The sequence below is a fragment of the Micromys minutus genome (assembly GCF_963924665.1).
Source record: "Micromys minutus genome assembly, chromosome: 29".
Taxonomy (NCBI): domain Eukaryota; kingdom Metazoa; phylum Chordata; class Mammalia; order Rodentia; family Muridae; genus Micromys; species Micromys minutus.
In genome coordinates this window covers 8,025,800-8,092,378 of record NC_137964.1, presented here as the reverse complement: position 1 = coordinate 8,092,378, position 66,579 = coordinate 8,025,800, and the positions used below count along the sequence as shown (strand labels likewise).

Sequence of the window (66,579 nt, the reverse complement as noted above, 5' to 3'; positions counted from 1 at the left end):
TATCTCATTTTACAAACTTGAAAGTCTCAACTATGGAAAAGCTTAATGACTCACTTGACACATGCCTGCCTGTCTCTTCTGGTCCCAGGCACTTTGGGAGTGACAGGTTGCAGTCCTGGCTTCAATCCTTTTGCAGGTGCTCATGGGGTCGGCTACCAGCAATCTTTGACCCAAGGGATTTCTCGACCATTGTTTTCTCTTTGACAATTAGGTGAAGTAGTGGCCATGACTCTCACTCTTGGTTTTAGGGTACCCTAGATGGAGCTTGCCTGCACTACTGAAGTTCCTTCATAGAAGAATTTGAAAGTTGCAAGCAATCACTTTACTTTGGTTCAGCTTGGAGTGGCCAAAGAAACAAAGCCCAGCCTCCCAATGGAGTGTCAAGTGCATTCCTTACCAACATTAAGTTGGATTTATGTGACATGACTTACCCACTGAATTCTCCCCACTGCCTCGTAGTCTATCTTCATGAAGAGTTGTTCTATTTGTCCAATACCCTGGGAAGGAAAAAGAAGACCAATAGACTTTGCTAGTATTGAGGAGAGAGGTGCGTGCACATGTGCCAGACTTCAGAAAACACATGTTTAGTGGGGTCTTTGGAATGAATCATCCTGAAGGAATGTCCTCATTGAAAAGCCGGGGATCAAAGGTGGAACAAAAACCAGAAAGCTCAGGGTCATAGCCATCACTGCTTGGATTCAGCCTGCCCATCCAGACCCCACTGGAGCCTGGGAGGTTTTCAGTATATCTTGGGAGCGGGGATGGTCCCTCCAGGGCTCTGGATATAAGTCCTGGCACGAGGCTATGGGTGTGCAGGACTCAATCTGTTTCCCAGAGGCTGTGCCAGGAGTGACCCTGCTGAAGCAGCTGGGCTCAGCCCAGAGCTGGGGGTGCGCATGTTACAGGATGAATAGGACTCATCATGGGGGCCATTGGGAAACTCCATAGTGACCACCATGTGTATTCCAAACTTGGAGAGAGGTCAAGGTTTCGGAGCTGAAAGAAAGATAAAGGGGTAAAAATCTGTATCTCACATGGACCTCACTGGTTGAAGGCTTTCTGTAAGTGCAGTTAAACCTTAAACCAACAGACACAACACACACATAAGAACATAAAACTGCCCTTGGAACATGAACTGCACTGGATAATGGATAAATTGTTTGGGCTCTGTTTGTCAAAATTTCATGCTAGTCTCTCATGATAGAAGAACACTCAAGTTAAAGCACTAAGATCTGGGCTAGAGGGCTGGCTCAGTGGTTAAGGGTGCTTGCTGCTCTTCCAAAGGACCTAAGTTCGGTTCCAAGCACTCACAACCATCTGTAACTCCAGCTCCAGGGGATCCAACACCATCTTTTGGTCTCCTTGTCACTGAACACACACACACAGATGCTAGGGACAGCATACCATGACAGGAACTGCTAGAAGTGGCTGGGATGGAGACATCTCAGAAGCCCATGGCAGCTCCTTGTAACAAACAGTTGTTCCCATGTCTCCTAACTTTAGCCCTGGACAACTGCTGTATGGATTTCATTTGTGCGTGACTACTTTTCAGTTGGCCTTGGTGTGCATAATTATTCTATTATATCTGACTTTCCTGTTTCTTTCTCCTTCTGCTCTGGTGGATTCTGTGAAATTAGATGTTCCTTGATGTAATGATTCTTAAACAATTGGAAACTGAGGCACAGGGGCACAGCACAGTCCTAATGGTCCAGGTGCATGCTGGGTGCTCTCATCTTGGAAACAATGTAATAACTGTACAATGGTAGTTCCAGATTAATGCTGGACTTGCAAAGAAAGTTTGAAGAAGTTATTAGAAAATGAGTTAGAGCCAACATTGGGACCCCAAGAAAGGAAAAAATTGTTAAAGTTATGAAATAAGTTTTACACAACATTTGAGAATGGTTCCTGGATCAGAAAGCATTGAATGCATGAAATTATGTAACTAGTAAAACTAAGTCAAAATACTAAAAAAATTTTTAGGAGAGTCATTGTGTGCAACATACAGGAACAGAAAGCTGGAGGAACTGCTGAGTTAAGGGTTAACTTGATTCTTTCTGGCCACTGCCTGGCAGCTTTGCCCATTTATCACTAGAGCTTCACAGGGAAATGCAAGTAGCTGGCCTCGGAGCTCTGAACTCTGAAGTATAAAAAGTTAAAAGTTAAAGTTAAATCGTGATGAATTTGTGATTATTATTATTTTGGCCACAGGCCTGAGAATAGAGGAAGCTTGAAACTTTGGGGAACAATTGTACTTTTTAATTCTTTGTAAGATGTGGTTATTCTTTTGAATTGGATTTGTCAATGACTCTACAGTGTCTTTTTTCTACCTGCTTTTGGAGTGTCAATAAAAGACTGGGGCAAGAAAAGGTGAGAGAGAAAGTAAGTATGAGAGCATGTGTGACCATGTGTATATGTGTGTATGTGTGTGTGTGAGAGAGCATGAGAAGAGCACGTGAGAGTGAAGAGAGAACGTGAGGTGTGTATGGAGTGTGTCTGTGTGAGTGACAGGGGAGTGCATGTGGTGTGTGTGTGAGGTGTGTATGGAGAATGTGTGTGTGAGTGTATGTGTGTGTGTGTGTGTGTGTGTGTGTGAGAGAGAGAGTGACAGGGGAGTACATGTGGTGTGTGTGTGAGGTGTGTATGGAGAATGTGTGTGTGAGTGACAGGAGAGTGCATGTGGTGTGTGTGTGAGGTGTGTATGGAGAATGTGTGTGTGTGTGTGTGTGTGTGTGTGTATGTGACAGGGGAGTGCATGTGGTGTGTGTGTGATGTGTGTATAGAGAATGTGTGTGTGAGTGTATGTGTGTGTGTGTGTGAGAGTGACAGGGGAGTACATGTGGTGTGTGTGTGAGGTGTGTATGGAGAATGTGTGTGTGAGTGACAGAAGAGTGCATGTGGTGTGTGTGAGGTGTGTGAGGTGTGTATGGAGAATGTGTGTATTTCTGTGTGTGTGAGTGACAGGAGAGTGCATGTGGTGTGTGTGTGAGGTGTGTATGGAGAATGTGTGTGTGAGTGACAAGAGAGTGCATGTGGTGTGTGTGTGAGATGTGTGTGAGGTGTGTATGGAGAATGTGTGTGTGACTGTGTGTGTGTGTGTGTGTGTGTGAGTGACAGGGGAATGCATGTGGTGTGTGTGTGAGGTGTGTATAAAGAATGTGTGTTTGTGTGTGTGTATGTGAGTGACAGGAGAGTGCATGTGGTGTGTGTGTGTGAGATGTGTGTGAGGTGTGTATGGAGAATGTGTGTGTAAGTGTGTTTGTGAGTGACAGGGGAGTGCATGTGTTGTGTGTGAGGTGTGTATGAAGAATGTGTGTGTGTGAGTATGTTTGTGAGTGAAAAGACAGTGCATGTGGTATGTGTAAGATGAGTGTGAGGTGTGTATGAAGAGTGTTTATAAGAGTGAAAGGGGAATGAACAGATATGTGTATGAGTGTCAGAGTTGGAGAAAAGGACAAAGAAGAAAAACAGAGTGTGCAAGAGAATGTAGAGTGTGTACACTCTCAAGCTACGGGGCTGGGGGGGGGGATAAATTTAAGCTTTGAAAATTTTCCTGTCAGCTTATACCTAAAAGATAGTCTGTGTCGATTTATTATGCGACTTCCAGATAGCCCTGCTTTTAGTTGAAAACTCCAATCCTATGTTGAGGCTGGACCCTGACACACACACACACACACACACACACACACACACACACACATTCTAGGAGAATCTAACACAGACACTGTGCTATACATAACCATATATGCTGGCTAAAATTTAGCACAGATCATGAGGAGCCATGAAGATCTTTATCACTTATTGATCACTATTGATTTCTGACTCTCTACTCACGTGGCCGAAGGCTCTGTGTTGTGCTTCATCAGACCCCAGAGTAGCAGAGCAGCCCTGTGCAGGAGGCATCTCTATACCTGCCCCTTTTACCACCGAAAGAGAGGCTTAGAGAGACTCACTCACTTCCTTGACGCTCGCTGGCTAAGAACTAGAGTTGGGGGTGACAGCCCAAATCCGGCTCTGGATCTTAAACTTTCATGTTGAATTTTCTTCTTTAACAAGAGATGATTGTGGCCATCCTGACGAACGTCACCTAAGCAGCTTGTTCTTTATCACCTACAACTTATATCACGAGTAAAATCTTATGGGTGTGGTGTAGGGGTGAGTACACGTTCAGGTGTGCAATCGCGTGTGTGCACATGCACTCGGGGGCCAGGGGTTGACATTGGGCATCTTTCCTCTTTTGCTGTCCACATTTTTAAGTGTCTCACTGAACCTGAGGCTCACCAATTCAGTTAGAGTGGTTGGCCACTAAGTTCCCACAAGCCTCCTGGTTTTGCCCCACCCTCACCCCCAGGGGCTGGGGTACAGATGTGTGAGTGACACGCCACCCAGGTCTTTAGCTGTGAGCTAAACTCAGATCCTATGCCTCTGCAGCAAGCGCTTCACCAGCTGAGAATTCCCTTCAGCCCCCTAAAGTCTTGCTCATTAAGACTTTATTCTCTAGTAAAGTGGCCCACTCTTCAGAAAACAACCCCCACCTATGCGCATGCAAGCAGTCCTAATTAAATTCAGCAGGCCATCAAAAAAAAAAAAAAAAAAACCTAAATAACAACAAAACCATGATAAAACAGCGGGAGGGGGGAGGACAGCTGTTGGGAACAAAAAGAGTTTAGTAGGAATGGAGGAGGGATAGGAGAAGGCAACCAGTAAAATAACCAAAATGCAATACTGTGACATAATTCTCTAACAAGGCCAAGCCTACTCCAACAAGGCCACACCTCCTAGCGGTGCTACACCCTATGCCCAAGCATTCACACACATGAATTTATGGGAGCAACACCTATTCCAATAACCACAATGTATATACAAAATTGTCAAAGAATACAAAAGGAAATTAAAAAAGTAAAATAAAATAAAAAAAATGTTGCATTCCAAGCTAATCAACATGGCGGAGAATGAATAAATGAGTTGATTCCAGCCGTCAGGGAAGCAGAGAAAGACTGAAGGTAAGTTGTTGCCTTCGGAATAAAAGCACATATGCAAGTAAGCAACAATCTAATGAGTCCCGTTTCCCTCCTAAGCAAAGTCTCTAACTCACTGTTCTGGTTCACCAAGTGAGTTAAAACCCTCTCCAAGTCTGGTGAACCAGTCACATCTTGGTGAAGAGGAAAGCGAGCTTATAAGGGATGCTCACATCTCATCGGCTGAGTGTTTACAGCGTTAACTGTGGTCTGCATGATCTGCTATGTTCAGACCCCGCTTACTTTGCAGTGTGACCTCATACTCTGGTTCATTATGCATTTGAACGTTTCCATATCTAGCAACCGGCTTCCTTTCTTTTCATGTTCCTACAAAAAAAAAAAAAAATTAAAAAAATAAAAGGAAACAGTCAGCTGCACTGCAGACATTGTGTTCTGTTGAGTCTAGGAGCTGAGGTTCACAGAGCTGAACAGCTAATTAGGCTCACCTAAACACTACAGGTTTCTCACAGGAATTCTGTTTGGTGCACTTTTTAAAATCGGTTAAGAATAAAAGCAACTTGTTTTTAATTACAACAAGAAACGACGATCCACACAATTACCCTTTGTGGCTATTTTATAGAGAATTTAAAAGTTTGTACTTTGTACTGGGGAAAAAAAAAATCAAATATCAAGTGAAGAATCAAATTACCCAGACAGGTATTTCAAAGTTTACCTGAAAGAGTGCCTTTAAGCGTCGTAGGTCTTCCAGAGTTACTTGGTGCTCAATCTCACGGAGACAAAAAGAAACAAATTAGAATCAACTGCTGTTCTTCCCAGCACAACTCCTGAGACTCCTGAGGGATCTGGTGTGTTCAGAGGAAGTTCAAACATACAGGGCCCACCCCCACCCCACCCCACCCTCACCCCGGGGATAGGATCACCAGATCCTCCCCTCTGTAGAATCCTGGGAAGGAATTCTCAATCCCCCTTCTTCCCTCTCTCCTGCTCCCTTTCTCTGTTGTCTCCTTCCTTTGGCTTTACACCACCCAGCCTGTTGCCAGAATTTGAGGCTGGGGATAGAACGGAACCAGCGGAGCTCCATTTCAGCAACAGCGAAATCACAATCACTTGGTTGCTTAGCTCTGTCATCAGCTTTACGGGAAGGGATCTCACCAGTCACCAGACATTCCATTCAGTGGGCGTTATTTTGGCCAAACATTTTGACTGGAGAGAGGCAGGTTCTCTTTTAGTGTGCCTCAGCTCAATAAACAGATCACCAGGGTACATGTGCTCACTCGCAGTCTTCTCCCAAGCATCAGGGAAGGCCGAGTTAAACCGCAGTGGGGCCTATGACAGACAGTGACAGAGAAACTGGCTTTTCCCCTACCAGAATTATTCAGGGCATGGGGAGGGGGAGTCAAGAGGATAGTAGGGGCAGAGAAAGACAGAGAGAAAAAGACAGTAGAGAAGTGAAGGAGTAGAGACAGTCATGAGCACACGGAGAGAGAGCAGGGAGGGAAATGGGAGGACAGAGTAAGGGCAGGAAGGTGAGAGAGAGAGAGAGAGAGAGAGAGAGAGAGAGAGAGAGAGAGAGAGAGAGAGAGAGAAAGAGAAGGAGGAGGAGGAGGAGGAGGAGGTGCCTAACATCCCCTTTTACAGTGAGTCAGGTCTAGCTGGCTCTTGCCAGGTAACTGTGGAGTGGAGCTAAGGTGGAATGCTAACACCCACCTCCAAAATGGTGGTTCCGCCCTTACCCCCATTAAACTCAGGCTGACCTCAAGCTATTGGGTCAGCCACCACATTAATAAGATACAAATATCTTTCAAAAATTCTAACTTGAATGACCTAATAGTTAGAGAGTTGGTTTTTTGCCTTCCTGGATCTTCCAGAGTAAAAGAGCAAGTAACAAGGGTGACGAAGTATTGCCCTGCCTCCCAGGAGAGGGCTCCCCAATCTGGAAAGACATTAATTTCTATTTGTTCTACAACTATACTAGAAATACTGCTGACATTAAAAAAACAAAAAACAAAAAAAAAAAAACCTTCATTCATAGCAACAAAGGGCAGGATACGAAAGCCAGTGTTATTGTATCATTTACAAAGGATGTTATGATAATTTTCATTTATGCATGAGATGTGACCATTCACAGCTACACCTCGGAGCCTGACCCTGCAGACATGCCTATCCCCAGCCACCTCCAGCTTCCATGTATGGTATGACACACTGCGGCCTTTTGGTGTCTGGCTAGGTGTGCGCTGTCCCCTTCTGGTGTGTCTGTGGTTCTTTGCCTCTTGATTAAGTGAGCTACACAAACCTTCCTGCTGGCTTCTTGCACGCCCCCCCCCATCAGAAGAAGGAACAAAGTAAAAGTAACTAGAGGTGTGACAGGCTCCAAGCCTGTGGCCATGTTAACCACATTCTTGTTGCCCTGAGGAAACCATCTTTAGCTGAGATGCTTCAAAGGATTTTCATAGCATCCAGGAAAGTGAAAATGCAATGAACACCAGCCAAGTTCTTTTGAAAGAGAAAGGCGGCAGCAAAGATATGATTTTGGAAAAGCATCACAACAAAACAGGGTCATTATTGCACTTGAAAATATAAATCAGGCTTTTCTGTAACTGTGGTTACATGTCCCTTCTGGATGCACTTGGCAGGGCTTGAAACTTTCCAACAGCCACCACAAGCAAATCACATTCTATCACTAGAGAGAGAGAGAGAGAGAGAGAGAGAGAGAGAGAGAGAGAGAAGCTTGAATGACTTGTTTCCCTACAAATAAAAAAACAAAGGGAAGCATCCGACCATTTTCTATCCAAGCTATTATGGCCACGCAGTGGCAATCCTAAATAAGACAGTCTGCAGTCATGAATTGGGCTTTTAGAGACACCAGCCACTGCCAAGCAATGCATTTGCTGCACTCAAATACAATTTCACAGAAAACTCCCGGATCCTTCCCTCGTAGGCACTATTAGAGGAGTTCTAGGAGCCCAGACTCTCCAGTGCCGCCCCCCCCCCCCCAGGCAAGCAGGTTTACGATTAGAATGCTTTTCCCAGAAGGGTTCATTTGCCTGCTGGCTGCTCATTTACATCGCAAATGAGCTCTTCCATTGTTAACAGCAGAGCATCATTTTGTCCCTTGTAGGAAGAGTCTCCTCTGTCAGGGTGGTTTACAGATAATTTCTCTTCCAGGACAGGGGAATTGACTAATTAATTGAATAAAGTGTCCCTTTGAAAATCTATTTCTTCCTACTGGGCCTTCCTGTTCTATCCCTGCCTCTGTCTCAGGATAACTTCCTTTTTGGAAAAATCAAGTGTTCTAGGAAGGGAAGGAGGGTGGATGGGAGATTGGGTGGGTGTGGAGATGGATGGAGGATGGGTGGGAGGATGGATGGGAGGGTGGGTGGGAGAATGGATGGGTGGGAGGATGGGTGGGAGGATGGATGGGAGGATGGGTGGGTGGATGGATGGGTGGGAGGATGGGTAGGAGGATGGGAGGGAGGATGGATGGAGGATGGGTGGGAGGATGGATGGGAGGTTGGATGGGAGGATGGATGGAGGATGGGAGGGAGAATGGATGGAGGATGGGTGGGAGGATGGATGGGAGGGTGGGTGGGAGGATGGGAGGATGGGAGGGAGGATGGATGGAGGATGGGTGGGAGGATGGATGGAGGATGGGTGGGAGGATGGGAGATGAATAAATTATAGATGGATGAATGAATGGATGGATGCATGACTAAATGGAAAAAGAAAAGCAAGCATGCAGGCCAGCTTATGTCTCTACAGTTTCAGAAAATTGATATTAGCTAAGGGGGAGGAACACCCTAGGTCTTAAAAGGGAAAACTCTATAGAATTATGATTATTCCTATAAACTGAAGTATTTCCCAAAGACCAAGGTGTTAGAATCTTAAAAGCCTGGGACACTCTTTGGTGGGGCACCTAAGAGGTGGATTTAGTAGGAGTGAGTTCAGACATTAGGAGCTTTGTCTTGAAAGGAATATTGAGAATCTGGTCTCTCTCTTGACCTTCCAGATGCCATGTTATTGTTGCTCTCATGGGGTTGTAAAACCCTTCAACTCTTCTGGTGTGTCTGAGGACAGCTACTGTGTACTACTATAAATATAATAATAAATAAATCTTTAAAAAAGTTTGAAAGAAATAGCTACAAGCTTCCTGGGTTTTCCTCCATGTCCCTTCCCCCACCAAAACCATGACTGCCTCCTTCAGAAAACATTTTTGGAGTCACTATGCCCAGTTGCAACTAATGGATGAGTCTGGCTGCCTGTACCCTGACAGACCTACCCTCAGAACCAAGAATGTCCAGAGTCTGCAAGACTGCCTGGGGGAGGGTCAGAAAGAGGAGGGCAGATGCCTCGTGTGTCAGGGATGGAATCTGCAGCTTGTGGATGCTCAGAAGATAAGTGGGCTGAAAAGATTTCATGCTTTTGATTTTATTCTATCTCTGAGGAAGGAAATTTGATCCGGTTCTTTCTACCTTTAAAAGTCTAGCCCCATGTGTCACCAATCAAACTAACAGACTGCCTAAGAGCTCTGGATACAATCCTCACATCAGAGGTCTGGTGTGCCAGGATTTTGGCTCTGGACCCTTTAAGAGGCAGGACCTGTTGGAAAGGGGCAGGTGATTTGATTAGTTCCCAGCCATGGTACAATGCAACCAGCTCCAGACGCAGGGTGCCTGAGTTTTCCCAGCCACCACAATTGTGAGTCAAACGCACCTCTTTCTAGATTGCACAGTGCCAGGGACTCCCTTAGAGCAACAGAAGCCGACTGCAGTCGGTGGAATACTATGCTATGTGCGCTTCAGGTGTGTCAGGAATGTCCCCACCCTTACAGGTCTCTCTTCTGCCAGTGACAGATATTCTAGGTGCCACCAGGTTTCTGGTTACTTATATACTCAGACTTGCTGAACAATGACAGTGTCTTCAAAGGACTTCGAGTGAAACTTCTAGAAGTTTCTTGGGAGGAAGATGTGGGGAAGGGTGAGGTGCAATAGGAAGACGTTTGCCTAGGGTGGTGGAAGCCAGTTTGGGCTTCTCAGAGGTGAGAGGAATCTGATGTTCCTACTCATAAACATGGACCAGTTCACACACCGGCAGGTTTTTTTCCAGGCTACTTTCTTCCTGGGCTTTTTGTGGGGGGTGTGTCAGCTACAATGTATCTAGTCTGAAGACCTCTTCTTTTCCTACATCCAAAGCCAATATTCTGCCCTATGAGCAACGCCGGCTCTTGTCTGGTCTACCATAAAATTAAAATAGCTCCTGCTTGCTTGTTGTCCCACAGTGAATTTAAATCTGGGCCAATTTTAGGCCATCTATCTGTCTTGCTCTGCAGTGGCTATGATACTTCTGACATGGTTAAAAAAAACAAGCCAAACCAAACCCAGGTGTGCTCATAAGCAACAGCTCGGGCCTGTATCGTCCCCATCAGTCCGTTATGGTAAAATGGTTCTGTGTTCGTGTGGATGCATCTTCCTCTTTAGAAACTTCCAATAATTCCTCTGGTGTCAACACTAGATCTGACGGTGCTTCTCATCTTAGCTTTTTAAAGGACCCCCTCCATGAAGCCACCACGCTGCAAGATGAGTTGGTTCTAGCTATCTTCCTTGGGGCCTGGTACAGTGTCCGGGTGCACAGGAGACTGTGAACTTAAATGTTAAGGTGAGCCTCTAGCTGGAGGCAGTTTAGTTGCTAGAATGGAGCTGGGCCTTGAAACGCTGTGGGTGGAGCATCTGAAGGAGAGAGAAGAGATGTGTAGAGGCCAGCAGGGCCTGGGGGTTCCTGGGGGTGTTCCAACAGCAAAGGGGTGGGCACCAAGCTGATGCAGAGGGACCAGAGTATGGCCCAAGGTTTTCACTGTGTTGGCAGTGGGAGGCGAAGTCCCGATACACCTAGGGAGGCCACCCTCAGATTTCTGCTATAGATTTGCCTGGGCACGAGGGTGCAGTCTAGCCTCTGCCTTCTTACCTTCTCAGCCCTCAGGCTCTGGACCAGGTCTGCGTGGCGCAGAGGCATCCTCCCGTGTGTGAGCTCTTGGGTGCTGACGGAGTGGCTGCGCATTCTTTCTCGAGTGAGGCACTCCCGAAGCAGCCAAATGGGGGGTTCCACACTCTGAAAGCCGGGCTCCCCTGAAGGCAGAGGCCTTGCTGGGGATGTCTGAGCTCGAAACAGCACAGGCTCCCCCAGGTTAGCTGCTGGTTTCAGTATGCTGCAGGGACACCATGTAGACATAGTTCTTTTAGGGGATTCTGAAGACTAAGAATTCTGGGGTCCACCCTACCTGGTTTGTGCAACACTCTGGGCAGCCTGGACAGCCACGGCCTCTCAAAGTCAGAAAGTGCTTTTGGGGGCGTTGGGACAGGGCATCTACTATACTTGGCCAAGACAGGAAGCATAAGCTGAGCCCTTGTCACCGAGGGATGGGCAGGAGGGAGGGTTGGCCCTAACCAGGTCCTAATAAATCGTTTCTGTTCTGATGGGAAATAAGGAGTGAAGATGGATCGAGGCAAAAGTGCGTGCAGGTGAAGGACTGTGATTAAACAAGTCAAGAACAAAGTAAATCTGACACATAGTTCATAGTTTTTATTGTAGGTAATTAGATATAGAGGACAGCATGTTTCAACAATAATCCTAATTACAGGTCATTTTGCCACAGTGTCACCGGATCCCAGTGGCACCTTGGAGGATATCTCAGAGGTGGAAACCGAGGCAGCGATGACTTGTAGACGTCTCTTCTGAAGCACGAAGCCCTTTAGGAATTTGTACTTAGAATAATATCTGCTAGACGCCTGCTTAAATTTCAATGCAAAGATCTTGCTTGTTTGTTTTTTGATAAATATATACCAGAAGGAAAGTGTTCTCTTTGGCTGCCCAACAAGGCAAGGAAGTTTGTAATTCCATTTCTCCTTGTTTTAAGAGTCAAACGACAGATCGGGTAACCTACGGAGAGGCTTTGCTTAGGGGTATCAGCCATACCATGGCCCCCATTGGCCCTGCTTTCGAGTTAGCAACAATCCTGCCTCGCTGAGCTCTGTCTCAGGCTACACTGGGCACCTGAGCTGTTCTCTACCTGTTCCCGTTGCCTTCTGACCTCCCACAGCTCCCCCCCATCTACCCTCTGCGCATGCCCAGTCCACAGAGCCGCAGACACAAAGTACATCAAAGAACGCTGCGCAAGCAGGAGCTTAAAGAGCGCTAAGCAATTCAGACAAGAGCTAATCCAAATCATCACAGGGGCACATTTGTGCGGCGGCCAGATCAGAGCCAACACGGGTGCCCTGGGCTCCCTAGAATTCTGTCTGCCGAAATGTGCTTGCAAGGCTGGAAGACAGCAGCCTGCTTCAGATCGTGAGCTGGCATGCCCTGGTTGCCCATGGCAACCCAGCTGCACTGGAGTGCTAGCATTTGTAAATGTGTGTGGGCTTAAAATTGTATTATTGATTCTGTCTGAAAGACGATAGTCTGATTTGTATATAGCTTGGAATAAATTAATCATTATCCTTTACAGCCAACAGAGTATGAATTTCCTTTTTTCCCCCCTCTACCTCGGTCTTTTTACTTGAGAGACAGCAAATTGCATCAGCAGATGTGAAATGAAATGTTTCCCATAACAACCACACTAGAGGAATCCACAGCCAGAGTACCCGCCTGGAGAGCCGTCCTGCGTTACTGAATAAATAACAAATGGATCGCGGTGGGATGGAGCCAGCATCGGGGGCAACCTATTCTAAACGGACCGCAGGGTGCAGTTTGAACTATAATGAGATGCAGCTGTGGAAAGAGCAAACTAAAGGTCTGCCCAGGCCTCCCCCTTCCTGGGGTTTCTCTTCTGTTGTCTTTAGCTGGCTGCAAGTCCCTGGGCAGACTGAGGTATCACGGCCCCAATTCCTCACCTTCGCTTTGCCCACCGCCCTTGCCAGTAACTCTGTGGGTCCTTCCATGAAAGGCATCATGCGTTGCCCTTGACCATGGCCTTGGCTTAGTAGCTAACTTTGACTAATTTGACAAAGTGGCAGAGAGCCAATTCCGAGAGGAGACTTTAAAGGGCTCCGGGAGTTGTCCCGCGGTGCTTCTGTCATTTCTGTGAGAAGAGCCTGCCTAGGAGCCATTGTACCTTCGGTGGGAATTCAAATGAACACAGTGGACAACCGCCATCTCCACCAAATCCAGACACCAGGCCTCTACTTGGAGAGTTCCCCAGCCTAGAGCAGTTAGTCACGCCGGCCAACCTACGCGCCCACTGCTGAACGGAACAGCAGTGGATGCGTGCTTTTGTTGACAGACCATAGGAGGCGAACATTGTCCCCCGCCTGTCTAATATTAGGGTCCTCGGTGGTATGGCTTGAATATGGTTTGTCCCCAAAGGTCCCATCTACAGCAGGGTAATGATAGAAGTGTTATGGAACCTTTGCTCATCGTAGGCATGAGGTAGTTCACAGGTAATTCCCGCAGAGAGCATGATGGGAAGGGAGAGCCCAGCCCTCGCTCTCTGTTCCTGGTTTGAGGTGTAATGATTGGCTTGGCCCTGTGCATGCTCCTGGCGTGATCTTCTGGACCACAAGGTAACGAGGCTGAGGGGTGATCTTTCTTTAGCCGATACCATCATTGAGCTATAACACTGCCGGGAGCAGAATGGATTGCTTCAAACCCTCAGAAGGTACAGTAAACACCGACTCCATCTTCGAGCGGACATGTCTACAGAATGCCACCACCATCTTGACCTTGTGCCTTTTCTACTCTTCATCCTTTCACTCCTCAGTCCAAGTGTGGCCGACAAAAGTGCACTTCACCAATTCCTGACAAATGTTATGGAGTTTCTGCTATAGACCGTGGACCTCAGAATGGTGTATGAAAATATCACACTGAACAAAGAAAAAGAGGGTAGGCTAGATATGTAAGGAAAACTCAGGACTTAGCATTTAGTAAACTTGCTGTACATTTCTATTGCCTTGATAAAACACCAGGGCTAGGGCAACTTATGGAAGGCAGAGCTTGTTTGGGGTTGATAGTTCTGGAGGAACAAGAACCCATCTTGGCTGAGAGACATGACAAGAAGCAACAGGAGTGGGGGCTACAGCAGTCACCGAGGGCTCACGTGAGTCACAAGCATGAAGCAAAGAGAGCCAACTGGGAATGTGGGAGGTTTTAAAACCTCAAAGCCCACCCCCAGCAACATGTCTTCTCCCACATGGCCACACCTCCTAAGCCTTCCCAAAACAGTGACCCCAAGTGGGGACCAAGTGTTCAAACGCCAGAATCTGCATGTCAGCCTCACTCAAAGCACCACACTTATTATGAGGTGAGGTTTTCCAAGCAGACCGCAGAGACGGGAAGCACAAGGTGGCCTTGAATCTTAGGTGTCTCTGCAGCATATGCAGAGGAAGATGGGTAAAGTACCATGGAGAAGGTAGAAGAGAAAAAAAACAAGGGGGCCGCATCAGGGAGACAGGAGGGGCTCCCTCTGCCTTCCCATCCAGTGTCACCCCTATCTTCTCTGCCTTATAAATTCGGTTACTGCTTCATTGTTGGGTCATTGCCCTTCAGGAGAGCAACGGTATCTTCCTAGGCTCAGAACCGGAGTCAAGGGTCAGCGGCAACCATACTTACTGGTTTGGGTCACATTTTAGACACGATCACGTGACTGGGCTTTGGCTAATCAGATTTGAGTGGATGCCTACAGAGTGCCTTGTGGGCAAGATGGCTGTGTCTGAGACAAAAAGGAGAAAATATGTCTTCACTGAATTCCGACGGACATGCCTCTGCCTCCATCTCGCTCCATATGCCCAAACTGCTCAAACTGCTGCTGGGGAATGAGCACTTTCCTAAATGTTTAGGCACGATGGATCCAAAACTTGTGGTTCCACAAGGTTAGGGGATGTGCAGCCATAATTCAACGGTTCATTTCATCCCATTTAGGAAAACAGCAATTGCTTGTTGCTTTAGGTACATCGTTGGTAGTCTCATCACTAACCTAATATTCGGGTTGCAACAACGTTTTTCAGAATATCTTTCTTCCACTCTGAGAGCTTGCTACCTCAGGAGAAATGGATTAAGTTTCTATTTGGAAGTTCCGTTGTTTTTGAAAACAGGACCTTGCATATCCCAAGCTGGTTTCAGACTCAAGACCCTCTTGCCTCTGCCTCTGTGGTGTTAGAATTACAGGCATTCACTCCCAGGTGCTTAAACACGTTTTAGAAGCATTTCATCGTCAACACTTGGGAAGTGAAGAGGCTGGGTTGAGGAAACTGGGGAATATTCTAGAATTAATTTTCCTGTGAATGTGGAAAAGACTCATGACAGCAATATGAGAAGAGGAGGAAGAGGAGGAGGAGGAGGAGAAAGAGAAGAAAGAGGGAGGGGATGAATCGGAGAAGAAGGGAGAGGATGAAGAGGAGAAGGAGGAAGAGGATGAAGAGGAGGAGGAGGAAGAGGAGGAAGAGAAAGAGGGAGAGGATAAAGAGGAGAAGGAGGAGGGAGAGGAGAATCCTTGTGGTCAGGAGAGGATTAGACACTAACGTAGAAAGCACTCAGAAGTAGAACTATTCACAAGAACACTTAGTGCCTCGAGTAAGGCTCCTGATTTCATGGTCACTGCAGCAGTAAGGGTTCGGGACAGCCTCACACTTCTTTAATCATATTCTCTTTAGCCAATTAATGCTTCTGAAAGAACTTTAATTTTGCATTAATCAAAAGCTCTCTTATTTTCAGGACTGACTCAAATTCAAGTGTGTGTGTGTGGGGGCAATTAAGGTAGCAAGGCGGGAGGGTCTGATTATGAGGAAAAATCTGTAGCAACAGCCAGTTAAACACCCAGAGCTGGAAGTCTTGCTGTTCATGTTGTTCTTGCTAGGCCAAGGGAGAGCTGGTCATGGTGATAATGGTACAAACGTCCCTCCGTCTTCCTTGACAACACAAATAATTACCTTACGTACACAGCTTGTGTTAACAGTAACCAGATCCAAGCCTATACCCCTAGTTAAAAAAATTCTAGAAAACTCTGTGAACATTTTTTTTCTCCAGCAAAAACAAAAGTAAGTTTTCCTTACCTCTTATCCTGTGATGTTTCTAATCTTCCCAAAGCAGAGCATGGCCTTCGTCTCCAGCTCATGGTGGCAGGCTGTGAGAACTTTCAGGGACCCCTTTACTGATCGGAACTGTGTCCACTCAGCCTTTTGAGTCAGTTTTAAATGACCGAAGGGACGCTGCATGAGGAAAACTGTGTGTTTTCGTTCAGGGAGCAGCCCATGTTGACGATGTCTACCCAGAACGGAGGCTCCGATGCGCACTGTCAGGATGCGTAACTGGAGCACCTAGGTTCCTAGGTTCCTCCTTTCTCCACTCCTCCCTGGGTAATCCCTCTACGGGTGTTAGTAACCGGTAGCCACGTGACCCTGTGGGAAGAGAGAGAACAGCTCTGGCAATAAACATGCTTTGTCACCTTGTTTAGAATATACTCAATATGACCACGACACACAAAGAACCGTCTGTCATTCAAGACTGAATTCTAGTTACCAATCCTACCCCTTCCTCGCCTTCCCTGTCTCAGAAAGCAAACTTCCTTCTTGAGGTGGCTTCTGATAGAACCTTTGGAGCCACCCAACCTCTTCCTCTTACAAAAATGCACTGAGTCCCCACAGTTAGTCCTGTTGGCCTTACCTCTACCATACCTCAGTCCTCTCCCGCTTTGTCTCCCTCGGACCTGACAAACCCTTCTCCTCTCACGTAGACTACGGCGTAGCCGCCAATGCCTCCCCTGATGTCTGTCTACTTCCCTACTAGACAGAGAAGACAGGGCAGAGACTTCCCGATGTTGGGCGACGTTAAGCCTCTAAAACATCACCGTATTTCTTACTGCACTGTAAGAAAAAAATCCAAAGAATTTACCGTGGCCTCAAAGGCGCCCCCTCGTGTCCGACCCCTCCTACTGCGCTTCCCTCTTCGCTTGCAGTAGGGCACACAAGGAAGGCACCCATTCCTCAGCCGGAACCTCCCTCCCAGATCGCAATAAGATTCCAAGTCTCATCCACCAGTGACAAACTCAGTGTCATTTTAGCTCACCCCAACATCCTAAATGGAGCAGTTGTCCCTTTAGCCTACATGACTTCAAGTTCTGCTCCAGAGTTCCTCACTGCATTGTACATAGTTCATAGCACACCATGGATACATTTTCGTCATATGTATGTTTTCCTGTATCTTACGTTGATATACAGCTCTATGTTAGTCGTCAAGTTCCCCGATTTGTAACAGAAGCTCTGTGAATGTGAATTTACCTATTATGCAATCCCAAAGCCTAGAATTATGCATGCATGACGTCGTTGAATAAATGAGCAAGCGAACGAGCAAGCGAGCAAGTTAGCGAGCGAGCGAGCGATGGTTTCCAGTTTGCCAACAGCTTCCGAAAACTTCATCTACTAAATCCTTATAATAATCCCGAAGTGTTGTGAGTCTCACTACAGAGAAAGAAAGAAGCCCAGAGTGGCCATGGCTAACTTCAGATTCCATAGTCAGTATGATAGGATGCTTTCTGTTTGGGGGGGTGGGCTGGCTGAGCTCTGTCCTAAATATGAGCTCCTTTGAACTTCTCCACAGCTGTTTCAACCAACGGCCTCCCATAAACTCCTATATAAAGAGTAGGGGTGTGATCATCTTTTTTATTTAATTTTTAAATAGTTTTGAGAACTTCATACACGAGCACTGTATTTATATAATTTCCATGCCTTTCTCTATCCAGTCCTTCTCAGATTCATGGCTTGTTGCACACACACACACACACACACACACACACACACACCACACACACACACACACACACACCACACACATAAACACACACACACCACACACACACACACCACACACACACACACACACACCACATACACACACACACACCACACACACACACACACACACACACACAAACACTCACACACACACACATGTCCATATGATGTTGGTCGTATGTGCTTGTGTTAGGGCTGACCATCTGGGACTGGATAACCTATCAGGGAGTTCATCCCTGGAGGAAACATACTCTCCCTCCAGCAGCCATTGTCTGTAGCTTTTCACAGAGCGACAGGACACTTTATAATTGTCCCCACTTAGTCCACATTGGCGTGTCAACCGGTGTCGTTATGCAGGTCCCGTCTGAGCGAGCTTATTGTGGTGATTTCTCTGGCATGCCTTTCCTGTCACAGTGAGAAGTCACCACAGCTGCAGCCGTCCTGACCCTCTGGCTTTTTGAAACCTTCTGCTGCTGCTCTTCTCTTGTCACGTTCTAACCTTGGATCCTATATAAGAATGCTCGTCCAGTAGAGAAGTCTGTTGCTGAGGTCACTTTTTGCTGTCATAACCTTCTGTATAGGTTATGCTGCATTTCCCTTGTGCTCTCCTAGGAATGTTCCGTGCAAAGCCCATTCCATCCCATTCCAGCTAGAAAGAGGACCATGGGCATTTACCGACGTGCGTGTTTGTGTGTTTCTGCAGTGGTGCTTTGATCAACAATAACCGTCCACTAGTTTTATATCTTCCCCATTTGTTTAAAGAGCTCATTAGGGTGAGTTTATAAAAGTGTAATCTTGAACAGATTGCCAAGCAAAAAGTAGGTTAGGAAGTGGTGATATCCCATTTATAAATAACATTTGGCAAGTCAGCTAACTAGCAGTGTGGTGACTCTCCTTCCCCCGTCCCCATAGTAACCGGCACTGCTCCGAAGTTGTCAACTAGCGTTTTGTATTAATGAGGTTTCCTAGCCTACCTTTCCATGGAACAAGATAACTGGGCTGTTTCTACGTGGGTATCAGCAAAGATGGGCACACGCCTTTTTGTTCTGAGTTTACTCTTCTGTGGCTGTGATTAACGCAAGCAAGGTAACTTACGGAAGAAAGCGATTATTTGGGATTATGGTTCCAGAGGGCTATGATTCATAGTGGCTGAGTAGAGGCTGCTGACAGACATAGCAACTGAGTGGTGTCAGACAGACAGACAGACAGACAGAGAGAGAGAGAGAGAGAGAGAGAGAGAGAGAGAGAGAGGGAGAGAGAGAGAGAGAGAGAGACAGACAGACAGACAGACAGACACAGAGAGAGAGAGAGAGGGAGGGAGGGAGAGAGAGAGAGAGAGAGAGAGAGAGAGAGAGAGAGAGAGAGAGAGACAGACAGACAGACAGACAGACAGACAGACAGACAGACAAGGCAGACAGACAGACAGGACTAGAAGGGACCAGAGGATTTTAATTCTCAAAGCAGTGCCCCATAACATACTTTCTCCAGAAAAGCCACATTTCTTAAACCTCCCTCAAACAGTGCCACCAACTAGGAACCCAAATCCTCCGATATTGTAAGCTCTGGGGAACATTCTTATTTAAGCCACACTTACAGTCCCTGCTTGATGAACAGAAAGCTTTATAATACTTTCTTATATAGCAATTTAATCAATAATAATGACACACTTTTAATTTAAACTGTCCACGTATATGAGGAGCTCATTAGGGAAATTAATAAAAGTAGCATCCAGAACATATTGCCAGACTGTCTTCAACAGTCCAGTATGGAGGGCAGTTGTCCAAACTGACACAAAGAAAGATGGCGGTGGGTGCTCAGATGCACAGGGGATGTAACAGTGGGGGAGAGACTGGACCCTAGATCACCAGAAGGTAGAAGCCAGGATCCTTCCCAGCTGGCTTAAAAGGACATCCCCTGTCAACACCTTACCTTTTGCCTCTAGCACCCAGAACTATAAGGTAAAATTAAAAATTGTGACCATATGAAGCTCAAAAGAAAAAGGGTCAAAAAGTGGAAGCCTCAGTCCTTCTTAGAAAAAAAAATAAGTGTATAGCACCCTCTCAGAGTGGGGTACACCTAGACCTTAAATTGTTAATAACTCAAGAGCTATGAAGATAGCCTTGTGGCAATCTTTGGTAGTTAAAAATCATTATGTTTGATCTTTACACACCAAAAAAACTTTGACTATTTCCAGGTTACATTTTGTTTTACATGTACTTTATGGTCTTTGTAGATAGTAAGATTCCAATGCATACTATCAAACCTTTAAAAAAATCAAGTACTAACAAAAATATATTCATATATATTTATGATGAAATGCTTTTAATAATCTGTACATGTATCTCTGTTTTTTTTTTAAAAAAAATAAAGTTGTAAAATAAAATTTTAAATTGTGAACAAGATGCTGAAGTGTAGCTCTTCACAGTTGATGGCTTCTGGAAGGACTCATTTTTCTTTAAGGGGCTGGCCACCGGGAGGTTTGACCAGGATCTGATGAGGATATGGTTAATACAAATGTAACTTTTTTTTCTGTTCTAATTTTTTTTTGGGGGGGGAGGAGACACAAGTGTGGGCGGGTGGGCCTGGGAGGAACAGGAATCCAGTGTGATCTGGGTTTATTGTATGAGATTTCAAAACAATTCATTGAAATATGTTGGGAGATTGAAATGTATTATGTCATTGTAAACAATAAGTATATTTATTATACATTATGATTCGTCTATCAGAAGTTTGCTTTTATTGACATCGTGTATATGGACATCTTTTCCCTGCAACGGTTAGCTTTGAGGCTGTTTATTCAATAAGCCACTTTCTTTCTTTCTTTCTTTTTTTTTTTTTAAATGTTTTATTGATTCACATACCCCCCACCCCCAGCAACACTTTCCGTCCTTCCAGGTTTGCCTTTAGACCTTGTGGCCGCCCCCTCCCCCAAAAGAAAAAAAAATAAACAAACAAACACAACAACAAACACTCAAGTCCAATCTGCGTTGCTTATGTAGTAAATGCTCACTGGAGCAGGTTCTCCCCCACCTGTACCCTAACCGGAGGGTTTGACGGCTGTTACATTTTGGGGTGGAAATGGGGGTGGGGTAGGGGTTGTAACAAAAGCCTTCCGTGATTCTTTGTCCACTGTGAGTCTGCAGTCACCTGTGCGAAAGAAGTGTCCTACAGGCAGTGGGAGCATGGATCACGGACTTCCAGTTTCTGAAGACCACACTGAGCACAGACATCCACATGGCCTCCGGAGTCAGCACAGCTCTGCCTTGGACCTCAGCATGATCAGGGGAAGGCACTGGATCCAGTTACAGACGGTTGTGAGCCACCATGTGGTTGCTGGGAATTGAACTTGGGACCTCTGGAAGAGCAGTCAGTTACTCTTAGGTGGTGAGCCATCTCTCCAGCCCGGTTCCGGGAACCCACGAGCCAGACTTCCGCGGAAGCGCGTGCCACCGCAGGCGCCTGGGCCCAGGACCACAGCCTGGGCGGGGAGGTGCGGGGGTGTGGTGTGGTGGTGGGAATGGGGGGGCGCGTTGCTCGTCTCCGGCCAATATGCCAGTTTCTATGAAGCTTTTTATTGGTGCATTTATTATATATCAAGTTTTCACACACACACACACACACACACACATGCAATTTATATTTTTTTCTGGAGACAGTTTTTTGTTCCATTAACCCAGTCATCTCCCCTTGTACCTAAAGCACAGTTTTCTTTTTAAAAAAGATTTATTTATTTATTTATTTATTCAATGTATATGAGTACACTGTCGCTGTCTTCAGATTCACCAGAAGAGGGCACCAGATCTTAGTATAGATGGTTGTGAGCCACCATGTGGTCGCTGGGAATTGAACTCAGGACCTCCGGAAGAGGAGCCAGTGCTCTTAACCACTGAGCCATCTCTCCAGCCCTATAACAGTTTTCACTGACTTTCGATGGATTTTAGTATTTGTGAGGGAGACGCTCTCCTGTGCACTCACCCTTGCGTCACAAACCCTCTGAACTTTCTAGATATGCATTCTTTCCACACCAGTTTTATTATTATTTTTAAACTATGTGCATATACTTGCAGCACCCGTGCAGTGACTACCTGCGGAAGTTCCATGTGTGGAAGTGTCTACGTCAATTTAGGAAGCTCCGGCATGTCTCACCCTTACCCTTTCTGCCCAAGATGACTTACACCTGTCAGGATGACTAGGATCAATCAGACAAGTGACAACTCTTGCCGGTGAGGATGTGGAGTAAGAGGAACACTCGCCCATTGCTGGTGGGAGTGTACATGTGTACAACCACTAGGGAAGTCAATATGGCAGCTCCTAAAGGAAGCTGGGAATAGCACTACCTCCAGACCCAGCTATAACACTCTCGGGCATAATCCTGAAGGATGCTTCAGCCTACCACAGGGACACTTGCTCAGCCATGTTTATCACTGCTCTCTTCATAATAGCCAGAAATTGGAGACAACTTAGATGCCCCTCAACAGAAGAAGAGATAAAGAGAATGTGGTACATTTACACAATGGAGTACTACTCAGCTGGTAAAAAAAAATGACATGAAATGTGCAGGAGAATGGATGGAACTAGAAAAAAAAAAATCTGGAATGAGGTATCCTGGACCCAGAAAGACAAACATGGTGTGTATTCACTTATATGTAGATATAGGCTGAGAAGGCAATGTTAATCAATCACAGAAGTGTGTGAGGGTCTAGAGGGAAGACCAGAGAGGTCTCACTAGGAAACGGAAATAGAACTGGCATTTATGGATGGATGGGGGTGGACTCTGGATCGAGAGGATCACACAAGCAGGAATGGGGAGAGGGCAGGGGTAGTGGAGACAATATGGGCATTGGAGAGGTAGAACAGAAACTTAACACAGTAGAAACCCCTACAGTGCACACACACAGTGCATACACTCACAGTGCACACACACAGTGCACACACACAGTGCATACACAGTGCACACATACAGTGCATATACACATGGTGCACACACATAGTACACACACACATAGTGCATACACACAGTGCATACACACAGTGCATACACACAGTGCATACACACATAGAAGTGATCTAAATGATAAAATGGGGGAGATGAAAGGAAGGAAGGAAGGTAGGAAAGAAGGCTGGAAGGAAGGAAGGAAAGAAGGAAGAAAGGAGGGAGGTAGGAAGGAAAGAAGGAAGGAGGGAGGAAAGAAGGAAGGAAGAAGGAAGAAAGGAAAGAAGGAAGGAAGAAGGAAGGAGGAAGGAAGGAAAAAGGAAGGAGGAAGGAAGGAAGAAGGAAGGAAGGAAGAATGGAAGAATATAAACTTAGACACTAGGATGAAGGTTAACATTAAAACTGTCATTTGTTCTGGTTATGAGTAACTGTCATTATTTGGTTACGATTTTGTGTGGCTTTTGTGTGTGTGCCTGTGTTGTTGTTGTCTTGTTGTCTTCCTTTTTGTGTGTTATTGTAATTTTGCTTTCTAGAGTTTGTTGCATTGTTGGGGGGTGTTGTACTTTGAGAAAGAGGTTAAAGCTGGGTAGGTAGAGAGGAGAGGGTCTGAATACTGACTGGGGGAGGGGGAGAGCATGACCAAAGTCTATCTGAATGTAAAAATGGTTTTCAATTAAAACAATTGAAAAAGATCAAGGAGGGACATTTAGGAAAGGTTAGAGAAAGGAAAAGGAAATGTAAAATGATGTAATCTCAAAAAAAACCCCCACAAATAATTAAAATATTAATTCACTGTGCATGGTCTATTCATTTATTTATTTTTCTGAGATAGAGTGGTATTTTACGTCCAGCATTAAGGGAAGATAATTGACAATATTTTTGCAGTGAGGATGTTCCGTAATTTGTTTTGCTATATGAGAAATATAATTCAGTTGTTCAAGGAGTAACACTTGGTACTTGGTTGTCTTTGTTTTTGCTTTATAGCTGCAGCTCCTGGAAATGTATTCTGCATAAAAAAGATCTAAAACTCTCCCGTGCTCCTCACTTCTTAAAGAATTTGATTTTTCTTTTTTAAAGGAGAAAAAGGAAAAGCCTCTGAAAGCCAGTCACCACCTAAACAATATCTACTATTGGTGAGTGCTCCGTGGGAGTGCTCCCATCTGCAAGAGTGTGCTCCCCTTCCTTTGTTGAAATCTTTATCCCAGGTGCTGGTGTCAGGAGCTGGGGCCTTTGAGAGATAATTACAAATGGCTTTAATGTCTTTCTAAAATACGACCAAGGGCACAAGGAACCCTTCAGCCATACAAAATGTCAGTAGCAACGCCCTCACCCAATACCAAATGGCTAGTGCTTCATCTTGGTATATCCCTTGGGCTTTTTGCAAGGCACGTGTATAGGGAGGTTGGTTATGGCAATCTCAGTAGCTCAAGACAAATAACAGCCATCCAGTGAGGGAGGGAAGGAGGGAGAGAGAGAGGGAGGGAGGGAGGGAGGGAGGGAGAGAGGGAGGGAGGGAGAGAGGGAGGGAGGGAGGGAGAGAGGGAGGGAGGGAGGGAAACAGTGAGTGAGTGAGAGAGGGAGGGACGGAGAGGGAGGGAGGGAGAGAGTGAGGGAGGGAGGGAGGAAGAGAGGGAGGGAGAGAGGGAGGGAGAGAGAGAGGGAGGGAGGGAGAGAGAGAGGGAGGGAGGGAGGAAGAGAGGGAGGGAGAGAGAGAGAGAGGGAGGGAGAGGGAGGGAGGGAGGGAGAGAGAGAGGGAGGGAGGGAGAGAGGGAGGGAGGGAGGGAGAGAGAGAGTGAGTGAGTGAGGGAGGGAGGGAGAGAGAGAGGGAGGGAGGGAGGAAGAGAGGGAGGGAGAGAGAGAGGGAGGGAGGGAGAGGGAGGGAGGGAGAGAGAGAGTGAGTGAGTGAGGGAGGGAGGGAGAGAGAGAGTGAGTGAGTGAGGGAGGGAGGGAGAGAGAGAGGGAGGGAGGGAAGGAGGGAGAGAGAGAGGGAGAGAGTGAGTGAGTGAGGGAGGGAGGGAGAGAGAGAGGGAGGGAGGGAAAGAGAGAGGGAGGGAGGGAAACAGTGAGTGAGTGAGAGAGGGAGGGACGGAGAGGGAGGGAGGGAGAGAGTGAGTGAGTGAGGGAGGGAGGGAGAGAGAGAGGGAAGGAGGGAGGGAGGAAGAGAGGGAGGGAGGGAGAGAGGGAGGGAGGGAGGGGGGCAAAACTAAATTCATTTTACTCCAAGAATTTCATCAGCAGGCATTTGGCAGACCAGCCTGGCTTCCTGCGTCACCTTTCAGTCAGGGATGAGATATGGCCATCACTGGAGAAGTATTTCGTCAAATTAGCGATCAACAGAGGTCAAGAAAGTCGAGAGTGGCTGGGGGTGAGAATTGCTTGGCACCCCTTTGACTACTTCAACTCCACAGACACCAGAAAAAGCTGGCCTTTCTCCAGACTTCTGGACACCATGGTTTGCTAACCCCGCCTTTAACTGTGCTTTTCGAGGGAAAGAATAAACCTCTCTGGCTTTCCCTCTTATTCGGGACTTGGAATTTTTCTTGTTTGTTGAGCCAAGAGGAAGGTAAGGAATAGAAAAACGATTTTCTGGATTCTTTTTATTTATTTATTTATTTACACTCACGCTGTCTTCAGACACACCAGAAGAGGGCATCAGATCTCATTACAGATGGTTATGAGCCACCATGTGGTTCCTGGAAATTGAACTCAGGACCTCTGGAAGAGCAGTCAGTGCTCTTAACCGCCGAGCCATCTCTCCAGCCCCAACTTTCTGGATTCTTAAGATAAAATGTCCCAGAGATGATTGACACACATCTAACCCCTCCCCTCCGCAGTAAACACCCTCAAGTTGGGAAGGAAGGCGTCTGGCAAAGCAAAACCCTTATCCTGTGTCTGTGTTTTCACTGAAAGGGACAACAAGGACACCGAGTTCAGCTTTCCACTGAGGTTTCGCAAGGCCCGAAGGCCATTGGAACAATGCTGAAGCCCCTTCCTGAGATGCCAGGGGTGGAATCATAGGCAGCTTCCTCCTGTCGCCCTAGGAAGGCTCCACTGTCATCTGCACCGACCAGCTCTCTACTCAGGACTCAGCAATCGGGTTCCAAGCACCTGTTCTGAACATTTAGATGAAGGATTTGGTCTGAATAGGTTTCATTGTGTGGAGGTGGGAGTTGGGCGGGGGGGGGGGGGGGGGGTAAGAAAACCATGTGGTTTGAGGGCTCTGCTCTCATGCAGCACTTTGCGTGTGTGAACAAAGTCCTGGATGTGACTGGAAACAGCATGCGAACCCAAAGCAACCCACAGAAGCAGACAGACACGGTGCAGATACTCGAATTTGACTTTTAATGCTTTAGGATTTTATTTTACCTGCCTGTTTTGTGTTCATGTGTGCACCACATGGGTGTAGTGCCCAAGACGGCCAGAAGAGGACGTTGGATCACCGGAACTGGAGTTGCAGATGCCTGTTTGAGAGCACAAGGTGCTATCAAACGCTGTGGCATCTCTTGGGCCCCAGATGTTAAACTTTTTTTAATTAAATGATTAAAATGCTAAAGTCTCCAATGGAAACGCAAACAGCGTGTGATGCCAAATGTATTTCTGGAATCCACAGAAAGACAGACGCAGAAATGTCCGTCATGAAAGCGTAGCCACAGGAAATGAACAACCCTTTCGAAGGCTGAACAGAAGACTTGATTCAGACAAGAACCAGTGGCCGTGGTAGACAGTCATTGAATGTCACTTTCAATAGGTGCTTCGATTAAAGTCAGCCTAACTGAGGAAAAGGGGCAAGAATAATCAGGGGAGAAAAAGAAACTCTCTAGAAACGTGTAACAGCATCAGAGCCTACGGAACTGGAACGGAGCGGAAGACATATTTAAAAACACGATGACTGAACGTTCCAAAGTTAATAACAGGCAGATGTCAATCATCTTATCAGGATGCCCAGAGAACAAGCAGGATATATACCAAAGCTGGCCAAAGAGGAGAAAAAAAATTTTTTTATAGCGTATTCAAAATACTGAAGGGCAACAAGAGAAACAGACTTTTTTGGGGGTTGGGGTACTGACGACAGCAATTGGTGGCTGAAAGAACCAAAGCCCTTTGGAAAAGAATCCTGTGGCTGGAAGAACTACCTTTCGTGAACAAAGTAGAAATGGCATTTTAGGCAAACACAAAGAGAAACGTTCGAGGCCTTTGGTGCTCTGATGGTAACTCCAAAACTAACCTTAAATTCACCCCCATCTCCTGGCACAGTTAATAGCACACAGGAGGGGAGAAAAGCCACAAAAATTGTAGAAACAAATTCTTTAGAGAGAGGAACATGGCGCCAAACAAACTCAGATGTACAGAAAGAAAAAGGGCTAGATGGATGATAAATATTAGTGTTATAAATAGCTTATTTTGCTTAAAGATATCTGTCTAAAATACACAGAAATATGTATTTATATAGAAAAATAAAACATCACATTAGCAAAAGGGCAAGGAGGGAGGAACTGGGGACATGCATGTAGAAGACCTGCAAATACTTTTGGGGCAAATGTATTTGGTACAAAGTCTGATTAATTCCAGATGCATACTGGAAAAACTGGGGCAACCAATACAATAGACAAGCAACACAAACAAGAAACCATCAGTGAAGGTGAAGTTGATATAGTTAAAAAGAAAAAAATATGGATTAGCCAAAAGAAGCAGAGAGATGGGGAAAAGGGAACATTCAAATTAAGATATAAACTGGGTGTGGTTGACTCATGCCTTTAACCCCAGCACTCCAGTGTTGAGGGATGGCTTTGTGCCCTGTGTAGTCAGACGCTGATCACTGTGCCCAGAGATGTGGTGGCAGTCCAGACACAGGCACTGTCAGTCCTTCCTGTCTCAATGTTGTATAAAATTGTTCCCCATCAGCTCTGGCTGGTTAATAAAGTGCTGATTAGACAAGAAATGGGCAGGAGAGAATAAGGCAGGACTTCCACTCCCAGTGAGGGGATCTCTGCTGAGGACCAGAAAATGAGAGACAACTACGTCATGAGATGAACAGATCACCTAAAGCTGTAAATAAATGTGCCAGGTCTCTGTGTCACTGGGGGCGATCGAAAAGCCCCAAATCACTCTCATACTCCAGAAGCAGAGGCAGGTGGATCTCTGTGAGTTCGAGGCCAGTCTGTTCTGAATAGCAAGTTCTAGGATATGCTTGAACAAGTAAGGATTTGCAGCGCTGGCCCTCAGTGGGGAAGTTGTCTCACCAGCTAAGAGTAAATCAGAACATGGAGCCTGTGATGTAGAGAATAAGGAAAGTAGGCAGCAGAGATTGCTCTGTATAATGAGCTGTATTCATTAGTGATCGACAGTCTATAGCATGCCTGTGACTCTAACTTTAAACAGAGGGGGGGAGTCTCTAATAAAACAGACTCTAAATTATCTAAGCATCCAAACTGGAGAGAGCTCTCGTTGTGTGCACAGGGAATGGAATTAGAAGCAAAACACACAATGAAAAAAAATTTTTTTTTCTCCTCAGAAGACAAAGGGAGGACTGAGTATAAACCAACAAAGGCACTGAGAGAAAGGGACTGTGCCATTTCCGTGGAGAGAATACTTAAGTTTAATAATAATGATGTTTGACAAAGAGTGAAAATGAAAACTGCATGCTTAAAAGGTAGAGACATTTGGGAAAATAAAAGAGGAAGGGTGGCAAATGGGAATCATGGTATAGAAACCCCAAAACAGGTGGTTCACTGTCACTGTGGGGTTGAGTAAACTCCAGTATCAACTGCCCTATTGTTATACAAAGTAAACCCAGGCAAAGGCCTTGAAAGCAAGAGGTAAAACAGACTGAGAGCTGTAGAGGTTGCTCAGTGGTTAGAGCACTGACTGCTCTTGCAGAGGACCTGGGTTAAGTTCCCAGCACCCACATGGTGGCTCACAACCATCAGTAAGTCAAGTTTCCGAAGATCTGTTGCCTTCTTCTGACCTCCTAGGTTACCAAGCACACACATGGTCACATATGTTTAAACAGAACACCCCCACACATAAAATTTTAAAAAGGGAGAAAACAGACTTGAAATTGAGGCAAGAAAGAGTATATATGTGTGTGGGGGGGTGCACTGAGCAAAGAAAAAAAAAAAAGAAACAGATCAGTGTGATGTTAATTGCTATTCAAGTGTAACTTAACCTGAAAGCAAGTACCAAGTTTTCAAAAGGATGGTGTAATGAGAAAGTTGGTCAGCAGAGATTCTTTACAAAATCTAGCTGTCAAAAACAAAACAGAGTGGGCTGGAGAGATGGCTCTACAGTTAGACTGGCTGCTCTTTCAAAAGAACCCTGGTTCCGTTCCCAGCACCCACATGGTAGCTAAGTCTGTAACTCTAGTTACAGGGGATCAGACGCCCTCTTCTGGCCTTCCAAGGCACTGCCTGTATGTGGAGCACTATATACCCATGGGCAAAACAACTGTATTGATAAGATAAAAAATATTTTTTTAAAAAATAAAAATAAATTCCAAAAAGGCATGGGGAGATTAACAAGACATTGTTTATTGATGTTTTAAATAATTTTTTCAAAACTTGACAGTTCAGGAATAACGTTAAGGTAACAAAGAATTATTTTAGAAGTACATACATGTACTTTTCTCATATGTTCTTGTAAAGTATAAATTACTCATATACTGGATTAGCCACATACAGGGAGACTTTGACGAATTTCCCCAAAGTGAAGATATTTTTTTCTAACATTCAAAACAAAAAGCAACAATGGAAATGTCTTTAAAATTTTTTTCATTATTGGGAAGTTAGAATTTCTCAGAAGAGGAACTCAAGATTGAAACCAAATTTTATGAAAATAAACAAAAGAAAAAAGATATGACATCCAAATCTTGGAGACACAGTTAAAGGTATGTCAGGGGGAGAGATTGGAACTTTAAATCCTTCCATTTTAACAAAACAAAACATTCTTGTTTATACCAGCACCATATGTTTGGAGAAATTTCACCTATCTTTTCCTTGATTATTAGAAAATTGCTGGAGCAGGGTCTGTCCGCCGGCCTCAGCGTCTCTTCCCGTGACTTTGTTTTCCTCTCTCATTGGGTCCCTCCTCAGTGCCACAGTGAGAATGGATAAAGCGCTCAAGAATCTGTCGGTCTGCAAATGAAGAAGAGGAGAGGTTTCCTACTTCCTTATGAAGACAGCAGAGTCCTAGGAGGAAGCAAACATCCCACAGGAGCTGCTATTCACGAGTTTGATGTGAACGTAGACCATTTGAGGGTGCTGTGTGTGCTGTGTAGAGAGGCCTGGTGCCATTTTTACTCAGACTCAGCAGGCTTACTGGAAAGGGTTTCAAAGGAAACAGACCCATGGTCCAGGATTATCTAACCCCTCACTTCCTTTTTGTTTTTCAAGACAGTGTTTCTCTGCATAGCTCTGGCTGTCCAAACTCCCTCTGTAGACCAGGCTGGCCTTGAACTCATAGAGATCTGCCCTCCAAGTGAAGGGATTAAGGGTGTGTACCACCACGGCCCGGAAAGCCCCTCCTTTTGTTGTCTCTCATCTCTGAATGCAGATCACAGTACTTACCTTGCACTGTGGGAAGGACTAGGCATACTGTGTATGCAATGTCACACATATTAAATTAATGGGTGACGTTAATTAAGTAGCAACCGCCTTTATAGAGTGCACGGTAATCTGCAGTGATGAGGAAAGCTGGGACCTGTTCTGAGCACTCTGTAGAAGTCACGGCTGTTTTCTTCCCACCCAACACTGGCAGGCTTCGCTGTCTTGAGCAGTAACTTGTGTTACCTCTGCGAAGCTCTTCGGTTCGGCCTCTCGACCCTCATCTCTGAAGCAGAGTCCTGTGTGACTCCGAAATGTTCAGTCTTAATAACATTCATATAGCGCGGGACTGTGAAAATGAATCCCCAGCACTGTCATCGGGCTGTTGCTCAGTGTCACAGTGCCAGCAGAGGAAGGTAGATCAAGTCCATGTGTGTGTAAGAAAAATTATTTCTATCAAATATAACTATCCCACCAAGGACCAATATAGCATAAGTTCCTCCCACCTTAACTTTTATGCAAAAGAATTCAAAATTTTTATTGCCCTACCTGGTAAAACTTTGTTTATGGAGAAGCCCTCCTGCTGAATTCCCAGAATTTGATGGCCGGGAACAGCTCACTCCTCCCTTCCCTTCCTTCATGCCCCTTTTTCCAATCAGGAGTGGGCCGTGAACCACAGACATAGAGGAACTGCCAGATTCCCTTGTATTTGGGATGAGAGACTGAGGCCATCTTGGCCTTGCTAGTTCAGTTTGGGTCCTGGCCTACACTCTTTACAAAAAGAAATCATCCTGCAGACTACGTTTGCTTTGTTCTTGTGTTTCTTTGTGTGATACCACAGTAAGTCTTTCCCAACAGTGTGTAAGTGGGTATTCTGTGACATTTATTCAATCGATTCTTACTCTGCCCCATACCTTCCTTGGTCACAGGCTTTCCCTTTAAAACTCAGATGTGCCTCCCACAGAACAAAACACTGACCTTACATGCAGCGTTTGTTGGTTGACTTTGGTACACACTCCAGTCACATCCATATGGAGCAAAGTTTATTCCCACCACCCAGAGCGTCATTCTCCATGCTTCCCAGCCAACACTGTGGTCCCATGGTGGCCCCTGGTCTGGTTTCTTTCACCATGGATGAAATTTGCCTCCTGTGAACCTTACAGAGGCTCATCTTTAATATCTGGATTTTGTTCAGCATCTTTTGAGTTTATACACCTCATTTTATACATCAGGAATGAGCTCCCTTTTACTTCCAAGCTGTTAAAATATCACACTTCATCTATTTTCCCAATGATAGAAATGGGGACCATTTCCAGCTCTGGGATATTAAGAATGAAACTGTTTAAATATTTTTATACAAGTCTTTTTGTGGCTGTACACCTTCTTTTCCCTAGGGCCGATATCCAGAAATGGAATTTCTAAATCATGACGTAGACATAGGTTTAACTTTGTAAGGTGCCATCAGAGCTTTTCCCAGAGTGATTCCACCACTCGATGGTCCCCTGCATGTGGGAATTCTGAATGCTCTGCGTCGTCACAAGCTGCTGTCACCCGCCTGTTTCTCATTCAGCTTATAGTAGTTTTGAAGTTTACATTGAAATATTGCAGCAATAAGTGCCCTTCTCATGATGAAGACACGCAGAGGGTAAATCAAGCTGAGTACCTATTTTCCAAAAGAGACGGCCCCGTGTCCGTCAAACAGTCGCCAAGGTGCTCAAATGGCCACCAGCTGTTCTTCGGCTGCTGTTTGGGATGTTTGTGGTGCTTGATCCTGATTGGCAACTTGACTGGATTCAGCTATGCCTAGGACTACTGGAGCACAGCTGTGTTTGTTGGGGTGCTTCCAGAAACGATCAACTCATGGAAGGGCAAGTAAGGGTGGCACCTCAATGTGGGTGGCACTTTCAAAGAATGACTTGGATAAGAGAAATCCAGAAGGAAAGCAGCCCGCAGGTAAATACTTCAACCTGAGCCAATATGGGGTGTCTGTCTCTGTTGTGGCCATGCTGTGCTGACCTTCTTGGCCTCCGTATTCTCCAAGATTCTCCAGAGAATGTTTGGGCTTAATGTAGTTCCTGATTGGGAGTGATAAACTTCCTGGCTTGGGCAGCCATCTTATTCTCCACGTCTCCAGGTGGCCATCACTGGACCACACGACCCCTGCCATATATAGCAACCTAATAAATCCCCCTTTGTATACATAATTCTGTTTCTGTTGTTCCAACTTGTGTCCTTTGGACTTTGTGCTGTTCTCTCTACTGAAGCCCTGTCACTTCTTGATATGAGGACCACACTGACCAGAAAACTCATCTCTCATCTGCTTTGGATCTAGGACTAACAGCAACACACACAGGTGCTTCCTAGAATCAAAGATTTCTTTAATAATGGTATGTGTCATTATGCCTATATCTCTGTCTTCTTCACTCGACAAGAATTTCCTTAACAGGTTGGATTTGTTTTTATTTATATTTGTAGTAAGTTAGCATGACAGACATCCGCTCAATAACGTTTGCAGAGGGGGTGACTACATGCATTCTCCTAAAAATAAATTTATTTTGTGTTTATGGATGTTCTGCCTGCATGTATGTCTGGGCATCACGTGCATACAGTACCCACGGAGATCAGAATAGGATTATCAGATCCCCTGGAACTGCCAGATGGATGCTGGGAATTTAATCCGGCTCTCCTGGAGGAACAGCCAATGCTCAAAAGCAAAATACCTTGTGAATTTTATGTTAAAAAAAAAAACAAAAACAAAAAAAAAAAAAAAAAAAAAAAAACCAAAAAAAACCAGGGAAGCAGAGCTTAAAATGAAGTGTGGAAAACTAGGTTTAAGATAATTCTATGGCTCAAGTGGGAGGAGAGCGGTATATGACAGTTTACCAGCAGATAACATGCAGGAGCTATGAGCTCCTGAACAAAACTCAGGGACTAAAAGAATTCTGAACGTAGACCCTCCACTGAGGACGCAGTCCCAAGCTTCTTGAGTTAGAAACAAACTCAGTGTGGGTTTAAGCATCCCTGTTCCAAAAGGCTCAGAATTCAACATGTTTCAGATACATTCTCTTGGATTTGGGATTATGGGCATGTACACGGTGAGGTCTCTTGGAGATCGGATCCAAGTCTAAACACAAACCTCGGTTCCCTTTTGAATCCACCAGGTATCCACGAGCCTGAGATAATTGCGCTTGGGCCTTATCTGTGACACTTGGTGGGAAGTAAAGTGTGGAATTTTCCACTTGTGGTCCCGTGGGTGCTCGAAGGGTTTCAGATTTCACAGTAAAGATGTTTGCATGAAACGGTGCCAATGGAGAGTTCGTGGACACAGAGGTCTGCTCTCAGCGTCTCTCTGCCTCAATTCCCAGCTCCACTTCTCCCTCTCCCTTCCTCAGCCTGTCTGCTCTTCACCCAGACACAGGTGTTACTCCCCTCCCTTCCCCGGTCTCTTCTCTCATTCCTCTCCTCCTCTTTCTCCTCCCTCCCTTTCTCCCCTCCCTCCTGTCTCTTTCCATCAAAATACCACTGCCCTGATCTGTCCCACAAAAGCTTGCTACTTGCACAAGATCATCCAAAGCGAGACTGGTAATAAGCGAGTCTGAGACATCTCAGTCTCTTCAGTCTGAAAGCCAGCTGACCCCCTGCCTCCTGCTGTGAAAACACTTCTGGTATCATCCACAGCTGACAGACATTCATCCTACCATCTCTGACACTAGACAATGACAAGAGGTTGGCTGCATAAAAGCTTTAAGGGAACTTCCTACTTGCCAGTTAGCCCCCTCCCCAACAGCTGTACTCAGGAATGAGGGCATTGAAGTCATGGGGGGGGGGGGGGCAGAGTGGTTTCTTCAGTGGTCCAGTGAAGTTCTGGGTCATGTGGCTCCTGGTACCTGCCCTTCAGTGCATCCCTGGGGAACCGAGAAGAAACTACTGGTTTTCTGGGGCATCTAAGAGGTAATCCTGATGCTAGAAAAATTTCACTGACTAGAAAGTTCATCTTCCCTGGGGAGCACAGATGTCAAGTTAACAGCAGTTAGCAGAGGAGCCCATGGCTTTTGGTCTTGGGGATCAAGGCCAAGATTGCTCACATACAGAGTGTAGGAAACCAGATTGTGTCCAGTCTGATGGCTGCATCTGATATGACCAGTCCTTGGTCCCTGGGCAGATGCCAGCCACTTCTGCAGGGAGCAAAATTACTCCTTCTGGGGGGCCAAGGAACATGGCTCCTAAAGGTAAAATGAGCCCTTGCAAATGCAGAGGGTAGTTTTTACACATTTTGCACCAAAACTGGTGCAGAACAGGCAGGCTTCTTTCTGGCTTCTGCTGTCTTGAGGGACTTGCAAGCAGCAGGCTTCTGGCAGCCTCTTGGTTCTTCCTGAAGAGACAACTTGGCCCTGAGGCATGTGTTGAAAGGGATGAGGTTCCCAGGAGAAAAAACACACTTCTGTTTCCATAGGAGGCAAAGCAGCTGGTTGGCCCTGACGCCCAACATTCAGGTACTTGTTTCTCCTTGGGATGTGTGTGTGAGTGTGTGTGTGTGTATGGGAGTATGCATGGATGTGTGCCTATATGTTTGTGAGCTTGTGTGTACATGTATGGGCATGAATGCATGTGTGTGTGTGTTTTCCATCCTTAATGGAGTATAAAAAGCTAAAGCAATGGCTCAGTGGGTAAAATCACATACTTTGTTTACAAACATAAGGACATGAGTTTTAATCCCCATTGCCCATATAAAAAAAGCCAGACATGGTTTCATGTGTGTATAATCCAGCACTGGGAAGCAAAGAATGAATGGCTCCTAAGGAGCTTGCCAGTCAGCCAACCCAGCCACACATTGAGCTTCTGGTTCAAGATGGAGGAAGAGCCAAACACCCAGTGATGATGGCCTCCTTTGGTTTTTATCGACTACACAGTAGGGCTTCCGTATTGTTTGGAGTAGGAGATCTCAGTGGTGGGGTGGGGTGGCATTAGTTTTACATTAGTTTTAGAGTCAGCTCTGTGGCAGGGAGACGTTGGGACAGATGAGGAGCGGTGGCTGGGGCCTGATGGGACACAGAGAAGGGGAAGGTGGCAGGGGGCAGCTGAAGAGGATGAGCAACTGGGAGCCATCTGCAGCACAAGCCTGAACACAGAAAAGAACACCTCTGCTGCTCACACACAGCCTTGTGCACCAAAGCTGTGTGCAGAAGCCATCTTAGGGAACACAAAAATATTAGATCCTCTTCCTACATTTCACTTACTTTTGTCTTGAAGCTAGAGTGTTCTGTAGTGGTCACAGCATATCTGTGCATAGAAATTCACCTTCTGTGGATGCTGACACACTGAGTTGTGAACACACACACACACACACACACACACACACACACACACTACTGACAGGCAGCTCTGGGAAAGTCTTGCCTCAGGCTTGTTTGTTCTCTCACTGACTTTCTCAGGTGATGGCATCCCAGGGCTGCTCCTGATCAGCCTTGTTACACACCATCCTGTGTGTGAGTGTGTGTGAACTCTAGGGATTCTTGTGTGTGAACAGCCTGGCACTAGAAAAACATACAACCAGACAGGAAATAAAGAATAAACAAAACTCCCCAACAATACAAAAGCCAACTTTTGTTTGAGGACTGGGAAGTCATCCCAGCACACACGGCTCAACCACCGGTCAGGCGAGACCAGACACCAAACACTTAGAGTGATGGGGACAAACAGAAATAGATTCTCTGGTGGGCCTTTTAGGAAAGTATGTTTTCAGCACACTGAGATTTGCAGGACACCATGGGAGTAGTCTCTGTCTTTGAGGGTTTTGTTTGCTTTTATATTTGACTCCAGCTGTTATAAACAGCTTTTCAGCAGTAGGAACAGCATATTAGGAAAGGCATTTACTATCCTAATGAATGTAGGAAGTGGTGGCTTGAGCCCTCTTACCTTTGCAGGAAACACTTTCCAGGTACTTGTGGATTTGGTTGGGCGCGAATGAGTCTAAGATGGTCAAGAAGTCCAGGCAGGCTTTCCCGTAGTCACTCTCGTACGTCGTCTGCTTCTTTGTGCGTTCCTGGTTCCGAATGTAGCTGTGTAACACAGAGGGCACTGCAGGGGCACAGGGTGGCAGCACAGGCAGTCGGTAAGCCTAGAACGTCCGTCGCTGTTCAAGCACCCCCCTCACACCCGAGCTCAGCCTGAAGCTACTCAGCATCCTTACCGGATGCTACCTAGTCGACCTACCAATGACGAGGAGCTGTGCCAAACTGCTGGGGGTTGGAAGTGGAAGGTATGGGAGACATGGCCAAAAGGGAGACATGAGTGTAGTGGCCATTTTCAGAAAGCTGGCCCTGCATGTCTTATGCTCTTACACATCGGAAGGTTTACCACTAATAAATGGACTTTGTAGAAGTTTTGTTTTCGCTCAGAACATCCCTGTGCATCTTCGGAGGGGGCACATGCAGAGACCCCTTTCCAGTGAGTGACATGACCTAGGAAGCCTTAAGATGAGCACTTTGACAAGCATGAACTGTTCATTCAGTCTATAAACAGTCACGGAAGCAGGCAACCCCAGCCACCCATATTTGGAAAGAATTATGACTTGGTTAAGGTGAATACTGGGATTTGTGGAGCTATCATTTTTAAGAAGGGAAGACATGATGTTTTTAAAAGATGATTAAAAAATATAAGTGGTCCAAACTTTTGTAAAACACTAACACCTTAAATACTGTTCCCTGTTCCTTTTAAGAAATCGGGTGTAAGAAACAGGCTAAAGAAGAGACCTCAATGCTTCCCTGTGTGGAGAGCACCAGAGTCGGAAAACTACTCTGAGAAAGAACGCTGAGGAGGCATGGCCAGTGGTTTCCATGGGATACAAGATTTCAACTCATTAACCTCCTTTAAGAAACAGCATCAGTGGGTATATGCTTAGGAAGGACTCTTTCAGCTGCAAGAAGTTTCAAGCAGTTGGATTATCCGACATTGAAGCCAGCACCTTGAAGCGTGGAGCATTGCCCTTTGTGATAATCAAGGATGGAGTGAGTCAGCCTTCCGCAAAGATGGGCCATCCATCTTTGTTACCACTTGAAATTCACACATGATCCAAGACTCTAGACTGGAAGTCTGTGTTCTCCTTCCCTCTTGCAGGCCTGGAGTATTGAACTTAGGTCATCAGGCTTGGCTGCAAGCACTCTTACCAGCTAAGCCATTTCATCAGACCATCGAGTTATTTTCTTAACAAGTGGCTTACAGGTTGCCCGGTGTCAGAAACTTTAGAAATATTTCTATCAAAAGTGATAGGAATCAGGATCGTGAAAGAATACGTGCTCAGAGAGTGAAACCTGAGGCTGTGTGGTTGACAAATCTGACGCAATTCCCATCTAATCTCTGTCATTTCAGGACATCCTCTGACACCATCATTGCTCCACCCAGGTACCCACAGTGCCATCTCTTCAAGGCAGAAGCTCGAAGCCTTCTGGGACTCACTGTTCCCTCGACCTGAGGTTGGGAGCTACAGTAGCATGGGCATTCCGCACGGCTATTATCAAAACTGTCTGCCAGGGACTTCTGTGCCAATTAGTCCTGGAGCAAGGAGCTGCTGATGTTAAGCCATAGCAGCAACTGCTGTTTCTAAACAAACAAACAAACAAACAAACAAACCACAACAAATCAAAACAACTACTGTGCAAACTCTAACTTCAAGGCTCAAACCCAAAGGAGAAGACGGAGAAGCAGTACCCAGAGGCCTTCATCAGGAGCAAGACAGGGTTAGCCAGAGTAACAAAGATGTCGGAAGCTTCCAAACACAGTGTAGGTCCGATTCAAAAGTGACTCTGCACGCTGGACACCAGCGCAGACCCTAAGTCCTAGGTACAGCGACTGGCAAGGTGGCTCAGTGGTTAAGAGCACTGACTGCTTTTGAAGAGGACTCACATACAATTTTCAGCACCTACGTGGTATCTCATAACCATCTGTAACTCCATTACAGGGGATCCAAGGACCCTCTTCTGGTCTCCTCAGGCACACATGTGATACACAGACACACACGCATGTAAAACATCCATACACATTAAAAAAACAAACAAACAAACAAAAACTCCCAGATTCTAACTCCCTTATCCCTCACCCCTGCACCTTAGCCTCTTTCTTTAATGGATGTTAGAGACAGACCCAAGTCCCCTCCCCGCCAGTTAACAATAAGACTCTTTCTTTTCTAAAGTTGATGCCTCGGTGTTAGCTTCTGAGTGTCAAACTGAGAGCACTGGTGGGTCCCCTGTGCAGATGTTAACACCCAAAGGATCACTTACCTAGACCCTGGGAAGCAACAGGCAGGCTTGAGTAGCACCCATATTTGAAACTGAAATCCTGCAGTTCGGGAATCTTAGCTGGAATTTGGTAATTATATCGAAATTCGGTGTCCAGAGGTCTGGGAAGGAATGATTTCCAGTCCTGGGATCTTGGAAATCTTTTCATGGTCTTCTTAGCTGTGGTGAGAAGGGAAGGCAACGGTTACCGTAGTGAGCTGTGTTTGAGTGGCTTGTCACTGAACTGTGCCTTGGCCAGTAGCTTCCAATGAGCACCATTACAACGAACCCCTCTCGTGTTGGAGTTACAGCCGGTGGATTCTATGAGTCATTTGGAGCATGCTGCCGGGGACAGAAGCCACTGGTGACTCTGCTGGGGTTTGTCCTCAGACTTAGTGAGGCACACCAGAGGGAGACATTCTGGGTATGGCCAATATTGTCACAGGAGACAAGATTCCCCGTTAAATGGGAGTGCCTCGTAAACGGTGATGACACAGCTCACAGTTCATTTAACCGGGCAGCCTGTTGCTCTTACTTGCTGAACTTCGTAGCCACAAATGGAGTGGCAGTTATAATCCACCACTGGGAATGAGCTGCTCGAAGTGTGGCCCTTACTGGCAGAGGGCCGAGGGGTGTCACTGTCCCTCATGGACAATGGCATTATTATCTCTTCAAAGCATTCCCACTAAAATCCTTCATAACGTGGGCTCGGTTTCCCTCAGCCGTACGTATGTATATATCTTCTGGGTTCACGATGTTTGGCTCCCTTGGGCTTTTCTAAGATGGCAGGTTGGGGATGAAAAGCAAACCTTACCTAGCCAGAAAAAACTCTCTTCTTCTTTAAAGTTCAGTGGCGAGGAGCCTCCCAGACTTATTTCCCATTGTTAACTAGGACACTATTACTAGTCAGTTATGCCAACCCTAACCCCAGTGAGATGCTGGCTCCCATTAAGATGAACACAAATTCCTGGAGCCTTCTTTACTTTGTGTTCCACGGTACAGTGGTGATCACATCCGTTTTACATGCTGAGGGTCCTAGGCTTGAACCCCAGTGAAACCATATTGAAAAAAAAAATGATTCTTGGCCATGTGTGAGGGCAGCCTGGTCTATACAGTGAGCTAGCCTTAGACTAGCTAACCAGGGGTTACATACTGAGACCTTGTCTCACACACAAAACTAACCAGGGCTCTGCAGAAAGGCACCATCTAAAAGTAAACATAGATGACCACTCAACATCTTTAGCATCTCGGACACGTGAACTGTAACAAGGGGGTTTGCTCTCTTCATTCACTACTGCAATCATCAAAGCCAAGTTCTCCAAGCCTGAGTGTGCAAACAGCGGCTTTTCCATCTTCTTCTCACTCGCTTTAACCCACCGGTGAGCACTCAAAACCAAGACATGGTCTCTAGGCTTCAGAAGCTCAAGCTATTAAAAAAAGGGAGCACACAGTAGAAAAGCAGTATGTAGTAGATCCTTAAATGTTGTTATAATGGAAACACACAAACAGGAGCACATGCATGCATACTTGTGCTCACACACACACACACACACACACACACACACACACACACACACACGACATTGAGTAGAGAATTTGAGTGCCTTCCAGGATGGAAATGAACCAGTGTCTATCCTTAGATGGTGGATCAGAAGAGAAGCCCTGCAGAGGGAGGCGGTGGTATGTTTAGACAGGAGAGAGCAGGAGTCTGGTGCATCTGGGGGAGGAGCACCTGAGTAGTCTCTCCATGAGTGTGGGGGCCACAGGAGAACAATGAAGGGGAGGCAAAAATCACATGATGCAAAACACCCCAGCAGAGGCATTTAGCTTTCATCCTGAGGGTAACAGGTGTCCCCAAGGAGTTTTAAGACAGAGCTGACATCTACTTGCTTATCAATCAAACCCCTTTGACCCACCAAAGAAGAGAGAGTAGGGGTAAGAAGCCATCCAAGGAAAGACAGTGGTATCCTGAACCAAGAGCAAGCTGTAAAAAGGCAAGGAATAGGTGAAATCCCTGATTTAGGAAGAAGTCTTTGCCCACACATGGGGCAACGATGATTGGCTTACACTGAGCAGACTAGAAACTCATGCCTTTCATAAGGAACACTGAGGGGGCTGGAGGGATGGCTCAGTGGTTAAGAGCACTGACTGTTCTTCCAGAGGTCCTGAGTTCAAATCCTGACAACCACATGGTGGCTCACAACCATCTGTAATGAGATCTGATGCCCTCTTCTGGTGTCTGAAGACAGCTACAGTGTACTTATATATAATAAATAAATAAATCTTAAAAAAAAAAAAAAACCCGAGACCCAATGCCCTTCTATTGCCCTGATGTCTTTGTGCAGATAATATTGTCCTTTGATCTCACAACCATCTAACTCTGAAATAGTGTCTTCCATACCCTTTGTCATTCAGCAAGTATGTCCAAAACTCCACCTGGCCACCAAGCCTTCTGCTGGCCATGAGTGAACCCCTCTAAAGAGGGGTCTTACAGTAAATATCAAAGATCAAAACAACAACAACAACAAAAAAAAAAAAAAAAAAAAAAAAAAAAAACAAGAGATAAGAACCCGTGATAAAAGGGATTGGGAAGATGTTCAGTGTTAAGAGTTCTTACTCCTCTTGCGGAGGACCCAAGGTGGCTCCTAACACCCAGGTCAGGGGACTCATAACAGCCTGTAATGCTAGCTTCGGGGAGACCCAAAATCTACCCTCTAAGGTCTCCAAGGCCCTCAGCAGATGTCCCTGTTTCTGGGACTCGTGAGCCTCCAGCACCATGAGCAACACTACTGTTTATAAATCACTCAGTGTGCTAGTCAGCTGTCATAGCGGTGAGCCAATTCCTGACGACAGTTTGCAGGAGAGGGGATTTATTTTGAATTTTTGTTTCCGAGGTTTTGGCTTACAGTCAGCTGGCTCCCTTGTTTGTTGCTGGGCCTTGGTAAGGCAGAGCACAATGACAGACAGGGTGTGGTGGAGCCAAGATTCTCACCCCCCAGAAGCTGGGAGACAGAGAGAGGGTGGGTCCAGGTAAGGTCTGCCCTTCAAAGACCCGTGCCAATTGATGCTACCTCCTCCAGCCAGACTCCTACCTCCAAAGTTTCAATTACTTCTCAAAATAACGCCACCCACTGGGAACCAAGCTTTGAGCTGTGAGGATATTCACATGCAACAGTGCTCACATAGCAAGTTCAAAACACAGGCCTTCCCTTAAAAAAAAAAAAAAAAAGGAAAGAATGAATATAAAAATTGTTTCATTGTAACGAACTCAGATTAAAAAACACCTCCGCACTAACTTAGCTACTCAAATGCTCGTCTAGTTCCAAGGCTTTTTCTTAACTCACGGTAATTCTTTGCAAAGCTGAATCAAAGGAGGTTGTGTAACCAGGCCTCAAGGTTAAGAGTGAGACCTCAGACTGGGGAAAGAGGGAGGCTGCACCCCAGCCAGGAAGATCTCTACCCTTCTCACCAGCCCCACTCATGGAATCCCAGTGGTCCTGTGCTTAGCTCTCTGGTTATAAAAGTACTCTTTTCAAAGCACGACCCCCCACCCCCATCACTTATTTATTTATAAATTTAATTATTTATAAATCTGGTCCCTCTCTGGACAAGGCTCTGCCTGGCTAATTCCTTACCACCCACTAGGACTGAAAGGGGAGGTCTGGTTTTCTTTTCCCTCCTTCCTCCCCCTCCTTCCCCCTCCTGTTCTCCCATTGCCCCCTCCTTTCTCTTCCTCTCCTCCCTTCACTGGTTACCCTCCCCCCCTTCTCTTTTCCCTCTCCATTGCCCTTCTCTTTGCTTTCTCCTTGCTTTGCATTTTTGAGACAGTCAGTTGCAGTAGTAATTAATCTCAACTGGGAGTTTTCTACCCTGCCTTAATCATTCAGTTCCCAGATAAACAACACAAAACTTTTATATTTATATTAATCCTTAATCAGCCCTAGAGCTGAGCAGATATTTACCCTCTGTGCTATTATGTTTCTTTCCCCAGCTATAACCCTGAGGTATGACTGGCCATATTCTGCCCGGATCACTCCTACTCCATCTAGCTGGTCCTCATGACTAGTTCTCACAATTCCTTACCCCATGGTGTCTTTTCTCCACCTTCTCTCTCTCTCCTTGTGGTCCTGCCTCAGACCCCAAGCCCAGAAACTAAAATTTCACCTACCTCTCTTTTGCCCAGCTATAGGCTGTAGGCATCTTTATTCAACCCATAGTTTTAAATTAAGGGGCAAGGTCACAAAGCATCACTTGGTGTACATGAGGATCTCCTCATCCCTGGGGGCAACCAGACCTTGGGGGCATATACTTGGTATTGTTAATACATAGCAACAGAACAAATCTCAACAGTCTTGTTATACACGTCAAGTTGTAAGTGTCTGAATCCTCATGAGTTAATGTTAGAAGATGTGGTATTTACCTTCCTGGCTAATGGAAGTCTTTTCTGGCTTCTACCTTTCATTGGAATAGATGTTTATAGCAACATCCATTTATGTATTTCCTTGTTTGCTTTGTAAAGCCAAGGGTTCGATTCCAGGACCTTACGCTTTTCAGGCAGACACTACCACTGGACAGTGTCCCAGCCATCCACACTCCCTACAGCATGTACCTTCCTATAATTGACTGGCTTTGTTGTTAAAATTTCTTGTCCCACACAAGCTTGGGAGTTCCTGTAAGAGAAAGAACACCTCCGAGCCCGTGGCAGGACTCAGGCACGGGCCTGGAGAAAGGAGGAAGATTTACCTTGAGTCAGGTCCACGAAGTCCCTCTTGGTATGGGAGACAAACTGATTGGCTATTGCTTTCTGTACTCTTTCCATGGTAGGAGGGTCTACCCAAGGGAGCTGGTGGGTTTGTTTCCCTTTAGGGGGTGCCCACTGGAAGAATTCCTGTCAACGTAAGCACAGATTCAGTAGGAACTCACTCGGGCCCCCTCCATGGAGTTAAGAGTGCACAGGAATTTGTGTGTCCGTATTCTTCCAGACACTTTATCGCCATTGACCACACTTGGTGGCTGCCTATCAAGGAGGAGGGCCTGGCAGTTACAAGTATTGACTCAGGTACTTTTCTTGTTGGGAGAAAATCCATGACAAAAGCAACTTAAGGAAGGAGGGGTTTAATTTAGACAAATGGTCTGAGAGTTATAATTCATTGTGGTGGGGGAGCCCAAGGTGGCAAGGTTGGCGATAAGTTGAGGTAGATAAATGTTCTACCTAGGGAGGGAGCTCAGATGACTCACTCCCCACCCCCAACCTCCCTTTTTATTCATTATAGGGCCAGAGCCACCAGGGCTCTCTGCCTTCTTACGGAATATCCTGCCTTCCTCTCCCATGACTTCCTCTCCCATGACTGTGTGTTATAGAAACCCTGCATTGCCAATTTGACTGGATTTTATATCATCAAAGAGACTGATGTGGCTTCCTGTGTGCAAACACTCATACTCAGGGTGTGTCTTGCCTCAGTTAAAGTTCTCTGCAAACTCCGAGACACACCGAGCAGAATGCCTCCGATCTGATTCTAAATCCAGTCAAGTTGACAAGGGAGGCTTAACTCTCACAGGTGACCTTTGTCTACCACTCTGACCTTTGACACTGACAAGGAAAGCAGACTGTCCACTTCATGCTTTGAGACTTTCATATCAACAAAACTCAGGTTAATTCTGGGTCCTGGCGATGTGAGTGAGATGCTTTCTGAGACTCTTAGAAGTGATCCCCCTTCCCTTATGATTTTACAAACGGACATTGCCTCCATAAATAATCTCCTGCCTTCGTCTCCCATTACTGTGTGTTACAGTTAACCTTCATTGCCAATTTGACTGGATTTTATACCCCATCAAAGAAACTGATGTTGCTTCCTGTGTATTCATGGGGACATTTCCAGAGAGGATTACCCAAGGGGGTAAGACCCAACCTGAATGTAGCTAGTATCATTTCATGGTTGAGACACTCTCCTGCTGCCATGAAGTTTTGCTCAATTGCAGCCAGGTAAACAGGGACTAAATCCCTTTATTGGCCAAGCCAAGTAAGTCACCCTTCTTTCCTTAGCTTGTGCCTGCCCAGAGCTTCACAACAGTGATATAAAAGTAACCATGTTTGTGCTCCTTCAGAAAATGGTACCATCAACCAGAGAGCTCCATGGCCCATCACACCAGTCTCTTGTCTCATTCAAGGGAGTCTCCCCATAGTTAAGGCTCAATTTGAGTCTTACAGGAGAACCCTAAGTGTTCCCAGTAAACTAATGCCAGCATATTCCAGCAATCCTCAGTTCTGTCTAGCAGCTTCAGTTTCTCACTTTATGCTGGACGGTTGCCTCCAACCAAAAGCAGTCTGCTTTGCTTCTCCTGCCTTATAAAGAAAGCCCTGTCTCCATCCCCCACACTCACCCTCTATCTAGTGAAGTGTTTTTCAGACGTACCTCAAAATTCCGCATGATGGTTACGTCCCTATGCTTTGCAGTGCCCCTTTGTTCCTCTGTGATTTATCTGCTGCAGAGAATAATTATGGACATCGTGTGTGTGTGTGTGTGTGTGTGTGTGTGTGTGTGTGTAGATGCCACTGAGTGCATGTAAAGGTTCTCTGTCCGGATGTTGTTGATTGCATCCTCATCCTGCTGTTTAGCAATTGTCTCCCTCTAGGACATAGACTGTAGGCAGAGCCATTAGAGCAGACTATCAGTGATGTTTGGACAAGACAGAATGAGCCACATGATACACATTACTTCTCTCCGTGTAATGGTAGCAGCTGTTGAGACTCGGTGATTAATAGTGTCCACAGTCTGGTGCTAATACTCACTGGCTGAGAGCACAAAGGAGGGTTGACACATTGGCTTGCACTGGCTGGGAGCACTCACACACACACACACACACACCTGATATTCTAGCTCCTGTTGGCTGAGAACATTCCCGAGTGCTGGGATAGGTCTCAGTAAGAATCTTTTACTGGAAGCTGGAGAGACAGTTCAGCATTAGAAGCACTGTCTGCTCTTCCAGATGACCCAGCTTTGATTCCCATCACCCACATGGCAGCTCAGAAATATCTGTAACTCCAGTTTGGCCTTCATGGATACCAGATCTATACCATGTTGCATAGATATACAGGCAAAATATCTATACTCATAAAATTTAAAAAAACATTTAAATTAAATGTTAGCAATTAAATCAAATCGTCAGTAATACTTCAGATATAGGGAAATTTCATATCTTTATATGTGTATACATTTTCAATGAATATAATAAATTATTTCACATTGATTTTAATTTTTAAAAATGTCTTTATCAAGGCCAGGGTGCGGCAGCACTCATCTTTAATCCCAGCACTTGGGAGACATAGACAGGCAGATCTCTGAGTTTGAGATGAGTCTATAGATCAAGGTCTATAGCTCAAGTTCCAGGACAGCCAGGGATACACAGAGAAATCCTGCCTTATATAAAAGATTTACTTATCTTCATTTCCTGTGTATGTATGTATGTATGTATGTATGTATGTATGTATGTATGTATGTATGTATATGTATGTGCACATCTGGTGCTCCAGAGACCAGAAGAAAGCATCCAGTTTCCTAGAACAGAAATTGATTGTGAGTTGCCATGTGGGTTCTGGGAACTGAGCCTGGGTCCTCTGCAAGAGCATCAAGTGCTCTTAATGGCTGAGCCAATGGAAGCCGTGAGAAGACAAATTAAGTGTTGCATGGGGTATGTTCTTCTTATTCTCATCTATAACTTCAGACTCATCAGCTGTGGGCAGACTTCCAATCTGTATGCCTTCCCATCTCCTCCCATGCCTTTCTCCAGCACAGAGTCCTCCACAGGTTCCTGCCCCCTCCGCAGCATCAGCACCACAGGCTGCAGCATCAGCACCACACATACAAGTCAGAAAGGTGAATATTGTCTTTCCTTCTTCCTTCTTAGTCATCATAGGATGACTCAGTCCATTCTACCATCTTGTCATCTGCCGGACGCCCCCTGCTGGTTCCAACCCAGATGGCAGCTATGTAAATGAAACCCTGTACAATAGGAGGGAGCCAAGAACACTCAGCAGGAGGATCTGTCGCCTCCATCCACTGGGGAAGGTAACTGGAGATAGTTCTTTGAGCTGAGCTCCCTTAGGTAGGAGAGGGGATTCTGGAGAGAAGCAACAATGATAAAAGACGGAGGCTTGAGTGTCTAAAGCATGGTCGTAGCCTCAAGCACTTGTGAATGCCTGTTCGTAGTAGCACTGTGCACAATAACCAAAATGTAGGACCAACCCAAAGGTAGATCACCGGATAAACAGATGGGAAAACTGTGACATACTGTGTAGTGCTATTTAACTGTGAAAAGTCCTGATGCTGTTATAACATGAAGAACCCAGAAAGTCATACTCACTGGAAGAAAGAAACCAGACAGAAAAATCAGACTACATGATCTCTCATACAAAATATTCACAATGGGTAATCCATAGAGATCAAAAGTGGAGAGAGGGCTAAGTGGTTAGAGCACTGGCTGTTCTTGCAAGAGGACCAGGGTTTAGTTCCCAACACCTACACGGAAGCTCGCAACCATCGGTAACCAGGAATGCACACGCTACACACAATGAGGGCAAAACACTCACACACATAAAATAATTTTTTAAGAAGCAGATTGGTGGGTGTGAGAGGGAGAGAACAGGGAATAAGAGTGACGGGTGGGACCTCCTTCTGGGATGAAGAAAACACAGAAGGAGGAGAATAACACGCATGTTCCAAACATGGCTGACATGTTTGCATTGTAGGAGTGGATTTTACATTACACAAATATCATTTCAGTTTTCTTAGGTCTCTAAACCCTGGGGACTGGAAATAAAGGGGTGTGAGACCGTAAAGGAGACACAGTCTAAGGAGGAGCATGCCTCTCAGCACCGCAGACAGATGGACAGACTCTGCAAGGTTCTTAAGGCTCCAAACAGTGTTACATCCAACAGGCAAGTAGCAAGTTTCTTACTTGACCGAGGTGAGCATTGTGGGTCTTTACTCCTTTTGAAGTCCGGATTTCTAGCACATTTTCTTTAGAATGTAATTTCCAAGTATACTCATCGTGGTACTGGGTTTCATTCAGAATAGGATCACTAAGCGAGTAAGTATATCCTAATCTTCTGGTGCTCTTTGGACTACAAAAGTAAAAAGTAGAAATTAAAGTAAGGGGTGGTCTTGGTTTCCTTTCCAGATCAATGACAAGATACTTTGACAAAAACCTCAAGGGAGAAAGGGTCTCCTTTACCGCACAGGTCCAGAGTACAATCCCTCTTGGAAGGTCAAGGCAGCAGGAGCCTGAAGCAGGCAGCCACATAGTAACCAGCACCCAGAAACCAGAGAGTAATGAATGCTTAGTTCCCTTCCTTCATAACACAGTTCAGGAACCCAGGCAGGGGAATGGCGCCACCCATAGTGGACAAGTCATTTCACAACTATCAATGCAGTCACTATGTAATCCCCTTACAGGCACACCCCAGACCTGTTGCCTAGGCAAGTCTAGTATTATCAAGTTGAGAACTTCAAAGAGATTGAGTAAAAAAACCCCACAGTGATACTCGTGTCAAATTGTTTTATGTGTTAGACACTTTTAAAAGAATCTTTGCCAGTTTAAGATTTGATGCCAGGTGTTACTGAATCTTCAGATTCCCTTAATAAAATCAATTCTTTAAGTTAGGACAAGGAGACATACATTGAAACGGAGAATAACAATGTAAAATGTATCTGAGGGACTTTTAAGAGTTGCATATTCTTATTACAAAGATTACTTCCATACATCTGAATAGTTGGTGAATACAAGCATTTCTCTAGAGAGATATTTTTGTAGTTTAAAGGGAAAGGCATGTGAATCAGGATGGTGATTATCTTTTAAACATTTAAAAAACTGGAATTTTACTGATACATGTACATGGGTGTTTTCCTGCACATATGTATGTGCACCATGTGTAAGTCTGATGCACGTTGAGGCATCAGATCTGGAGAATCCAAGTTACAGATGGTTTCGAGCCTCCGTGTGAGTGCTAGCAACAGAACCCAGGTCCTCTGGTACAGCAACCAGTGCTCTTAACCACCGAGCCATTTCACTAGCCCTGGATATTGTAATTCAGTGGGCAAGTTGCCACGGAAACGCAGGTTGCCAACACTAACTCACAACTCAAAGCAGTTAAAAACACTGGCTGCTCTTCCAGAGAACCTGTGGATCAATTCTCAGTACCCGTACAGCAGCTCAAAACTGTGATTTTGGTTCCAGGGGACCCAACACCTTCACACAGACAGACATTGAGACGAAATACCAATGCACATGAAGTAATAAACAAGTCACCAAATATCACCATCAGATATTACCACTAGATGACACCATCTGCAGCCACACCCCCCAAGCATTACTCCCACATGATAATATCATAAGACTTTGCCACCAGATACTATGTACTCTTGGATGTTTATACCACTGAACATTAAGTATTTTTTTTCTGGAATATAAAATATAAGTCAACTGAAATCCATAGTTTATTGAATTACAGGAAATGCACGAGGGGGGGTGGGGGGGTGAGCTCCTTGGGAGAATCCTGATTAGTTTTCAGGGCTGCCTGGTTGTCACTCGGGCTTCACACTTGCCCTGGGCTCACCTTCTGCACTAGGTGTTTCTACAGGACAAACGGCAGCATTAGGCCTGGGTAGCATAGGCTGAGCCTGATGTTTCAGATTCCCATGCCTGGGGCAGCCTGGCTCAGTAATGTCTGTCCCCTTGTCTCCTAACGTTATAAAATGTTCATCTGCCTTCAGGGAGAGGCTCCTAAGACAGCATGTAGGATACTTTAAATGTCTCTTCTCCTCACACATTTAAAGATAAGCATTTTTGGTTTTCAGCTTATAAAAAAACTTCCCCGGGAAATGCCATTAGCTGGATAGGAAAGCGAGGCTGAACTCGGGAAGCTACACAAGCTGCTGCTGACGATGCTTTAAATAAAGCTAGACTTTTCTGGGCCATCGTACGCCTCAACATTACTGGATAAAACTGGTTCATGAGAATCATGTGCTACTTGATGCTTTTCAGAGTTAGCTTTCATTGTTCAACAGGGTATTTTTTTCCTTGTTTTTCTTTTTTTAATTATTATTATTTTATTGACTTTTCTCGTCACTTGCATCTGTCCACTGGAGAAAGAGATGCCCAGTGGCCTGTTACCTTAAAAATCACACCACAGGAGGCTGAGTACAGGAGCTCCTTTATCTCATTTACATGTAGTTTTAAATTACTTTAAATTTACTAATTATTAACTTTAGTATGTGTATACACACATCTACTGCTTTGAGCAATTAGGTGCTTAACTGATAACCGAACAAACACCTAAGGTCATAGAAATGTTCAAAACTTGTTTTCTATGAGTATGTCCAGTTACAAAGAAGTATAACAGGGTGATCAATAAATTGCTTCCACAATCTGAATGTCCTTCAGCTGGAGAATGGATAATACAAACGTGGTATATATACCACATTTGGAATATGGGAAGTTTTCCGCAGTGTGTTTGTGCTGCATACAATACACAGCTTTGACTATGTCCACTCTTGAGCTGCAAAGAACAAGGAGATGTGTGTGTAGATGCATGGACTAGGAAAAAAAAATCATACTGGCTGAGGTAACTCTAACCCCACAAGATGAATACTGCCTGCTTTCTCCCTGTGGTTCCTGGCTCCAAATCTTCATATATAAATCTCACTTCTCATCAAAGAACTATTTGCAACATACAGAGACCATTACAGAAAACTATAATCAATGGAAATACGGAGTGACTCCCTGGTGTGCAGCCCTGGCCAATGCATCTACAGTATGACTCCTGCACCTAAGGCTCAGGGATAGCTGTGGAAGAGGGGCTGGAAAGATTGACTGCAAGAACTGGAGGGGCAGGAAGTTTGCTGGGAGCTTGCACCTCCTCGAAATGTCAACAAAGCTACACCCAGAAGTCTCACCAACATGGCTGCCTAAACAAGACCCGACCATGGATGACACCAATAGACGTGCTAACATGGAAAAGGGAACGCTCTCCTAGGTCCCCAACCCAGGCAGAGGACTGCAGACATCAAAAGGTCACCAGAAATGGGAGAAATATCTTCCCCAGGGTTTCCAATGCCAAGTAGTCAGCCCTGAAAACATATACATAGCCAGCCATATTATAGGGTCAAAACAGACTGTATTTTTATATTTAGGAATATATACATGTATATACACATACATATACATATGGAACAGCAATTAAATAGGAGTCATGAATTAGAGAAAGATGGGGCGGGGCTTACATGGAAAGAGTTGAAGGGAGGAAAGGAAGAGGTAAAATAATATATTTTAATTTAAAAGAGTAAGAAATACCATAACAGGCAGGACATTTCTGAAGGAAGTGAAACTTTTAAGAAGGAAGTTTACTCCTCTGGGAGTAACCAATGGAGGATAAATTTGAAGCTAGACAGGGGTGTTTAGCTAGTTCCACAGCAGCCTGAGCTACACTGTAAGACTCTTCCAAAAACCAAGGGGAACAGAAGACCTAGTTCAGCATTTAAGATCACTTGCTATTCCTGTTAAAGATTTGTGTTTGGTTTCCCAGCATTTACAGGGTGGCTCACAGTCGTCTCTAACACCAGTTCAACGGAATTTACCGCCCTCTTCTGGCCTCTGATGGTACTGCATGCATGTGATGCACATATACTCATGTAGCATACATATAAGCAAAAACTCATGTATGTAAGTTTTTAATCAAAAATAAGTGGATAAATAAGCATTAGTCCTATGTTGTAGCTCAGAAGTCTCTGGGTTTCAGCAGTAGCAGCAACAGCAGCAGCAAAGGAATCAAATGAACTACCAAAAAGAGTTCATTTTTCAAAAGTCAAATATCATTTAGAGTCGTGGTCAAGGAAATGAACTAGGAAAGGATCCCAGTTGATACTAATGTTCTAAGGAATTTGGAGTCCCCACTGAGAATGATTAAAAATGTATTTGAAAACATCGGTTTTTAGATTGGGCTAGAAGTATCCTTTGCAGCTATGAAAACTTTAAAAAAAAAAAAAAAATTGTGAATTTGAAAGTCACTGAATATCTCTGGTTTTCACTTTCATCCCAAATGGTCCCTCTTTGGACATCTGTCACCCGGAGACCTACCGTCCTCCTCAGCAGGGGACAGTGATAACCTCCCCAGCTCGGCAGGACATCCAGCAACTCAGTAAGAACCCTGCAGCCTTCTGCTGCTGTGGGTCTAATGGACATTTTGTTCATCTATGAAGGGAAATGAACAACTTCTTCCACCTCACTGCTGTTAGTGGCTTGAGAACTTGGGAGACGCGCCCTCCATTGCTGGACAAGGATCCTTGTACGCTTTGCACCAACGGTAAATCTGAGCCCAGCGTGGTGTGATGCCTTCCTGGGCGGCAGGGATAACAAGGGCTAGCGAAGGGTCTCCCAAGTGGAATCGTTCTGCAGAATAAGCGCATGCCTCGTAGGCACTCGCTGCTGATCCCACACCCATCAATCCCACAATGAGAAAGACAGGGCTGCCGTCCTCCTGGCTCATTCGCTGTTGAGCACTGTCCTCCATAAGCTCGGTGGTGCTGTTTGGGAGAAGTTGTGAAAGCTTCAGGAGGTGCATACTAGCTGCAGAAAGCTCATTTCTAAGGGTATGTGGGCTTTGAGAGGTAGAGCCCAGCCCACTTCCGGTTTGCCCTCTCAGCTTTGGGGGTGAAGACGTGACCTCTCGGCTTCCTGCTCCATCTGCCTGCTGCCACACGTCTGCTAAAGCTCTACAAACCATAAGCCTGAATCGACTCTTACTCCTGTCATAGCAACAGAAAAATAACTGAGACGCTTCCCCTCCGCTGATCTCAGAAGGGGCCGAAAAGCCCACAGCCTTCAGCTCGGAGGAGGCTAGGGGGAAGCTGCAAGCTGCCACTGCAGTAACAGGGGGGGGGGGGCACAGAGGGGGATGCTGAGCTTCCGGGACAGCATGGTGCTAGTGGTGATAAATACCATACCGTTGCGCGGCACATCCATCCACTCAACAGTAGCTGCATTGCCTGCCTGCCTTAGGCTCCATGGGAGGTGCTCAATTCATCCTGTCTATCAACACGGGTCTAAACCGACCCACAGCGTTCACTGGGAAGAACTAGGAGGTGATTTTTCGGATTTCCTTACAGCAAGTCTGACTTTGATGTTTGTAAGGTGGATTCTCAAGATACACGGAGGAATGCACAGAGCAGGGGAGTGTTTCCGGTTGCTATTTCTACGTGTTTTTTTGCATTAGTAAAAGGCGAGGTCAGATTGCAATGGGCACGTCGTTACGATGCAAGCAGACACCTACCGTATTAAATCGGGCACCATCCCTCTTTTAGGTGTGAACGCAGTCTTCATTGTGGTAGCATAGGAATCCCAGTTGGTGTCACCTGCTAAAAGGACACCAGAGCGACTTGAAATGTGGCAGAGCAGAATACCCTAACCAGATGCTATTCCCACAATTAAAATAATATTCTTAAAGAAAAAAAAATCTGTACAATGATTTCATCTTAGGGTCCAATGATCAATTTAGGTCTCAGTAGGAAAGATGTATGTTATTGTCAGCTTTATGCTGACATTAAAACAGGCCTGTTACCTTTTCTGAGCATTCCTACAAGGTATTTTTTATTATGTATATGAATGCCTATGTGCAAATGTATGCCACATGAGCAAGTGGCTGAAGAGGCCAGGAGAGGACATCAGTTGACTATGAGCTGCCTGATGTGGTGCTGGGAACTGAACCTGGGTCCCTGCAAGAACTGGCGGTGCTCTTAACTGAGCCATCTCTCCAGCCCCGAATGCATACTGTTGCGGTAAATTAGAAAAACTTTTATCCATTGCTAGTGTTTTAATTTTTATTTCAAAAGCTCGGATAACTTCAATATCCAGGTCGTGGCAAAATCAGGACACGAGTAAAATACCTTACTGTACATTAGATTCCCCGAAAGGTACCAAAAAGTCCAGGAAAATTAACACTTCCATTACTGGAAATGTATGACACAAATAATGTAAAGATAAAGGGTGGAAAAGGTGACACTGGCTTCCTAAGGTACAGTTTACTCTTTGCAACCAGGGTGCACAGGTCCAGGCTGACTTGTGGCAGCAGGAAGCAGACACTCCCAATCGAGAACAGGGTAACCTGGTAAAATCAACTCCTAATGCCGCTCTGGCCTCTATTTCCTAAGTCGAGGGGGCCAGCGCCATGTTGATCACGTGAGGTCTCAAGCTTGGGAACCTTAAACACAGGTTGGCAGGTTGTAGGTCCCCTGCTGTGATAAGTGCTGGCAGCTCAGAGAGAGAGTAGAAGCTAGTGATTCTTTGACAAAAACTGTTTCGAGAGTGTATTAATAAGCTGGTTTATTTGTTTTAAAGATGGTTATAAAGATTTAATGCTCAAGTCTTATAGGATCACCCTTATCCTGTCTAATGTGGGCCCCATGGAAATTTTGGGTTTAAATGTAATAGTTGTACACCGCTCACATTAGAGATGAAAGGTTTTTTGTTTGTTTGTTTGTTTTTAAGTAAACAGAAAGGGTGATGTGTAGGATGATGTCATGCAGCAAGGAGGGTCCAGGATAAGGCAAAACCTTTCATTGGATGAGAAGGAAGGGTAGGTGGGGAAAAGTCTAGGAAGGAGGGAGGAAGGGGAGAAGTGGGAGAATCAGAGGAGGAGGTAGAAGGGGAAGGAGCTGGAAGCCAACATGGTGGCAGATGCACATATTCTCTGCACATAAATACAGGTTGTTATGAGTGTTTTGCTGTGTTTATTAATACGGCAACTTAACTGAGTTCAAATGAAAGTGTAGTGGCGGGACACACAAAGCCCGCCACGGAATTGGGATGTGTGTGTGCCAGGCATGGTAACAACTTGCCAAGGGAAAGTGAGTGAAAACAGCACGCTGGGACGGTCATGGACCATTCGGGTCAGAAGCAGCCAGGGCAGGCAGAGCAGACTCTCTGGGTCAAAGAAAGATGGGGTCTGCGAGTACTAGGGGGCCTCGTGGAGAGGGCAGCTAAAAGAGAGGCGGCCAGGAGGGGGAGGGCTGTGGACCTCATGGCAGAGTAGCAGCTGGGTGGCCCTAATGATGCCAGGCTCTAGTGAGGGATAAAAGGTTACATTTTCTTTTTATACCGCAACAGGATGCCATTTTAACAACTGCAAGATTGATATCAGAAAGTGTGAAGAAAGTCATTGATTTAAATTCTACTTTAGGTGTGTTATTATAATTTAGTGGCCAACTTGCATCGTTAAGAAATGTGGGGACCTCGAAGACAGCTCAAGATACCCCAAGGTTAAGTTCTCAGCACTTGAGATTTACTTGACCCAGAGGGACAGAGGGCAGGGATAGGAATAAAGACAGGAGATAGAAGATGAGGAAGAAGGGGAAGGGACCAAGGGAGAGGAGGAGGAGTATTTGTCATAGGATAGAGAAGACAGATGCAGCCCATAGAAAAATGTCAATTTATAGTTAAGGGGGAAACCCTGTGTTAGGATGAGGTGTTTAATTTTAATTGACCATGTTAATCAGATGAATCAAAGGGGACTTTTGATTTCAGGACTTCAGTACTTTGATAGGTAGACTTTGGTAGTCAACCTTAAGAGGAGGAAGTGGACAAATAAAGGAATAGACCTTGGGGACTAGCTTGAGGAATGTGACTTTTAATTTCTGTAAGGCAGAGGGAACAGGGGAGAAGGACCAGGCCCAAGCCACTCTCACTGTGCTTGAGCTGGCCAGAGTCCTTTCAGAAAATCTGTGCACACACTGCTGTCCTGGACCCTCCTTGCTTCTTCATGTCCAGCATAACCCTCCTCCAGGCCTCCTCCCTGCCACCCATGCTGAGAGTCCTGCCTATTTTGAACTGTGTGAGGCAGGAAAAAAGAAAAAAAGAAAGAAACTTAAAGTGGCATGGGGGGAGAAACTGACTGCAGAGATCGGGCATGTTTGCACAAAGATACCTCAAAGATAGATGCTAAAGATGAAAAATGCTGAGGGCATTTGGCAACCTCTTGTTTTACTGAATTAAAACTCCTCTCTTTACACACAACAGCCCCTTTAACAACATTTAAAAAAAAAGCCTCACAATTTTATCAAGAAATAAGTAAGCTTGCTTCTATCTCTACTTAATATTTAAATCATTAGCTTTGCTTTGTCGTTAAACTTTGTTATAAATTATACCCTTGAAATGCTGTGACTTAGGAAGCCATGGGGTCACTTGTGTGAACTCATTGTAAAGGCAGGGACACTGGATGCTCCCTGTGGAAGTACGTTCTCTTAAGCCCGATGCTTAAGGCCTTAATAAATTTCAGTCCTTCATATGCTTGCTCATTGAAATTCTGTCTGCAACGAAGCCTAAGATCTGGCTTGAAAGTAGTTTTAAGTGCTGCAGGCAGCAGCATGGAGCTGCATCTCTGCCCCTGCCTCCCTTGTTGTGTATCCACGGGCATATCAGCATATGCTGATTTATGCATACATACATGTAAACACAGACATCATAGGTGTGATGGTTTGAATCAGAATGCCCCTCCCTCCCCATAAGCTCATATATTTGAATACTTAGTCGCCAGTTGGGTGACTTGGGAGGGATTGGGAGGTATGATCTTGTTGGAAGACCTGCGTCCACTGTGGGTGAACTGAGGTTTTAAGAGCGCCCACCATGCCCCGTGTCTCTCTCCGCCCCACCCTGTTACTCTGCCTCATGCCTGTGGATCAGCTACTGCTCCAGTTCCATGCTTCCTTGTCTGCTGCCGTGTTCCTTGACCCAACGATTCTGAACCCTAATAATCTGGAACGGTGAGTCCCCGAATTAAATGCTTTCTTTTATAAGTCACATTGGTCATGGTGTTTTGTCACAGCAGTTGAAAAATAATTAAGATGGTGGGGTTTGGTGTTTGCCTGCCATTGAAACTTACAATTCATACACACACACACACACACACACACACACACACACACACACACTCCCTATTCATACATATATGTCTAAATCCTGGGCTTAAGACCAAGAAAAAACCCAGTGAAATGGGCTGTAAAAAAAGCACTGATTAGTCCAGAAAACCAGCATGTGGTGTCCTGAAAAGTAAAGAGTCTCCATTTTATGGAGGAAACAGTGACAGATGATCCTAGAAGGATGCTGAGGCCTGCTCGTGAGCAGCAGCAGCGTTTATCTACCCAGTTCCCTACATCAATAGACCAGCTCCTCACAGCAACAGAGGGCCACAACATTTTCTGGGAATACAACTGTCCCCTTATCTGCAATTTTAATGAGTATTCTAGTCAACCGCAATTCAAAAACCATCAAAGAGGAAATTCTAGAAATTAGCTTGTATGTTTAAATCGCTTGCCATTTTGAGTTCAGTGATAAAAAAAATCTCATGTCATCCGGCTCCCCCACACCCACGCTGCGTACACTGCCTGCCCAGTAGTAACCCAATTTCTTGCAGCTCACAGCGGCTTGTGGGTAGGGCGGATATCAAGTATGATTTCAGAGTATATTGCTTCTAGATATGAATGTGAAGTCAAAATAAAGTTGTTTTCTCATTTTGCATTTCTTGATAAATATTCATTATTACTTTTTATACTTAATAAGAATATGGATTGTAATGTCTCTTATTTGTATGCGTGTATAGGAGTATGTGTGTAGAGGTGTGTATGCACATTCATGTAGAAGCAAAATCACTTGCATCAGACCCAAATATGGAGAACCTTGGTGAGCTTGCTCCAGGAGGAGCCTTCCTGTCAATCATACAGATGAGCATGTTCCTGCTCAGGGGTCTTCCTCTGCCCAGGAAAGCCGAGGACAGCCGAGGACTGGCAGCTGTCAGCGCAGTCTGCTGAGAGTCTGGCTCTAGAAGCCTGTCAGGACAGGAGCAGCTGGCCTCCCTGCCTCCTGGGCCCGAGGCCAAGATCTCCCATTTCCCATGCGGTCTAAGCAGAGACCAGTAGCTTCTGTCTGGTCTCTAATCCTGATGCACTTGGACGTCCATCTGACCTCCGGCGCATCCCTGATTCATGTTGAGTGCTCACCCAACTGTAATCTGTTTCTGTCAGTTATGAATGCGTGTGCTTTGACCTCCGGGGACAAAGTTCCTGAAAATGGTGTTGTCTGAGTTAATCCTCTTTAGTACCTGAGAACCGTACTCCGTAAGGACAGCATCCAAACTGTTTTCAGTGAGATCCTTGTATGTCTCTGGTGTCTTTGTGGTTGGTAGTATCTCCAAGGTTTTCTCTGAGGCCCCAAACCCGTGACTTTGCGGTCCTTCTAGTTGGTTCTTTCTTCTCTCTCTCTAATTCCTCTGATCCCCTGCTAACATCACGATCAGCACTGGGACACAGAGCCCTCTCCTGGCTCAAGGCACGCACACAGGCCAGTGGAGATACTGAGAGTCCGGAGGAACAGAGTCTGTGAGTTCTGAGGAACACAGACTCGGTGGTGGGCTGGCATCCTGTGGTATCCTGGCTTCCTAAGGAAGCTGCTCTTCTCTTGCTCAGATGGGGGGTGGGGTGGAAAGTGAGGACATTTTGCAGAGGAATTAAAGGGGGGCATCTGAGCTGTGGGGTCTGGCAGGGAAACAGATGTAAAGTCAAGAGTCTGAGCAAATGGCCCACTGTGAGTGAGGAAACAGTCTGGCTGCCAAAGTTCCCTTTCACTCACTGCCTACCTCACAAAGCCTTCCCCTGGTAACCATGGCGACTTATGCCTGGTGTTCATGGTTGTGCAAATAATCAGGGTATAGTGACAGCACTCAGGAGGGAGAGGCAGCATTATCTCTGAGTTTGAGACCAGAGTGATCTACATAGTTTCAGGCTAGCCAAGGGAACACAGTGACACCCTGTCAAAAAAAAAAAAAAAAAAAAAAAAAAAAAAGGTTCCTGGCCTTCCAAGAGGCACAAGTCTCTGCCTGTACTTGGAACTTAGAGCTGGCTAGTGAACACATAACTTAACGTCCCAAGCCAGGACTCTAGCAACTCTGACGAGAGAACAATAGCCCAGGACAGCCCACTTATGCTCAGGAGTGACTCAACAACAGACATCAGCTGTCTTCTATTTGGGGACCAAAGATTAGATGTGACACATTGCACACTCCTCTGGGGAGAGTGATTTTAATAGCAATGGAAGATGAGGTTGTGGTTGTGACTGACCCAAGACTGAAGGGGCAGATGACCCAGGAGGTAGAGGCTGAATGGAAGAGATCTGTAATCAATCAAGGCATCCTTCTCTAAGGACGGGCCCTCTTTGACGCACTCTCGGCTTCTGGAAGGTTCCAAGGAGGACAGGAAGGTAATTTTTGTCCATACTGAGGCAGAGACCCTGGTGGGACATGCCTGAAACTGCCTAGTCAAGAGCTGGATAGTTCGGTCTGAACTTCTGGAGTTGGGCCTTGAGTGTAGACAGTAGAAACTCTGGCAGTTTATGTAGCACCGGAAGTCCTGTGGCATGTGATCAATTCGGTAAGAGGAGGAATCCTAACTTTTATCTGTTTCAGACAAGGAGGGAGACCACTGGTCTTAGAGAAACCCTGACAGAGTGTTTAGAAAAAAAGGAAATGGAAATGAAGGAGTCCCCTTGGGAATCCTGGGAGCTTTCCCATCCTCCATCTACTGACCTTGCTGTCCTATAGAATCTGAAAACGTTTAACATTTTTTTTTTTTTTTTTTTTTTTTTAAACTGAAGACGCCCCCCTCCCTCCTGCTTTCCAGGCTTCGTTTACAGAGAACTAGATTGGAATGTAAACACCCACTTCATTGTTCTCTTAGGAGCAGCATTCTGAAGAATCCTCACAGCCCTGTAGCCAGCTTGGCTAGACAGCCATTATTGCTCCGAAGGGATGGATAAGCTGACTGTGCAATCAGTAAAAATGCTACTAGTGTCACAGCGAACAGCCAGGGGAGGTCGTCTCTCCACCAACACAAAACGCTGAGCTGGTAAACCCGCTGCCTCCGCAAGCAGAACCACAGAGCAAGGCTCTCCATCTGTCACCTGGCAGAGAGCCTTTGAAACAGGCTCAGCTCCCAGCCCAGTCCGCGAGCAGAGCAGCCGCGGCGGCAGATCTCGCCCCTCCCCCAGTCCGCACCACAGTGTTTGCTGCTGGCGACTCAGAGAACCAGCCCGGCTCCTCCTCTACCTCCCAGACGTCCCCAGTTCGGTTCACTTGTCTTCGTCCCCGTCGTCCTTGGAAGGACACTAGCTGTGGTTTTATTGTGTCCCCTCGGGGATTTCCTGAAGTATTTAAAGGGACAGGCCAGAGTTTTAGAAAAGGGTTGGACAGGAGCGAGGTCAGGAGCTGCTGATCATTCTCCCAGATTCACTTGTGCCTCCCTGCCTTCTCTAAGAGCGGGGCAAACCCCGTCACGATCGATGCCCTTGGGTAAAAAGTGTCTTATTTAAAACAACACCGCACACACAGCACACCACGCCCCGCAGACCCGCAGCGTGGGCAGTCTTACTTGATTGGAGCTCGAGGTCACATTGAGGGGGACACGGAACCTCGTCCCTATAGCAGGCCATCTTGTCCCAAAAGACCGTCTTCCCTCCCGGACAAGGCAGAAATACTCCACTCTGCGCCCCACCCTCTGAGCCGCCTTTGTGATGCGTCGCTATGGAGACACCGGGAGCCTTCTCTCTGCCTCCGCCGGACTCAGAGGGTGGGTGCATCCTGCTGTTCATGCTGATACTTGACTTTCCTGGAGATTCCTAATCCAGTAGTTCTCAACCTGTGGACTGCGATCCCTTGGGGGTTGTCCAGCGACCCTTTCACCGGGGTCACCTCAGACCATCGGAAAACACAGATATTACCATTACACATTACCATTCAGAACCGTAGTAAAATTACAGTTATGAATTAGCCACGAAGTAATTTGTGGTTGGGGGTCGCTACAACATGAGGAACTGTATTAAACGGTCACAACATTAGGAAGGTTGACAGTCACTGCTTTAGTCCTTGCAATACTTTCCACGATATTGTTTTGTGTATTGGCAAATAAGAGCAAACCGAAAAAGGCTGGAAAAAATTTTATTTCAGCCTGATGTACTGGTACTCACCTGAGATCCCAGAACTCAGGAGGCTAAGGCAGGAGCCCAACCCTGGAAAGAGACGCCTTGTCTCAAAATATTAAATACTCCAAACATTAAAAACCTGGAAGCAGGCGCCCAAATTTGTGTCCACTCATAATTTTCCGTGTAAGCAAATGTGGGCAAGGTTGGTACCACACAGCGACTACACTCAAGGTCGAGAAATAGGGGAAATATAAGAGCGTCAGTGGGAAGTCAACCTGGAGCAGTCTAAGCTAGTTACTGAAGGGAAACACTGGGCACAGGCTAACTTCGGCGAGTCCAGCAGTGTCCAAGCAGCACAGGTCTGTAGTCCCAGCACGTGGGAGGTGGCAGCAGCAGGGTCATCCTCTACTACATAGTTTGTTCAAGGAGCAGCCTGGGTCAAACCAGACCCTATTAAAAAAAAAAAAAAAAAAAAAAAAAAGAAAAGCCCGAACTATATTCCTGGTACCAACCATAGGATGTAGTGGGACCAATTTGTTACTGCACACCGGCCAATGCATCTTACCCACCTGTAGGTGGTAAAGTTTTTTTTTTTTTTACTTGTGATCACATTGTGCCTGATAAATTTTTATGCCAGCTAAGTATGTAAGGTATATAAGACACATACACAGGTCACATATTTATTGGTAATGAACCACAAGGAATTTTATTTTAAAAACAGTTCATTGCCGTGTATACAATTTTACCATCTATGAAAGATAAGAAGCAGATGTGCGCACCAATAAGATGGCGAGGCCTGTTTATTTTACATAAAGAACTGAGACTGAATAGGAGATGCTACAGGACACGGTTTTCGGGGCTTTTCAGAATCCATCGATACTTTGGTTTCTATAATCACCAATACTTGAAAGACCATTTTGCATAAATGCCTGGTACAAAGGGGCAGAAATGTGCTTAGGACCACTTTAAAAAAAAAAAAACAAAAACACTTGGAAGTTCTGCCCTGATCCCAAGCCAAAACTCATTTAATAAGTTTTGATGAAATTCAGGACAGCAAATCAAATAGCAATTAAAAAAAAATAACATGGAGTATTCCCAAGTGAGGCTCAGAGGGAAATGGGAAAGACTTCTTCAGGGACCCAAGTTCTTTTTTAGTGCAGATGTGGACAGCGAGTGTGGAAATGTCCACCATAGCTTTCTACCCGGATATCACGATCTATGCTTGTCTTCATGGTCCAGCTTGATACCATGGACCCTGCATCCCTCTTGTCTCTATGTAATAACCTGGTCTCCTTGTTCAGCTAGATACAGTAACCCCACTCCTCTGTTCAACGCTATACAAGAAACATTCTGAGCTTGTCTGACTTGTTTGATTTGATTTTGCATTAACATTTAGCATCGAACATACAGAAACCTTGTAGTGTTGTCAGATTGATTGATTGATTGATTGATTGACTGATTGATGGTTGATGAATCGAAGCTCTCTCACTTATGGAGACTCCTCACAGCACAAGAAGCTATGTATTGATCACCGAGTGCAAAATGTTCCTAATCTTGGCAACTGCCTGGTTATTGGTACATAGCAGGTTCTCAGTTATTACGGATCGGCTCCAGATTAGAACGTAGGTAAGGTTCGTTCTCGGGAAGAGAAAACAGGAAGTACATAGTGGACATTTCTGGAACCTTGTTTAGCAGGTGATTGACAGCCTGCCTTGGTGGAGCACACCTTTAATCCCAGCACTCAGGAAGCAGAGACACATAGATCTCTGAGAATTTGAGACATACCTGGTCTACATAATGAATGCCAGCCCAGCCAAGGCCGAGATCTCACCAGATCCTGTCTAAAGAAAAAAAGGTACAGCGATATAATAATAAGAATAATTTACAACTCTTCTTTATCCTAAAAGGAATTATTCGAACAGAAGATCTTAGATGGACAGTAAAGCCTAACAGAGAGGAGTTTATCAAAAGACATTGATTAGAAATCAAAGACCCCGAACATCTGCAAGCAATATTTTTGTGACTTATTTTTTATGTGTGTATATGCGCGTGTGAATGCCTCATGTGGGTAGGTACCTGAGAAGGTTAGAACGGCGCATTAGATCCCTTGGAACTGGAGTAACAGGCGGCTGTGAGCCACCAGATATGCGTCTGGGGGTCCGGATGTGGGTGCTGGGAATTAGACTCAGGACTTCTACGAGAATCGGCCTCATCTTTAAAGTGAAGAGCTAATCCAGAATTTTCTGGTGGCGGAGCCTCATGCACACAATGTAAGGAATGTAAGACATTTTAATGCAATGAACAGCAGAAAACGTTGGGAGGCACAGACTTCTGTCAACGTTATTTAAAAAGGAATGAGACTAAATTAGGGTTTAGTAGTGGCATCTAAATTAAGGAAGTAACACCCAATAACAGATTAGCTGTCTGGAAATGGTAGAGCTAATTAGCATAGCATAATTTAAGATAAATTTATTTTTAAAGCAGAGCAGTGAGCATATAGAATTTTTTTAAAGTGAGTTCTTATTAATATCTTAGATTCGTTTCGTCTTAGACAAGCTAAAATGTGGGGTGTGCACCGACTGCAGATCCAGAAGACATCTCTGCCACGTTCCTTCTGGGGGCCCTCTGGGTAAAGCAGATCCATTTGTGAGCTCCCGGTGCCTTGTCTGTAAATACTGGCCTTACAGAGATGATCATCCTAACAGTTTATCAGTGGTAACCCACACAAGCCAAGGAGTCTCTCTTTTTTATCTCTATGTCTCCACTAATATTATAGTTTCTCATCTCTACTCAACATATATATATATATATATATATATATATATATATGATTTATTCATTAATTATGTAAGTACACTGTCACTGTCTTCAGACACACCAGAAGAGGGCATCAGATCCCATTACAGATGGTTGTGAGCCACCATGTGGTTGCTGGGATTTGAACTCAGAACCTGTAGAAGAGCAGTCAGTGTTCTTAACCACTGAGCCATCTCTCCAGCCCTCAACGTATATATTTTTGTCTGGGTCTTCTTTACTGTGGGTGCCATTGCCATGTTCCTGGCATTAAATTTCGTTGACCCGAGGCAAGTCTATAAATGATTAAGCCAATGTCTGCTTGGTTGCATGTGTTGCACGTTCTCTTTTCTTCTTTCTCCTCAACCAACACTGCTTGTGTATTGACTAAGCTCCGTGATGGCACTGAAAGCAGCGCCCTAGACATGACAGGGCCTTGGAGATAGCACGCTAAAAGAAAGCAATGCCTACATCTCAAGGATGTGTGGAGGCAGCTAGGTAAAGAGGGGGCAGCATCTGGAAGAATCTCTGGGTCCAGAGATGCTGAAGAATTTGTTGGTGCAATACTATCAAGATCAATGGGGAACGGTGTGTGCACAGAGCTACAACAACTGGGCTGAGAGATGGCCCTGTGTGCCCAGCAGAGGGGTTACAGGTCACCTGAGCTACAGGTCAGCAGGAACTCACCCAGTGCCTTGAACAGTGGAGGGAAGGCACCAAGCTGGAACTTTAGACTATGACCTCTTTTTCCAAAAGGAGAAGTTAGGACTGTTACTCAGAAAGGGAAACATCTGGGTCACTAATTTGCCTCTGTAGTTTTACATAGGTCCTAAACAAGGGAGATTCGGGATGGAATGGGTTAAGAGTTAGTATTCCCTCCCACCCAGTGAATAGCACTGTAATGTTACCATTGCAATCTCTTTCTCTGCACACACAATGTGAAGTGCTTAAGACAATGGGTGGTAAGAGGGAGCAATGACAGCAATTATGGCTGTCAAGTTGTAAACTCTGGTGGGAAGGAAGAGAGAAGGTTAGGTGTGGGCATCAGGCTATGCCTGGCTCTAAATTACTTTACACCATATGAAGCATCCAGGCAGGGCTTTGCTCATTTTACGAGCAATTCTTAGCTTTGCTGAAGGTGCAAATCCTGAGGCAGAATGAGTGTGCACCTCATTCTGGCTATGAACCCCAGAACCTGTGCAGCATCCCCTAGGAGGGACAGACTGATGGATGGCTTTGCAGGCTACAAACTTACCAAAGTCAAGTGGGGATGTGGGAACACCTGGGCCTATTACAGCCACATCGGTCAAACCAGGCCGAAGAGCTCAACAGATCAGGCCGGCAAGGGAAACACTTTCACCTGAGCCACATCTAAAGGATGCCTAACACTGTCATCCTGCTAACCCATCATCTGACCCAGTGCAATACATCAGGAGCCTCATGAGCAGCAAAGTCCTGATGGGCCTCATGGCTTCATCCCATCACTGTTCCCACTGCCTCATTGGGCCACTGAAATCACGGCCATTAGTTCATCTCTCTGTCCATCCAGTGACCCTGAGGCACAGCTGGACCCCATGACCCTGTGGCTCTACCCAGCTCACTGTCACACACCTCTAACTGGGTTCCTTAGTATATTGCTACTTGTAGTGGCTTTCTCTACATTTGTACAAGCTCTGCCCAGTAAGATCTCTTTAAAGTTCATGGCATCTTTTGTACCATTGTTCAACCAACACACACAAAAACATACACACTATATAACAGTATTTTTCAACCCATAGGTCGTGACTGCTTTGAGCCGTCTAATGACTCTTTTATATCAAATATCCTGCATATCAAATATTTACATTAGGATTCATAACAGTAGAAGAGTTACAGTTATGAAGTAGCAATAACATTTTATGGCTGGGGCCCACCACAACATGAGGAATTATATTAAAGGATTGTGGTATTTAGGAAGGTGGAGAACCACTGCTCTATAACCTACATATGTTGTGTGGAGTGTTGGGTATAATCTGAGTTAATGTTACTAATTATGAGCAGAATGAAAGACAGCTCTGGGGTGGCCACGAGCTGGCAAACACAGGAAATGAGAACTTCTTGACATATCACAGAAAGAATAAACCTCACATATCCTGTGAGTAAACTTTACAGTCAGCATGACTGAAGATGTGAAGGTGGCCTTTTATGTTTCTGGCTGAGCAGGCTAAGGATAGTCAGATAGAACTATTATTTAAAGGAAAAAGTGGTCAAGTTCATAGGTCAAGCGTAGGGAACAAGGCTTGAGGTAGGAATTTCAGGAGAGCAGTAGAACCCAGGAAGGGAGATTACTGGAGAGCAGCCTTTCAGGCTGAGATCCACACTGTCCTGGTTTATTTTCTAGGACTGTAATAAACAGCATCACCAAAATCTACTCAGAGAGGAAAGGATTTACTTCATCTTATACTTTCACGTCCCAGCCCATCATCTGAGGAAGTCAGGCAGGGGCTCAAGGGGAATTAACAGAGAAGAATACTGCTTACTACCTGTTTCCCATGGCTTGCTCAGCCTGCTTTATTATATAAAGTAACCCAGGCCCAACTTCTGGGGCATGGGGTGGCACCACCCACAGTGGCTGGACCATCGCACATCAATCACTAATCAACAAAACACTTCATAAGCCTACCTGATGGAGACATTTCCTTAGTTGAGGTTCCCTCTTCCCCAGTGACCGTAGTTTGTGTCAAGTTCACACACACACACACACACACACACACACACACACACACACACACACACATTACAAGTCTGAGGATCAATGCTCTAGTAACATAGAACAGATTGTGAGTTCACTTCCTGAACAGGATGGGGAATAGGTAAGAGTGGGATCCTTTCTAGAACAAAGTAGTGAAAAATGAGACCTCTGGTGGTTGCTCCCAGAGCAAGTTAAAGCCAGTCTACAGTGAAGCTCCACCACTCTAGGTACAAAGGTATTGTCTCAGCTACTTTGCCCATTTCTGGGATCAAACACCTGACTAAAGCAATTGAAAGAAGTAAGGGTTTGCTTTGGCTCATGGCCCATAGTGGTGGGGAATGCATGAAAGCAATAGCTGCTGGGCATGTTTGCATCTGAAGTCAGAAGTCAATGAATGGCTCTGCTCAGCCAATGTTCTCCTTCCGTGCAGCCCAGGACCCCCAGATTATGGGGCAGATCTCCCTATCTTAATGAACTGAGTCTAGCTAGAGAGACTTTCCCAAGCAAGCCAAGATGTGTCTCCTTGGTGATCCCAGACCCTCTCACGCTGA

At 45.5% G+C, this 66,579-nt stretch overlaps 1 protein-coding gene across 1 annotated transcript; it reads right to left on the bottom strand.

Moving 5' to 3' along the window:
* Positions 1 to 29,717: 29,717 nt before the first annotated feature.
* Positions 29,718 to 60,015, bottom strand: TEX26 (testis expressed 26; the record flags this gene model as incomplete). Its single annotated transcript, XM_080941016.1, has 7 exons — positions 29,718 to 29,812; positions 36,137 to 36,298; positions 38,497 to 38,673; positions 43,237 to 43,381; positions 47,449 to 47,614; positions 52,817 to 52,901; positions 59,955 to 60,015. The coding sequence occupies 7 exons, from the start codon at positions 60,013 to 60,015 to the stop codon at positions 29,718 to 29,720; spliced, it is 891 nt and encodes a 296-aa protein (XP_080797142.1).
* Between the last annotated feature and the right edge of the window lie 6,564 nt (positions 60,016 to 66,579).